Genomic DNA, 72,089 nt, shown 5'->3' on the forward strand with positions numbered 1-72,089 from the left:
TACATGTCTCACAGAATTACGTGGCTAGCTTCAGATTTGCAACAGCAATCCTTGAACCCACCATATAAAGATGCCCAGACCACTGCACTACTGAGTCATTTCAAAGAGCTCACTTAAATCTATATTCTCCTACATGTTTCCACAGCGTGTTTCTGGCATTATTTCATATTTTCGATATATATTTAGAACAAAAGTCCAAAGAGTAAATAAGATATCCCATTTGCTGTTGAATGTACGTATTCAAAGTCCCTGTACATTGAAGTACAAGGCTCCTGGTGCAGACCTAAAGAAGGGCTTTTGTTCTCAGAGCTTGTCTACTTCTCCCCACTGTATGAAGCTTGCTGATGAAATCTGATCTTCTCTCTTCTGTAAGCTGGACTCACTATGGGAACGACCTCTGAAAGTCCAGTGTGGCCATGAATTCTGTAGAGTCACTGGGGACACTATTTTTGTGGAAGAAACAGATTTGGGATTTTAATGCCATGCAGCTTAATGTTTTGGGTTTTTTGTTTGGGTTTTTTTTTTTTTTTTTTTTTAAAACTAACTGGTTACTCCCCACATATAACGTTTTCACTAATCTATAGCAAAGGCCTTGCATGGCCTTTTGTTTCTGTTTCTGTTCAGTTTTGTTTCTGACTTTTCTGTTGTCGGGAAACAAGCTCTCATGAAGGTGCAAGTCATCTTTGGTCTAAGTCAGATCTGCTCGATATTTCACACATTAATTTCACTCTGCTCAAGGAAGGTCTCCCCCGCAACAGGCTTCCAGCAAAGCAATGCAAAGCTGCGCCAGTAAATCCCTCTGCCAAGCTTGAGGTCCTAAACCTGCAAGTTGTCCCAGGCAGGAGCCCTTCTGGTCCTTCACAGGACTTCTAATTGACTTTTGCTGTGCTCATGGAAACCATTGCCTGCATGGTCCAGCCCTTGCTATTTCCACAGGTTTTCTGCATATTTTGCCTGTGTGCGTGCACACAACCCACCACGCTGCATTTCCCGGCTCCGCTGGAAGGAGACTCAGGCATGCAGCGAGAGAGAAGTCCAACAGCAAGCCTCATCCGGATAGCTAGGGCAGCAGGGCTGCGGGGTTCTACCCCACGGCTCCTACCTCCCACACAGTACAGATGCAGCCCAGGTGGCTCACAGAGTCTTTATTACTGCACTGATGGAGAAGCTTGAAGGAATGCAGCTTTGGACAGTCTGGAAGTCATTATCCCATGGCGCCGTCTTTAGAGTAGCTATTCTGCCTTGAACAAGGCTCTCTGAAAATGTACGCAGCCTAACTTCCGTGCTTTAATAAGTGAAATCCAGCTTTACTCAAAAGTACCTGCCAGGGTATATAGATTGCTCTTTGAGAGGAATAGGCGTTTGCTGAACTAGAACTGTTGCGGAATGCAGAGGTGCTCTGCTCAAGGATGTTACCAAATATCTGCAAAGAACCACAGAGGCCCAGCTTCATTCAACACAGACCTTCACTGTGCTGTACAGTCAGCAATATTCACACGTGATACTTGGCCTTCCTGAACCGCATGCTTTACAGCTCAGTTTTCAAAAAAAGCAAAAAAAAAAAAAAAAGGCAAAAAAGGCAGTTCAAAGCATCCTCAGCATGTGCTGCAGTCATGTGCCGCATCCTAGCTACAGCTCAGGGGATTGAGCTAGGCATTTTCAGCAGACAGTAGAGTAGTTTGATCCAAACGCTGGGATTCTCAGCAAAGCCTTTTTTCTAGCACAGCACCAGCGTGCTTCGGCTCTAACACCAAGCTGGATAGCCGATCACAAAACTTGCAACCTTTTACATGGCAAGAGTGTATTTTTCTGTTTCCTAGTTCCACACAAAGAAAAACTTCTTTCCCCTTTAACTGTCCTAAAATAATGTTAGCTTTTGAGTGTGGAAACTTAAGTCCCAATGGAGAGAAGAGCGAGAGAGAGAAAGGGATAAGGGAGCAAAATAAGTGAAACTGGAAATGAGCCTCCTTTTAATGTGGCATTCTCTGTCCCTCCCATTCTGGTGTGAACTTTAGGTCCCTTCCTTTAACTAACTGCATTTGCTATTTGGTTATTCCTTGGTTTTCATTCATTGCTACAGACAGCCTGGATTTTCCTCCACTTTGTCCCTGGTTTCATCATGAAACATGCATAAAACACCGTCTGGTTTCATAACGCTAAGCCCACTTAGCTGACAACATCACCTTTCCTTGCAGCCGTGGTAGACTGAACCAGGTCGTTTTATTCCACAGCGACTACATGTTTAATTAGAAGAGCAATGGCACCTGGATTCATGCTTATTGCATGACCCTATCCGCAGACACAAGGACAGAAACACGGACTGTGCTTATGTACGTCTGTGCAAATGAGAGCTTCTGCCACAGAAGTCAGTGGAATAACACCAAGCTAAAAGCCAAGGGCACAGGCAAGCTCCAGGCTTTTAGCATCAGCACAGGATCACCTACTTTTCCCCCTGTGCTTTCTGCATACGTGCTGGGCTGAACTCCAGGGATTAATTTACCACCCACTGTGCAGTTTTGCAGAGGAGGAAGGGATCAAAGACGAGTTCAACAACGTGAAGCTGTCACTAATGACGCAGAGGCTGATATTTCCTCTTGGCAGCCCAGGGTGCAGAGAGTGGTGGCGCTGGCACCTCGTTAGGTGGCACCAGCACCTCGTTAGGTGGCACCAGCTCTCCTTCCCACGCCAGAGTGGCACTGCTGGAAGGCAGCGCTACCCAGCCCCGGATGGGTTTGGCTGCAAGGAAATCTTCAGGCTCGGCATCGTGGCAAAACTCCAGCTCAGCTGACACGAGGCTGGTGCTGATGGTTCCTGGGAGACACCTCATCTGACTCAGGGGGTCCTTTTGATTGTTTTTCCACTCTTGCCCTTTTTACCCACCACATGTTTTCCTGCCTTAATCACCATCACCAAAGGGAGTCATCACCAACCAGAGTCCCCCTTGCAGTCACCTGCAGCAGCATCACTCAGAATCAGCGTACATTAGCATGGGCAACTCCGGTATTGTGGGACACAATTTGGGGAGAAACAGGCTTCTCTGGACTCCAAACTGTTCTTTCTCTTTCCAGCAACTCCCATCTAATGTATGGGGCACAGCACCCCTGCACAGCTTGTCCAGAAGCTCAGGTTTCCTTCCTCAATGCAAAGGTGACAATACCTCCCTTTTTAAAGGGTCTTGAAACGCCTAAGTGGAAAGCGGTACTGCAGGTTGCCGCTGCGCGTTACAATTAAACAACAGCAGAAAGCTTCTGATGAAAACAAGCAGGCAGCTCTGTCCTGCAAGCTGCGGATCAACTGGAGCTCGCTGCCAAGCACAGGCCATTGTTTAGTTGTGTGAACAGTAAACGGTAGAATTAGCTGATAACCAGCATCTTGAATTTGTCAAGGGCAGGTTTCTTTCCCACCCCCACTTTTAGGAAGCAAGAACACAAGAAAACTCCAAGCTTTTGAGACAGGAAGCTAACAGCAAACATCGCTTCCCTCCACCAGCTGATCCCAGGAACATAAAGGTCTACGAGCCACCTACGTTTTCACTAAGCAGCTAAAACATGTGACCAAGAAAGTTCAGATCCCTCAGACGCGTTTAGCGTTAATGAAACACAACAGGTTTTCAGAGGGCAGCGAGAGGGAAGGGGTTAGCGCAAGAGTTTTTTAGCAAATGGCCTGATTCCAAACTCAAATTCCTCGCAAATGCATCCAATTATCTGACCAATAACCAAAGGAAGCATTGCAAATGCTGGAGGTGCTTTTCCTCATCACTGAAAATAGCTGTAAGGAAAGGAAGTGTGCCGATGCAAGTTGTATAATGGAACCGACAGCAGCAGAACAAAAGTTGAGGTGGAATTTTGTCAAGAAGGATGAAAAACTGTTGAGAGTTTTGTGGTTTTCATTTGTTTGGGTTCCCCCCGCCCCGACCCTTTCCCTCACACAAGTTCATTTCTACATAGGGTAACTTTTGAGGGATAACTTTCTGTTGCAGGAGACAGTCTGTCTTGTAAACAGCTATGGCAAAATGCTCTGTAAGAAGCCACCACTAAATCAGCCCAGTCCACGAGGTCATGACATGCTACATCAAGTAGAGAGGCCCTGGCTGCAGACACAGAGGTGAACCACAGCTGCTGCAGGAAGCACAGGGCTCCCCACAGCATCTCTTTCGTTCAAAGAGGGTCACCTTGAAGCTGTGTCCCCACAGCAGCCTGCAAACAGAGAGACCTGGGCTGAGGAGCAGGTAGAAAGTGCCCTTCATGCCATGCCCGTCACCTATAGCACTGCTGCAGCACACTCACATTGCGGATAGGTGCTCTGTGGCCGAATTGGGTACTACCTAGCAGAGCTATTTGGATAATACATGCTTTACCACAGTACTTTGGGGAGGTAGGAAAAGGAAAAGCTGCCCAGACAGGAAGATCTGTACAAATTAAGAACTACAGCAAGCAGGTATATACATGAGAGCTACGAGGAAGCTGGGGGAAGCGAACTGACCCCCTCACAAAGACGCTGGTGTTGGAGAGCATCTTTATGTGGGGGGTGGTCATGGTGATCAGGATAAGAAGAAACGGAGAGGAGGTAGCACCTACTTCAGCTTGGGGAGGCAGGGCAGGGCTTGCTCTGAACATGATGCTTCCCCATCCCATCTTCAACAAAGAGGCAAGAAATTTCAGAGAGATCTTCCCAGAGCAAAGGGGCTGGGTAACAGGGAGCAATTTGCCAGCTCTTCACAGTAGCAGGAGTACTCATACATTGCCGCTGAAGGACAGTAGCTAAGACACTGAGATACCGTTGGTGTCCCACACAGCTGCTGCTCGAGGATTTGCCTTTTTTTTTTTTTTGAAGGAAGAGATGGAGAGTGGCATTCACTTATTAAACTGGACACTTTCCTGCTGACAGTGCCCCATTAGAACCTGATCGCCAAGACGATGCCTCACGCCTGAGCCCCACAGCCCTCTTGGTAACCCCTCTCCCAGTAAGGGACCACTAACAGCTGACTGCCCTTTACATAAGTTGGGTCCAGAGCCACAAGCCGTGTCAGACCCTGGAGATATGTGAAAATGGCAGCAATAGCATGACTGCTCTTAGGCAGGAAACTCACTTTCTGCAGTCTGACCAACCCACTTTGAATTTCATTATGTTGTTGACATCACATTGTTAGCATCATTAAAACTTCGCAATCTTTGTTTTACCATTGCCTTTGACAGACTGAAAAATGTACCTTGTTCTTCAGTGCCTGGTAATGAGCAGGAACTGGACACGGGTTTGGTGTACAAAGAATAGTCATGTTCCCAAGGACACTTGGGAGATCCTTGTACTTGCCACCCCAGCCAAGTTGCAAGATCCTCAGCATCTGGCAGGTTTTCGGAGGCTCTGGGTGTTGCGTGATGTTTTATAACCTGTTGGGTCATTTGTCAAGATGATACCAGTGGTGGGGATCAAACCAACATCTCTTACAGAATTACAACCTTTCCTCCAAGATGCTTTAGATGCTATCAGGACTTCAGGAGAATGGTCATTAATTTGCTTTTCAACAGCAACTTTCAGTGTGACCTTGGACACACCATTTCACCGCTTTGGGTCTCACTTCTCCATGCATAAGCAGTTCCTTCCTCTGCCCAGCATTTGTTGCAACTAAATACCAAAGGCTGTGACAGATTCAGGCACCACACTAATACAGGCTGTAGGTAGGCCTTTATTTTAATTCTCCGGTACCCATTTGTAACAATAGCTGTTCCTCTAGGCAGATCTGCGCATAAACATCCTCATTTCGGCAAGCACCGACTGGTGAGTTAAGTGTTGAGCGATTCTCTTGCCTGTCAAATGGTTATTTATGATATACATAGGCCACAGATAGTCAAGAGTCACATACACTAGACCTGCTAATCTTTGGAGCAGCAAGTAGAAAAAAGCCACAAGTGATATCTTCTTACAGTCGTGAAAGAAGAGCGAGTTCCCTGGTTTTTCTACTCTGCCACCTGCATTTCTTATCCCATCAGTCCAACAAGGTGCTTTCTACAACCACTCATAAAGCTTTATGAAACTCTTCTATCAGAGTTATTGTGTCCTGCCCTAGAAGTTGCTGCATTTCAGTGGTAGACTGAGAAACCCCACACAAATCATAAAGCATTTTGATGTGCAGTGTGTTTTCAAACACAGCTCTATTTGCAAGACCAGCTGGTACATTCTTGTCCCTCTCTAGAAAGGGCAAAGAAAAAAACGAACATAAACGCATCACTTAGCTTGCCCACCACAGTTATCTAGCATGGAAGTGTCTAATGAGAACCAGGCATACCTTGTGCATCCAAGATCTAAAAAATACCCTGCTACTTCTTCCCCAGTGCACTGTGGCACATTTGTTTGGCTCTGAACTTCAGGTTGGTTGTGCACAATCTCTCTAAATGGTTAAAGATTAAATGTGCATTTCTGACAGAAAAGGGAAAAGGTAAAATTGAGAAGCACTATTGTATATCTCTTCAGAAAGCAGGTAAGTTCTGGAAGGTGTTGAGAATCAGTGAAAACTGTGCCTTTTATTTCTAAGCAGTACTCACCTTGCCAAGGGAGAAGATACTATTGGGCTTTGGTGATAAGGCAAACAATTACTAATTTCCACTACAAGGTGGAGATAACAAGATAGGCACGCATTTTTCCAATCAACTGTTTCTTATTTTCAACATACCTACTTTTAGGACCCAAGTTGTTAGCTGAAAAGGTTTTGTTTTGATTAATGTCATCATTTTCATTCATTTAAAAAAAAAGTCAGAAACGTCAAGTCATTGTTACACAGGAATTTTTGTTTCTGGATTGAAGTGACATTTCATTTAGCAATCTGAATAAACATAGTTTAAAAGCCAATGGAACTCAACGGGAGGAAAAAACTCCGAAATCTGCGTGAGTGCTTCCGACTACCGAATCCAGTTTCTACTCATACACGACTCATCACTTTGGGACTGAAAAATCCTTCTGGATTTTGTTGTTTTGGAAGAACTTTTTAAAACCAATTCAGAACAAGTGTATTAAGATGAGATAAACCGCTTTCTGTCTTCTCCTTAAAAATATATATTTAAAAAAAAAAACACAAAACAACAAAAACTCACACAAGATAAAGAGGAGATGCCCGTGCAGGAGGATTCACAAGCTTTCAACCGTGTAACTTTCCGGCTTGCCATACACAGCAGATTGATATTGCAGCATTGCCCATTCTTAGATTTTTAGTGAAATATCTCAGGATATTTTTTTTTTAATCGATTTTCATTAGTTGTCACTATCGCTGCTGCGTCGCTGGGCAAGGCTTTTATTAGTAGTTAAAACACTTTTATGCTTGTTGTTCACACAGCTGTGAAAAGGAGTTAGAAAACCGAGTCCCATAGAATCTGCTAAAGCCCAAGACAAATAAAACCAGGAAGAATTAAATCTTGTGAGTTACACTAACCACACGATTTGGGGGAGTTTGCCTCAGGATTTGAGGATGCTTGGAGCAGACTATGCCAGGCTTGCAATTTTGTCAATTATGTTTCATTTCATACATCAGGGCCATCACGGAGCAAATCGTTATTACGGATGTCCCCAGGGACACAGGAGCCCAGGCGGCCTCACGCTACACGCTAAAAAGCTTTCTTGGCTAATGCTTATCAGAAAAATGCTTCTTCCACACGGAGCCCTGCATTACCTGCAACTAAACCAGAATGTAGCAGAGATGGGGTCTATTAACTCTCGACACATCACATAACACATGGAGGATGCCGTACAAGAAAGGCCCTAGAGCCCACTTTCAGGGAACGCCACCCTTAACGCAAGCCAGCTTATAATAACAGTAAATTAAAAACAAATAAATTCTGAAATCCACGTATGAGAAAACAGAACTGCATTGAGGAGAGAAACAAGCTTCAGAAAACGAGGAGAAAAATATGCTCACCCAGCTCCTCATGTTTTCTTCACCCTGTAAAAATCTCCCTCTGACTGAATCAAGTCCCATTTGCGCATCAGTCCCTTGTTATTAGATTGTGCCTAGAGAAGCAGAGCCAGACACAAAGACCCAGGTTTGCTTCTCGGGCCCCCAGATCTTTCCTGGGGCTTCGCTTGTGCTTTGAATCCTTCCCTCCCACCTGGCCTTAACTGCTGTCACCTGCCAGTGATTTCCTGCCTTGCTCTCGCTCTTCTGCCATCACCGGGTGCTGCTCTGACAGAGAGCAAACCTTGCCGCTGCGAGAACATCAAAGCCTATTTGAAAGGTGCCTAACTGGTCTCTAAGCAAACCGCCAGCCTGTGAGGAAGCAGGAATATTTATTTCTACCAGCTGCTTCGTCAGAGGCAGCCTGAGGGGGAAGCCAAGCACCATGTGGTAATGATGGACCTACAGGGGGACTGCTGGGTAGCCTGGACATACCATGCCCATCAGCGGAGACACACAATGACATTGCGAACAGACACGTTGGTCTAAGGTACTGCCAGTTGGCGCCGTTGGCTGTCAGCTCTGTACCTGAACCGTACTAGCGACACAAGTGAGTCGAGCCCATTTCGGTGCAGCGTCGGGCAAGCTGGCCTAACCCGCTGCCCTAGAAGAGGGCACGAGCAGGGGACATTTTGTGTGCACAAGGTGATGTGCGGCTGCGGTTACTCGTTACTGTTCTTCAGCCAACGGGCGGAACGGGAGCTCCCAGTTGGCTTCAGCACAAAGTCGTCTGTCGCTGCTGAATTCAGAGGAGCCCCCGAGGCGGGCTGGGAGCGTTGGCAGAGCGCGTGAACGTGGCTCAGCTGCAGGGGAGCCGCAGATGTGAGCCGGGGTGGGGTACCCAGCAGATGGAAGACGGTATTTCCCTCAACCATCCCGCTAGATCGGCAGCAGCAGCAGCACATCTGCTTGTGCCCCGATGCGCTCCTTCCTTCTCCCTCCTCTCTCCCACCCCCTGCAAAAACTTTTGGGATGAATTGCCCGTTCCACCGAGCAGGTGTTCATAGCCACGGAGAGAAGGCATAAGATAGAACCTTTCCAGCGTATTTGCTGGCTGCAGTGAAATAAGAAAGGCTCCATGAAGTGTGGGGTGTTGGACTTCAGATCCTACCGGGTGCTCATCCTTTCTTTGCCATTTTTCTACAGGCGAACTTCATCCCTAATCTAGGCTGAGGGATAAGTATCTTGCTTCTTGTATGTGGAAAAACAAAGCAGATGGTCTCAGTCTGTGGGACAGGTGTCCACATCAGAAAACTGTCACCGTACTTGACACCTTCCCAGCCATACTGGCCAAAAATCCTCCAGAAAAGCAAAAAACATACCTTGCCATTTTGCATACATTTACATTCATTTGCATGCATTCGGGCACATACACATGCCTTCCCATTTTTAAAGTTGCACTACAGCAAAACCTCAGAAAGAGTGGTGTGAAGATAACTTGTTAAGTGCTGACTGCTTGGTGCCTTTGATATGCAAATCCCTAATAAAAAAGGTCCTTCCATGCCACAGTCCTATTCTGTTCCTGCCTTTTGTCACAGGGATGAGTCTTAACAAGGAGGAACAGAGGAAGCAGCTACCCAGAAAGTCTGTAAAGGAAAGGCAATTGAAAACTCTTTTCTGCCAGATTTCCTAAAACAAGACCAGTGACATTGTCAGAGTCCAAAAAACATATTCCCATTATTTTTCCTTTTTTTTTCCCCCCCATCAAGAGGTTTTCTCCCCCAACCTCAGCCAACCACAAAAGGACCTACACCTTTATTTTTCCTCTAAGTGAGGCAGAAATATTTCATTGGGATTGTGATGGCTGGAATGCCTTGGGGAGTCTGGATGCGGGGAATGTGAATTAGAGGAGAAGTCAATGAAACACAGGAGGATATTGAAGGGCCTTAGTGCAAGGGCTGTTTCCCAACACACATGCACATTGCTGTCTGAGTTCATAGGAAATCATCTCGCATGGAGCCTTACGTCCAGTATCAAGGGGAAAAAAAAATGCGAGAGAAAAACCAAAACAACCCAAAACACAGCAGATTGCTCAATGCTGCCTGCAGGCCAGTTAGAAGGGTGGAAAAAAAGAAAAAAAAAAAGCTAGAAGGGATCCCTTAATGAGATCTGCTCGGCTGAAGCCCAGCCCTGCCCATGGGGACAGCCTGCGCAGGGGCCAGAGGAGCATCCCCTCTCCCCATCCTGCCCGGGGAAGGTCCAGGCACGGGCTGGGACATGGGACGCGCTCCCCACCAAGGCCCCCCGTAAAATACTCAGGTGGCAATTACAGCCGGCAGCACTGCAATTATGCAGACTCTGGCCCAAATAGGAAATGCCGTCTGTATTTTCCAGTGCTAATTAGGGCTGCCCTTGGCAGGAGGGGAGGGAAAAATGAACATTTCCATGGGAAGTTTTTTTTTTTGATCGCTTCATTTTAGGGTCACTGCGTGCACATCAGTTCTTCTCTTCTGTGCTCCAGCCCTGACGGCGCGATAATGTTGCGCCAGGGAAGAGGAGCTGTCTGAAGGTGAACGGCAGGTAGGTGAGACGCCCTGCTCAGTGTTTAGGGTTTGTCACCCAAGGCCTTTGCCCTGTGTCCCCATCCCTGCCAGAGCTTCACAGCGATTTGGGGTTTGGCTGACCTGCCGTGCGTGGTTGTGACGGATCCCAGCTGCGTGGAGCGGCGGAAAGGCGGCAGAGCCTTTTCCCACAAAAAAAAAATGTCAACGCTCGCAGTGATTTTGAACCCCAAGGACCTCTGCCTACGAATACTCTCAGCTTCCTTGCCACCTCCATTGCCTATCAACAAATCAACTCGTTTCTCTCTCACAGACCGTTATGTTTCCCACTTCTTCCTTTGGCATGAGGAGAAGAAAAAACCCCTCATCTCAGAGGCTTCCCAGGCTGAGCTGGAGACATGGCTGCTCCCATAGCTACCAGTGGGGAAAATGCCGCTTGTTTTCACGCGCTACCTGGAGCACGACAGCCTGTTACACAAAATCAGCAGCAAAGCTCCCCCCACTTTTGCAAAAAAAAAAAAAAAACACACCCCAAAACTTATGTAACTCTGCAACTAATCTTCACTAATCTTGAGCAAGGCATTTAAATCCAGGGAATAAACCTATTCTTCTCGCCTCCCCCCCGCCCCCAGCCTATCTGAGTACAGTGAGAAGGGCAACAAATAGAAGCAAAGTTCACAGCCTTGTGAATATTCCTTTCGACGAGAGCAAAGTGGCAACGCATCCCGAGTCTGCTCCGAAGCAAACCCTCCCGCCCTGCCATTTCCCATGCACGGCGAGCGAGGACCTTAAGAGAAAAGCTGCTTTTGGACCGATTATCGCTTGCTCGTAGCTAAAGCATGGAAATCTCTACTCTCACAACGTACCATTGCCTTGCTTTTGTCTGGTATATTTTCATCACCTATTCAATCACGCATGTAAGAACAGAAGAGCGGCCATCTGAAGTGTTCCTTTACGGTGGGCAGTGGAAATATTTGACAGTCCTCAATCTGGTAAGCGAATCGTGTTGTACAGTGATACCAGTATGTCTATTTGTTTGTCTGCCATCTGTGCCTCAAGACATATGCAGCTGGTATATTTGCTGCTGTTAAACTCCTTCCTTTAACGGTTTATACCCCGAAGGAAACTAAGTAGGGATCCATGCTTGTGCTGTGAGGTGCATTTGCAGGTTTAACGCAGAAATAATACTGGCTGGCAAGCTGCTTGACTTTCAGAAAGTGCTCTGAGGCTAGTTGCCTCTTTGTAAGAGGCAAGCTATCAGTGAGGGAAGAGGCAGAAAGGCAGGGTATGTCCAGCCCAGGACATGTGCAATTTGTTGCATTGTTATCTAACCCCTAATTCAATACGCATTATAATGCTGCTTGGAGCATGGCTTCAATTTTTTAATAGGCTTTTATGTCTCGTAAGTTCCAGAAAAGGTAAAATAGAGCATAGCATGGTGCTAATTTCACCATTCAGAGAACAAGCTTAGTTTGAAAATCAGTCGAGAGCATGAGGGAAAGAAATTCCAGCCTGCGGAGAGAGATGCTTGTGACATTATTATGTGTGTTTTAACAGTGCAATCCACTGCTTGCTGCATTTCCTAAAAATGCACAGAAAAACATAGCCCATAACAAGTTCTGGTTCTCCAAAGATAGAAAACAAAATGAGAGCACATGAGATACCCTGGGGGAGGAGGCTTGTTCACAGTCCAAGTGGTTCATCAGTGACTTGTGGCAGTGGTGGCAGCGGCGTAGAAAGACTGGGTATGTGGAGAAGGTTCCTAAAAGGGACGTATTTCTGGGACACTTGCTAATCTGAAGGATGTCTGCAGGGACCTCCGTGGCCTTTCATCCATTCTGTGTGACTGTCAGAGTTAAATGCCAGTGGGAAGTCTGGCCCGGGGTATGTTTATCTCTACTTTTACTCTTCAGGAGACGCCCCATGGTGGAGTTCAATGGAAGCCTAAGGGCTCCCCAGCTCCAGGAGCTCCCCAGCTGAGGGTTGGGAAATCTGGGTCCATTCCAACCTCAACCACTCTGTGATTTTGTGAAATATTTGCAACCAAGAGGCCGTGAATGGCACATGAGGTGGCTACAACAGGGCGGGCTTCAGGGAGCCACAGCGCCCTTCTCAGTGGCCAAGCCGCTGTGGATGGATGAGGGCACATATGTCGCTGCAGTCAGGATGGTATATGCATGGTTTGTTACTGTGTTACCTTCGTATAAGTACACCCAGGCTTTTCGTGATGTTTTTAAAAATTAATTTTTCTGAAAAATTAATTTTTCTGCCAGCAATCAAACGGTCAGCATTCAACAGCCTTAAGGATATTCAGTTCGTCCTGCTGGGACATGTGTCCGTAGACTAAAATACCACCAGCCACATCCCAGACAAGCTGCTCCCCGTGTGCCCAGCTCCTCTCCTTTGGTCTTTGTGTAAAGCTGGCCCCGTTAAAGTACCACCCACACCCTCAGATAGAAAAGCATCACCATACTCTGGCATCGTTAGAATAAGATCTATCACCCAGTGTATGACACAGGTCTAAAGCACGATATCAAGAGGAGAAAGCAAGCAACTCGGTATTTTGGGATGCAGAAATACTCATTGAAATGATCATCCAGCTTCAAAGCTTTCCCTTCATCTATCTGAAGGAAAAACATACCCGTTTATACTTCTGACGCCTTCCCTATCCTGTGGCAATGAGTGCCACAACTCAAACGTGCCAGTTTGTTTTGTTGGGGTAAACCTGCGTCCCGACAACTGAATTGGATGCCCCTTAACTTCTGTCTTATAATTTAATCATCCGTCCCTGTTCACTTTTTCTTTGCCAGTTATTAGAGACCTCTACCCGACTTTCCCTTCGGTTACGCAAGCTGGAAGTCCGAGCCTTTTTCATCTCTCTTCACAAAGGGCTGCTTCTTTCATTAAAACATCCTTAACGCCCTTTTCAGTAGTTTTTTTAGTTTCGGGAAGGGGTAAGTAGGACAGGCTGCAGTGGTGGAGCTATGAGCTTATGGATTTATACAGTGGCCTAAAGGTGTTGCCTTGTCTGTTGTGTATTTCTTCTTAACAATTCTTAACTCTCTATTTGTCCTTTTGATTACTGGTGAGCAAGGAGCCAGCAATTTGAGAGCACTATCCATGGCGAGTCCAACATCTCTTTCCTGGATGGTGATAGTTAATTTAGAACCTATTGTTGAAAAATATGTGATTGAAGTTGCTTTTTTTCTGAAATGCATTACATTGCACTTACCAACACTGATTTTCGCCTGCTATTTGATCTTCCATGTACTCAGTATCCTGAGATTCTTTGGCAATTTTGCAGTCAGGCTTTGCTTTGACAGAAAAAAACAACCAAACCTACAAAGCTTTACCATCTCGGTGTTCACTCCCTTCCCCAGCTCATTTACGAATCTGCTGAACAGCTCAGGTCTCATTAAATCTCTGTGAGCGAGGGCCCTTGCTCCACTTCTCCAGTCCTCTGTCTCTGCTCTTTTAACCACTTACTGGTTCGATCCCGGTGCTAAAACAGAGCTGTCAGCCAACAGGGAGATGGCTTGGGCTGAAGATGCTGCCTTTCTCTCACGCAGAAAACATGGCAATGGGGCAGGGTGTGCAAAATTACTCCTTCATGGCCAGTAGTCCTTCTTCTGCAGAGATGTGGGGGTTTTTTCAAGAAAGGGTTGCCAAAGAGTGAAAGGGCCCCGGGGAGAGAAATGCCCTCTTTCCCGCTTCTCCCCTTGATCTGGACAACGTTTGAGGGTATCCCTGGGTGACAGAAGTTTCCTGAGCTGCTGTATGCGTGAGGAAGACGGTGAGAAGACAATATGGCCCAGGGGGCTGTGGAGCTCCTAGAGCAGTTGTCCCGTGGTTTGGCATTAAACCACTCCCTGCTGCTGAGGGACATCAAGGAGCAAGAGGTGGCTGTCACCCGCAGACATCCATCAGGTGCACACCCAACGCTTTTATATTTCTGTGCTTTTGGAGGTAGTTCCAGGAAACTCCTCAGGATGCTGGGAGGTGCATTCCCGGGGAAGAAGAGCAGGGAAAAGCTTCCCACTGGGCTGTGCTGGTTCAGCAGAGCCACCGCACTGGAAAGGGCTCGGATGTGCCTTGGAGGCTTCCCCAGAGCCAGGCAGGCAAGGTTCTCGTCCAGCTCTTCTGCCTGTCTCCTGCCAGACTGCGATTGCCTGGCTTCTGGCACTGGCTGGCTGAATCACTTGGAAATTTTCCCCCCAAAATTCCTCTTGGCTCTTTGGAATTGTATTTAAAAGTTTCCTTCTGTGGAAAGCCGGCTCGCTCTCATCCAAAATGGAAATACTGGGAAACACGACATTTTCTGGGGATGGAAATGCAGCTTGACTCCAGCTCTACTGGAAGGATGCTGAAGAATTTTTTCTAGATATGACCCTCTTTAAGCACTTCATTCAATTCCTCGCTAGTCATGCAGTTCTCCCAAGAGAGCTCCAGCTCTGACGTTACTTCAGATTCATTTATCTAGTTAATGATCATAGCAATCAAGACTCAGAAAGGAAATATTTTTTGGGGGGGGGGGGGAAAGATAAGTGGGTTTTGTATCAAAGGAGTTCATTGACCAATTATTGAACAAGCAGAAACAACAGATAAAAATGGTTTTGTATTCATTCGTCTGCGACACAAAACAGTACAAGCTGAATCATTCATTGCCTGAAATATCCAAGCTCATAAAAAACGGCTCACTGCTGTAAATCTATTAGTAAATCATTGCATAAAGAGCACACTGCACCTTTAAAAACTATTAATTGCATTCCTGCCCCATTTTATTCCTTATGCTTTTGTTTCTCATAATTTAAATACTTTTCACCTCTCTTGAAAGCTGTTTTTTATTTATTCCAAAATAGACCCAGTGTTTAGTATACATATTTTCCAGGTTGCTATCATGTGAATGGATGTGTGTCTACACTAAATGTTGACTGTTATGTCTAATAGCCTACTCAGAATATTGGATTTACCCCCCCTTAAAGGCAGAGCTTGGAGCCCGATTTATTTGTACTAGTTGGAGATTCCAATATACACATATGGCCAGATCTTATACACGAAAGTAAATCATGTCAGGTTAGTTAAACAGAAACATCCCTTTGATCACTGCAGCAGATAAAAATTAAGGTTTGTCACTACGACTCTCAGTTTGGAAAATCAATCTGGCCAAATTAAGCATTTCTACAGCGCCCAGCGCCATGGAGCTCTGCGGGGTCTAGAGAGGAAAGCAGCATCTCTTCAACAGGGATAATCATATCCATATTCCCCTCTTTGGGTTAATCATTAGCTTTCTGAATGCTTCCAGTCTTCCTTCTGTTCGCGTGGGAATACTTTAGGGTATCCTCTTCATTTACAGCCAGCGGATTTACACTCCATGCGCGGCTGCAATGGATTTCTGAGCGCCAGCACCGCTGTTTGGGAAATTCACAGGACATCTGGAATAATTTGATGTTTTCATGTCATTTTTTTTTTTTTTTAATGTCAATGTTTTCCCATTAGTGAAAGGCTGTGAGATTTGGATGCACTTTTCCTACAGGAATAAGCCTGGAAGAGCACGGGTTTGGAGATCAGACCCGAGTCTACCGGTGGTGCGCCCTGCCAGACTGAGCATTACTAGGGATGGTTCTAGCCAGGTTCAGTTTCCTGGCTTGAAAAATTACTTGTATATTCTTCCATTGCTCCTGAAAATACAGGATGATCACAAACTGCCTGAAACCCCTTTGAACCCACATCAACAGATAAGGGTAGAGCTACGAGTAGCGCAAAAACGAGCTCCCGAGATGGAGTTCAAACTTTTTCAGGAGTTGTGCTTCTCCACGTTCAGCTGGAGAAATGGGTCAAGTTACACATTCGGATAAGCATTTTCCATAAGGAAGATAACATTGTCCTCCCCTGCACATGACAGAATACCGGTCTGAGAATGTGGCTGGTTTGGGACTGTTTCTTTTCAGAAATGTTTGTTTTAGTTAATTTTGAAGGGGGGGGAAAGAAGAAGCCTATCCCTGTCCCATGATTAATGTAAGGCTGACCATGAACAAGATAATAATAGCCCCATCCTCTGGGAACCAGGCCTCTCCCTAATTGCTTTATTGGCAATTAGTCACCATGTGTCACCAGACTGTCACCACCCTCATGTTCATTTTTCATGCCTTTTACAGAAAGTTACTGCTGAGTCTACAGGGTGTAACAAGAGCTTCTGTTTATTACCAGGCTTTTCTTAGCTCTTCGTCGAGGACTTGGTTTTGGTGCCCTGGTGAGGCCGAGGACTGGGGCAGAGGTTTGGGTTGGACACGTGCTTGGGTCGGACACGTGCTTGGGTCTGAGCATGCTGAGCCCCAGCGCGGACTTTTCTCAACTAGACCCACCCCTGACTTGGAGGGCTGAATCCCTCCTGACTGAGATTGCGCCTGCAGTTACAGAGGCTAATTGTGATACTGGGGGGAGAGAGAGAAAGGAGAGAAAACCACGTTTAAAAGAGCTGGTTCGAGTGCCTCAAAATTGAGCAAAACCATATACGGGTGCTGAGGAAGCTGTTTGTTTTTTTATGTAAGAATGTGTCTGTTCACCCCACGCTCTAGAGAGGAAACGGGGGGGGGCTTTGCGGCTGAACCTGGTGGTGCATGACCTCCGATACCTTGCCCAAGGTGACCCTGCGACCTGCAAACTTGCAAACTGAAGCGTGCGGAAACCCTTATTTGAAGATGGGCATGGTGAAATCACAGACCCCTTCTTCCCTCAGATACTTTGATAACAGAGGAATTTCTGATGGAAAAGCATTGCACTAATTCCGTCCCCTCCCAAGCACCACCCTTCTCAGCTCCTTCAGAAACTGGTGAAGTAATCAGCCACAGCTTCAGACACTTCGCTCTAAATAAATATCTGATTCAGAGTAAGATCATGGCAAAAGAGATCTCATCCTGAAAGCCGTAACGCGGCCTCTTTCCATTTCAGCATTGCTAGCTGGTCCAGCGTTTGCAGCGGGCTGCACTCCCCATATTGCAGCACTCTGGGACAACCTTAAAAAGAAGAGGCCACCCCATGAGTTAAGAGAGCTGAACTAGACTCAGTGCTGAATGCAAGGTAGTGGGAGAAGTATTCTTCTGCTGGGTTTTGCCTTCGTGCGTCTGACAAATCTGGTTCAGCATCATCCACTGTGTAGCGTTAGGAGAGAAAACGGAGTAATTAGAAAAGCAACATTGGCTTAAGCCACAATATTCTGACAATTTCATACACAATTTGTGGAATTCTCTTTTGCCACTGCACACTTACCTAATTTTTTACCAAATCCTCCTAGCACCCTCCCCAAACAACCCTGCCCTCGTTACTTGTAAATGATTTAAAGAAAGAAAAAAGCCCCGCCAAACCAAAACACAACACGCCTCTTACCCAACTCCAAAATTCATTAGTTATAAATTGTTTAAGCTATTCAGTTTTAATTACTGAAGTCCGCATCTCTGCTTCTAAGCACTTGAAATTCTTTCCTGAATCCCTCTGAGTTCAGCAGAAGAGGTTCTGGTTTTGGTAACTTCTGCACCTAATTCTCACGTTAGAGCGCTTTTGTGCTACTTGGCGCTGAGAACAAGGGCACCCTGAGTCCCCGGAGAGCAGGCCCTGTGTTGGCTAAATGGTGGGAGAAGCTACCTGGCAATTGCTTCGTAGGAAACACTTCCTGCCGTATTTTTGTTCTCCCCTCTGCTCCTGCTCAGATATATTGAACATAACAATTAACATCGGAAGCGTGAAGGAGCTGGCTTTCAACATGTCCTTCCACCCCTCCCCTCTGAATCACATCACACATCTCTGTTTAGTCTGTTAAACGAGATACTGTTAAAGTTATCTCCCGAACAACTTTATTTAATCAGTTTCAGTTAGTAAAAAAGATTTAGCCAACAGCTATTTCCCTCACGCGGGCTTGCAGCTCACGAACAAAACAGCTCCCTGAAGAGCAGGAACAGAGTTCATTGAGAAACGTGCTAATTAAAGCTGGATGAGTTTCCCTCATTAGGTGTAATTACTTTAGGTTTTGCAGGCTGTCTTCTATGGGGTGTCCTTCCTGGCTGATGTGTTGAGACTAATTAAGAAACTGCGATGTGCTAAGTGCGTAATTTCCAGCAGAGACCTTCTTTTCAGTGTCCTGGCTTTCCCAGTGTCCACAGTAAGTAACCTCTGTACGTAAAAATAATGTTTTCATAAATGATTAGGGGTGTGTAGCATAACATGCGCATGTATAAAATAGATAAGAGCTGCAGGCTTTCTTTTACCATTTGAAAATGGATTTGGACCATTTAGAAGAATAAACAGTGCTGAGCCCGTTACGGTCAAAAGCAAAGCCTCTTGCACAAACTTTAGGATTGCTGTCCCCGAACGAACACAGATTGACCCCCAAAGGGTGAATGAGGTGTAACCTCTCTGTTAATCTCACGGTCCAAATAGCTGTGGAATTATCGACTTAGGGCATTTCTCTAAAGGGCAGCACGGGCCAGGAGGACATGAGAGGGTACCTAAGAGGCAGCAAAATTTCACATCTCCTTCTCTGACTCCAGCATGGCTTTAAATAATCGCTGGAGAGAAACAGATTCACAGGACAATGACTGTAGGCATAGCCAACATCTGATTCACCACGGATCACCTATTCCCTCGCAGAAAATGCTGTTTCTCGAAATGCTGTTTATCTGGTGCTGTGGGTTGGACGGGATCCGATGGGTTGCTTATGCACGTAGGTATCGCTCTGCGTGAATGAACCCTGCGGCCATCTCTGAATATCAAAGGGCTGAGAAGGGCTGCTTAAATCTGGTCCACAAGCAGTTCAGCCAGCTGGCTCACTAAAAAAGTCCTGCCAGTGATGGAGACGGAGAGAGATCGGCTAATTTATGTTCCCTGCACGGCAGTATTCACGATGCTGCTGTCATATCCCCCCCCCAAGGCATCCTCACCGTGCCCGCAGGACAGAGGCGCGGGGTAGTCTCGTTCTTCAGCATCTCACACCCTGATGTCCAACCCCAGGCACAAAGTGTGCTCAAATACAAAGCCAGGCCAAAAAAGTGCAAATCGGCTCCCAGGTATCCATAACCGATGCCAGGGTGCATTTCCTCCGGTTAAGTTCTCCCACCATAAATCCACCTCTGTTGGGGGAAAAAATGGGTGCCCACGGTGCAGCTTGCACCTGCAGTTTATGGATTAGGCTTATGAATTGTGAAGGTAAGGATAAGTTTTGGGTGAACTGTCTTACCGAGATCTGTTTTGACTTTGTTACTGAGCAGAACAAACGCTGTGGCTTGACAGCCAATCCCTTGAGAAGAACTTCTGGACCATCAAAAGATCCCATCTGCAAAGAAAAAAGAAAAAAAAAAAAAAAAGAAAAGAAGTTTAAAGCTAATCTAGTATTCCACAGCAAATGTCAGTGTTGGCAGTTTATAAAGAGGTTTTTCTCGCAGTATCAACACAGAACGCTGCACCTCAGAGTAAATTCCTTTCTTTATGTTGTAACATGTGAGACACGTGAGTTTATCTGGCAATATCGCCATTTTTCATGTAGGAGATGTTTTGCCTTCTCAGAAATGACAGCACTAGCCAAATCCCATCAATTATGTCTGCCTTTCATTTTGAAATGTCTTTCATTTTGTATTTTGGTTCCAGTTTGTGTCTATATCCTTTTGGACACTGTATACCTACAATCGAGAGCTGGTTTACCCCAAAAGCCTTGATGGAGTCATCCCGCTCTGGTTAAATCACGCTATGGTGAGTAAGAAACACCCCCGCCTCTCGCAGAGGCAGTGCGTGTCCCACCGTTGCATTGTGCCTCTTTCCAGAAGAGTTTCACGGCTTCTTCTTCCTCACCTCCTCCTTCCTACTTATCTGAATCCGCTGTTGAGCTGTGCACAGCAACCAGATGCATGTGCTTGCAGTCGCCTCGAGAAGCCTTTTAGCGCACAAGGAGTGTCAGTGAATCGGTGCTTGTCAAACCTCTGAAGTCAAAGAAATGATGCGCAGTCACAGGAAAAAAAAAAATAAATCGCTTCTCGGTTATTGTAGCTCAAAAAATAAACTGTTTCTGCAAACGGAAGTCTACGAAATACAAAATGGCTGGGAGTGTAACAGAGCAGTTCTTAATTTTTTAAAAAGGTGAAGGAATTGAAGAACATCTGACAGCTCAACAGCTAATGTGTGCGCAGCTTTGAATAGCTGAATTGCAATGATTGTTTACAGATTTTCTATAAATACTTTCCAGATTTCTCCTTCATTTGCTCGGGCTGTTTTTATGATGTGTTGAATAATCACATATTTCTCATCAGTCAAGTGTAAGGAGGCTGACAGTAACATGGAAACCGTGGGTGGATTGTAAGGTCAGGGAGGCCTCGTGGGGCTAATGCGAAGGGGGAGAGAAGGGAGAGGTTCAGCCCCAGACTGAATCAGAGAAGCCAGAAAGGATGAAATAATCACACAGAAGACTCATTTCTCTCCACGCTTCATTTCTTAAGTACAAGGCTTTGCAACCCACCGCAGCAGTTCCCGATGCGTGGGGAAGGTGAACGCAGGAGGCTTCAGGGTTTCTGGCTGAGGACACTTGCTCAAGGTTTCGAGCAGCCACTTGATTTAGACAGGCACATTCAGATACGTGTGCCTGGAATCCAAACACACATAGGCACGCCTGCATTACTGATATCCCAGTGACAAACTGCAGCCATCCTGCACTTTTAACCTTATCACCCGCTCTCTGCCCACCAATGCGTCTCCACCGGGGCCTTACATGGCTGTCCAAACCTCCACATGGACGCAAACGGGCACTGCCCTTTCTCAAAACCATCGTCCACTGAAAAGAAAGATTCCTTGGGTCCTCAGCATCACGCTGGTTTCAGGTCCAGGATCTGGTACGGGTGACTGGTTTAAGTTCAAAACCTTCACGGTAGTGGAGGTGCCGGGGAAGGGAGGGCACAGGGTGGAGCCAGGAGGAGATGGGCTTTGCTGCTTGTTTTAATCCCAGTGCACAGCTGAGAATTTGACCTTTCCACTTCCACATTTGTTTATGACATGGGACGGTTGAGGGGTACTAGAACGTACGTTTTTATTTCGTGTGCAAGAATTCTTTGCAGGAATCCCTCAAACATATTCGTTATAACTTCTTTCTTACCCTACCTGCATCTACATTTCATAACAGAGTCATTCTGACAACAACAAAAAGCTTTTCCATTTCAGAAATGTCAAAAACAGGTGTTAAAAAAAGGAAAACAATTCTTCCTCAAAATTATTTTGACGAGAGAGAAACTTCACATAAAGCAAACCTCTATCACAACCTAGTATTTTATTTCTAAAGCTCTTAATACACTACAGACATCTTGTGTTTGACAGTTCCTGGGTGGGAAATTTTCCTTCCAGTCACTATCGAGCATAAAACATCTGCCACCAGAGTAGAGCGATCCCTGCTATTGACAAGCCCCATGGTTTGGGACACCTTCCAACAGGTGCCTTCAGGCTTAGCTGAGGCATTTCTTTCTTCCTACTCAAAATACCCGCTGGGAACACTGGGAAGATCCAGGGAGCTGCCGACACTTTAAGGGACAATCTCCAAGTTCTGATTGCCAAGCAGACGCTTTCTCTTTGGGTTCATTGCCTTGCACATTGCTATACTTTATGGCTCTGAGACTACAGACTTTTCACGGCAGATTGAGGCAGCATCTAGCTGGCTTTGGTGGAAAAAGGCATCGGTGTATCAGTAGTAGACGTCAGTGCCATATCATTTGCGGTGGGAGTAAATTTTGTGTGTGGTTTTTTTTTTTTTTTTATCACGGTCTGTTTTAACATTGTAAATAGGGAAAGCATATGTCGTTATGTAACTGAGGAGCGAACCTAAAAAATAATCATGCAAAACCACTTCAGGAATAGCAAGCTCCTTGAGTTTGCAGTGCTGCTGCAGCATTTTCCTTGCAGAAGTGAACGAGCCATTTATTTTTCTCACATTTACTGCTCTTGCAATGGGAGAGCGTTGCCCACCTGGTAGCCCAGCGCCGTGCAGAGCACACGACATTTTAGGCATGTTTTTTGCACTCTGAGCCAAAACATTTTTTGTTTTGCAGAAAGGAATCTTGTCAATATTTGAAGGAGGCCAAATACTCCAGACTACCTAGGTTTCTCTCTTTGCTTTTCTACTGAGTTTAACCCAAGGGCTGCACCTCAGTTTTCACTTTTGGTTGTCTGAGATAATTGCATTTTACCATCTTTATACAAAGCTTTGACCTTCATGGATGAAACAAAAACAAAACCACCCTACTTATGTCTCCAGCACAATTATTTTATTTGAACAAGATCTTTGAATTGGAAGATGGCTGAGACAACAGATACGCTGGCCAATTCGTCAAGTGAAATTGTTTATTCTTTTCCCAGTCATGTCTTTTCAAGCGACATCTGGATACTCTCCAGAAGGCGACTAACTGCTGGAGACAGCTTGGGTTAAATCACATGCATGTATTATTCAACTTAACGGCAGTATAGGGGAACGCTCCATTTTGAAGGGTCTGACAGAATCGAATGCTAAACAAAGAGGGGCAATGGCGGGTCAGAAGCGATCGCTCAAAAACATTTTAATCTATAACAAAAGAAAAGATACGCGTCAACATTGACCAGATGCGTTCACAAAAATGGTAATGGTACAGCTGCCTTTTTGTAAAGGAGGTTTATATTTTCAGTCTGTAAGGCGCAGTTCTTCTAAAACACAAATTTTCTTGCAAAAAAGCACAATTTTCTTTATTTTCAGGCTGCAGCTAAGTTTAAATTAGGAAAAGAGATGGCTAAACTATTCTGTAGCTGTGTTACCCTCTCACCTTGACAAAAATCAGCATTTTAGTGTCCTGGACACTTTACTGACACATAGTTATGAACCATGCATGTTCTGAAGACCTTATCAGCTACGTAACTAAGAACAAAAAAGGAGGGATGGTAAATGGAGGCACAGAAGAAAAATTACGTATGTGGCAGACCTTCAGCAAAAAATGACAACAGACCCCACGTGGCCTGAGCCTCTCAATCTTCTTTGCGCTTTGCCCCGATGAAGAGTACCTGAGAAGTATCTGAATGCAAAAGGAAAATATAGGGGAGTGAAAGAACAACCTGGGCATATACTAGTAATTTTCCTCCACTGAAGCAAGCCGCCTGACAACAAGAATAACAGCAAGACTCGCCATGTCCCCTCTCGTCTTGGAGCTTCTCGGTATCTACAAGCTCCTTGTGTTCTGCCCACCTAGCTGAACCATTACCTGCCCTAGTGTGGACACAGATACATCAACAGAAATGTTATTTTGGATCAGTACAGTTTACTTCCATCTGGAAAAGAAAATAAATCGTATGAATACAAATTACTCCCTCCCATGCGAGGGCACCTATGCAATGGATTGTATCTTTCTACAGCTTATTTTAGGAAGCTGCTGTAACACCTACCAACCAAGGGGGTGCAAAATCAGAGTGTGGAGCAGAACCCGCTTGTCCAGACCACTCTAACTGGACTCCTGCTCTGGGTGCATACACAAGAACTACCTCAGGTTCATCTTTGACCATCTGAAACGATTCTCCTTGCAATTGGTATTTAATGCTTAATAATTCTTGCATATTTACACAAGAGAGAAAAATTTCCATTTGTTTGCATTTCACAGCATCTCAGTCTTAAGCTGTCTGGCAACTATGGATGTTCATAGTCTTCCAATTACATTCAGCTTTTGGCAAAGAAGAAGAATGTGTGTGTGAGGGATATGGCACATGAAATTAATCACCCCACACATTTAAGAGCAAAGATGCTTAGCTTTTCCCAGCACTACATATATTTTTTTTTTTGAAGTTTGCATTTTTGTTGACATAAGCCCATTTCCTCAGGGAGAAAGTATGTGTTTCACAGACAAATGTTATGTCAGGGAATTCTCCTGGGCTGCTGCTACCCCGACGTGCACAGGTGCAGTCTTCATAACCCACCCCGCGAAGGAACAGCTGGAGCCAAATATTCCACAGCGAAGGATGTGTCACTTCAGTCTCATGTCAGCTTCCAGCTGCAGCGCAACATCAGCTTCTTAGACTAGGTATCTAATGTCAGGGAGAAACGCAATTAAAATTCTGGCATTGACACGAAGACAAAACATTTGCTAGTATGCAATAGGATATTCAGCCAGGGCTTTATTTCCAAAAACGCATGCACGCCTGCAGGAAATGTTATCTCTGAAACTCTTTTACCTTTGATCATACAATTGGTCTGATGCTTCATCCATTTTCACAATAATGCTCCCGAACTACCTACGCATCTCAGAAAAAGCAGAAAAAAAAAAAAAATGTCGCTTTTCAGGTGAGTACGAACAGACTTGGAAAGGGCAGAAAGAGACGGTAGCTGACAGTTCAGAGAGGAGTGCTGCTGGAGTTAAAATTGAGGAATAGCTTCCTGGCTCATTTGTCACCACACCTGCTCAGTTACAGGGCTCCCCGTACCTCCCACTCGATAAAATAAATGTGTGGTTCCCTGAAAATGCACCGATGGCTGAGAATATAAGAGGCAGCTAGTAACTCTGAGAGAGAATTCTTTCTTTAACTAAATATTTTAATCAAGGCAATGTACTAGTTAAAGAAATAAAATGAACAATAATGCTTAAGCCCCTCCCACCCTAAAAGATGAAGAGAGGTTAAGAGAGGAAGAAAAATGTAAAAGGACAGATTACAAAGGAAAATTTTAAAGGAGGTGTTTGAATGAAGGCAGTATCATAGCAGAATAAATCAAAAGAGGGAATTTGTTCCAAAATGAAGCCAAGAAAGGAGAGAGCATACAGAGATTCAGAAAATTATGAGGGGTATAAGACTAAATAGAGGTTACGGTGACAGGAAGCCATTTAGTTTTATTACAGGCAGATAACACAGGCTGTAATGGTTTATAAAAGCATCCAACCCAAGGAAATTTCCATAGACGAGAGGACGTTTCCCAACAAAGAGCTGAATAACCGAGTAAACATCTCAAGGGTCAACCAACGCACACTAGTTCCATGAGCCTCATAAGGCAGCACTGAAGTGGGTTTTTACTTTTCTGTGCAGTAACGTACCGATGGAGAAGATACAAGCATGAGTATCGGCCACAAGTGGTTGTCGGCACAGACAGCTCTGCGGGGAACTTGTCTGAAAGGAGAAAACACGGGCAGTTTTTCAAAAACACTCGATGGTGTCCAACTGCACCCAGAGGAGTTTAGTTTGGCCAGCGGTAACTGTGAAAAATCCCCCGCTAAAGTCTCGCACGTTAATGGAAAGCAGACATCAGAGGGTGCGTAAATGCAGACGAATTAGAAACAAACAGCGAAGGTCAACCGAGGCATCGTTTCCTTCGCCCGGGAGTCAAACGGGGTCACAGCGAGCCAAACGGCGACGCACGCGTTAGGCGTACGAGTGATCTCAGCAGCTCTGGGGAGATTATTCATGGGCTTAAAACCCAGCCTAGGCTGGAGCCGGCAGCTGAGCACAAGCTCTACCCAACCCCATCTCCTCAGCCCCAGGAAACCTGCTTCTACTTACATTCTCAACAGCAAAACGAGGCTCTAACGTTGAATAAATAGACAAATTACTCAACATATACGGGAAGTAAAAATTCCATGTGGTCTTCCCAAACAGTGGAAATAATATCCAGAGAGGACTATTTATCTCAGTTTAAACTCATGAACCTGAAACGTATCCTGGGAAACATACAACATAGGGTAGGAAACAAAAAATAAACAGGAGAATGTTGTAATTTCATTCTTCTCCACAGGAGATGAATTATCATGCCAATATTTCAGATCAAGTTCAGCATATGTTTGAGAAACTTTTTCCCCACCGTATTCAGATGACAGAGCTTATGAGCAACAAAAATTTCTTTTGCAATTTTACAACTAGTTCAGATGCACCCAAGTTTGTCAGGAAAAAAGCAAAGAGTCCAAACCCAAGTTTAAAAAAGCCAAAAAGAGCCACAGAGGATTTTTAAATCAAATGTTTGGAATTAGAATCCAGATTATAAGTGTGATTAGTTAACAAAACGTCTCTGATAATTTGGAAAGTCCCATAACTTTTATCTTTCCACTGTACAAATAAACTAAAAAAAAAAAAAAAGGGCATTTAAAAATACTTAAAAAACTTGTAAGCTGAAAGCTTTCCTCAACAAGCAGAGGCTGTAAAAGAAGTAAATATATCAATATTTCAAAGAACATAAAAATAAGTACTAACAGGATTCCTGCCAAGAGAAGAAAAAAGCTCTCTGATTCACTTCGGTTCATTGATAGCCCGATCAGCACACGCAGCTATTGTTTTAGCCTCCTTTCTTTACCTTGGAGGGAAACAGGGGTTTTCTCTCTCTGTGATAATTATTTTTGACAGTTTCACTGTTTATATGTGAAACTGAGAAACTGTTAATTGAAATAAAAAATGAGTCACTGTTTCCAGCAATTTTTGCCAATGTTTTGATCTGTGTCAATCTGAGCTTAATTATTAAGTTTTCTTTAAAGCAAGAGGCAAAACTGTATATTTGAATTTGACCCCATACAAATGCTGCACTCTTCAGACGTATGTCAGTTTAAGGATATAAAGCACAGCTAAATAGGGTTGAAAGTATATTTAATGACCATACACTAGAGACCTATGTTAAAAATAACTCAAATGAGAAAATACACTGGGGGTTTTTTTTGAGGAGGATATGAGAAGTCTTTAAAGCCTTTCAGCAGATATGATTAACCATGATATATGGTCTATCACTAATGATGCTGCCAAAGTCAATGTCTATCGGCTGTGAGAGGGAAATCGTTTGGGAAGCCAACTGCGTGTCATAGGCAAAGGGCAGAGTCTGCACCCCGGCGCCAACCACGCGTTCCTCTGGTGTCTGCTGTATAAATAACGCATCTGCTCTCATAAACACGCTCAGTTATTCCGTAGAAATTCCACCGTGATTTTACTGTTAATGGACAAACTGGGCTCGGCAGAAATACGTGAAGTCAACAGCAGACTCTGAGATAGCAGAAGTGCAAGGGAAGACTTTCCCACATGTTTATTTGGCCTGGGGTGTATGCGTACATGAGAAGGAAGAAGGGGGCGGGGGAGGAAAGAAAAAAAAGCAGCAGCTTTATATCAACAAAGGAAGAATGCTAAAGCGAAACATTTTCATTCTGGTGCATGAAGTAGTGGAGAACTGTTGCAGAAATCTCTCTCAAGAAGGCATTTGCATGGCAAGTTTAAATGGCCCTACAAAAAGCATATCTAGTTAATAGACACAGTGGTTCTCTCTAACTAGGAACCAGATAATAATCTATTATAAATAAAATTGGATTAATATATGGCAATTTTTTTTTTAAAAGATACAATTATTTGTACAGAAGACACAGCACACACTTTAAGTCATGTGCCAGTGTCATCATTGGAATTGTGAAGAAAGCAGCTTTCCTATGCCACAACAAATTTTCTTTTTTCTTTTCTTCTTTTTCCAAATCAGGATAGAACCTGTTCACAAAACAAGACGAACACAGCCCCACTCTTGAACACTTTCACCACTTTTGGAGGTGGAAGCACTCTTTCAGGGAGTGGGAAGCTTGGATTCAAGCTCCTGCAAATCAGGCAGAGCAGAAATTTGAACCTACCCCTTCCACCGAGCTCCTGGTTATTTCCAAAAGCAGCCAAATTTTCAGCTTTGCCAGTGACTTTCAAACTGCTCTTGATTTACGGGCCCCTGAGTATTTTCTCTAACTCCTCTGTAAGTGAAAGAGCCTGCCAAAAAATGACTAGTTAAGCAAATCAGCAACATCTAAGTCAACACGGAATAAAAAGAAGAGTTCCCAACTGTCTTTCGCAACCACTACCAGTTAGCTACTCATCTGCAGTGCCAATGGGTGTTAGAGCAGTGGGCTCCCCCTCGCCACCCCCAGCTTGTAGGTCCCTGTGACTGTCTCATGCTGTCCTCACATTGTTCATGTGCTGCTGCAGGGTGCCTCCAGCCACCATCCAGTGCTGTGCCGCTCACTCCCATGAGGAAAATGAGAAATTGTAAATGAGGTGCAAAGCTCTGCTTTTCTCTCCTCTCCCCCCTTTCCTGCGGGATTCACATACTGTAGGGCAGCGCAAAGATGTATGAACTGAGAAAGAGAAGAAGTTGGCTAAGGGAGTGGAGACACCGGTGGCCTCAGTCACGATAGCTTGCTCCCATCAGAAGAGGGGAGCCCCCATTTCTCCATGCTTTCAGCCTCTGTTTCTGGACGCAAGCACTTGCACCAGCTCTGGAGTCTGCACGGCCCCTGGCGAGCTGGTTCAGAGGAAAACGGAGGCTGGGTCAGGGATGCCCAGAGGGTGCTTGGCAGAATCGCACTCAACTTCTTGTCTAGCTTCTCCTGTAAAGGACTTGCCCAGCTTCCTTAGGTGGTCATTTCCCTGCTCACCCTTGCTACATATTTCCCAGTATAAAGCTACATCTCTCTTGAGGAGAACTGAGCCAATCACTCTTGGTCCTACCCGCGATGGGCATGGAGAACTTGCCCAACGCAGTCATCACTGTATCAACCTCTCCCATTTTCCTTTTCTCTCTAGATGCAACAACGCATTCAGTCCTGATTTCGACGCCTGCCTTCAGACTGCCTTCCTCTTCATACTTTCTTGCTGTTTGTGCTGACCTTTTCTGGACATGCTCCAAATTATCTGCACCTCTCAACATGGGGTGCCCTAAGCCAGAGACAGAGCGCCAGCCAAAAACCTCATCAATTCAAGTGGAGCAGCATAGTTACTTCCCAGGTCTTTCTTACACACAATATTCCTGTTAATACCATCCCAGAATGCCACAAGCTTTTTCTTTGAAAGCAGCATCATATTGCTGACTTGTGCTTATTTAACATCCACTCTGAGAACAAAAAGCCACAAGCTAAGGAAATAAGTATATAAAATAACCCCCACCTAAAAACTGTTCACTTCAACAAAGGATTGTATCACCAGGTCACTCATACGAAATCCCTCTTAGGACAGCAATAATACATCTGGAACAAACAGCTTATCGTTGTTAAAAGTGTTTAAATTAATTAAAAGACTAGGAAGGACGTTTCATATATCCCAAAGGGATTTTGCAGCCCACTGGATGTCAAATGAAAACAGGACCTATTTCCACTTCACGTAACAGACAAATCCACCGTGAAAGGCTAAAGCCTAAAAGTGAGGACAAAGTGCAAGTTTTCCATCGTTGCTGTCTTGCATGGGCATTTTGTGTTTTATTCAAAACACACCACCTATGGAAAATAAACTTTTTCTAATCATTCCAAAAGCAGCTTAACACATAGATTTCCAACTAAGAGACAGTTACAGGGATTATATATGAAAGCTGCGTACACCGGAGACATTTTTCTGGTTAAACGGATCCAGGAATCACTTGTACTGATGCAACAAGACCTCTGCTACCAACCAAGTGGGTTGTAGAGAACAGAGGAAAATCTCAGTGCCAATAAGCAAGAGGAACTGGAACATCAAATAGATCTTTTCTATCTATCTCTTTTCTCTGAAAAACGATCACTGAGATGGACGGCTTATTTTGGTAGTAGGACAGCCAGGTATGAATAGCAGCTCCTGGGGGTGCGCTGGGGGGGCCTGAGGGACGACACGTAGCTTCCAGTGAGTTGTCACTTGGCAGCGGCGACAAAAAAAAAGAATGTCTGCCTCTTAAAAAAATAGGTAAAGAATGTTTTCATGCATGCTGTATGTAGCTCAATGTGCATTTAAAGAATTTCATGTGTGTTTGTGGCAACTTATAGTACAAATATACAGCACTAAAAATTTGGCACCATACTACTTTATGAGATACATGTTTGTCAGAAGCTCTGCTGAGTACTTTGAAGGTATGTACTAGAACCATTTCCCTGGGACAAGACAAAAGTTCATACCATACAACCAAGCATGTTGTGCCTTTAGAAAAAAAACAAAACACCAAAAATTCATTAGTTTGGTGTTTTTTTCTGTTTAAAAGCCTAACTTTCTCTGCTGCCCTTCCCCACTTCTTCCCCCCATCTACTCGTGAAACTGTTTGCTTAATTAATAGGAATTTAACCAACTAGTTAGCTACAGCTGTTGTTATAGTTTTCTCCTGTTGCACCTCATTGACTGTTTTTGCTGTGCTGTTCCCCAGTGTTGTTTAGGCCTTCTGTTGTAGGTATTGCAACTTAAAACTATCATTTGCTTGCACGGGGAATATTACAAAACTTTTAGTGGGGAAATTTCACCCTAACTAATTATTTCCTGAAGTTGCCACAAATCAGCCAACAAGTTGAGGCGTTAGCATGCCAAGAGCCCCACGTTGCCTGTTTAACATCTGAGCCCAGAGGGACTTCTGCTGTGCTCCCAACTGCCCCGTGGGCGCACAAGTGTGGACCACCCCTCTAGGAGGCAGATCCCCACCACAAAATAGTCAGTGCCACCAAGCTGTCCGCTCTGTGCTGAAAATCCTCCGTGCTCAGACAATTATCATCATAAAAGCCCTTGAAACTGAAGCTGCTTCATACAATTCAAACTCTTTGACCAAAAAAAAAAAAAAGAGAGAGAAGGGAAAAAAGCTTCTCCAGCAAGCTAACACTTTACTAACTCTTGGTTAAGCTTGTCTGAAGTTCCTTCCTCATCTTGAATCACAGCTAACAAGTCCTCTGTATGTTTTCCACCACATTTCTCACTTTACAAAGAGAAGCACAACACGCTGCAATTGCACTGGAGCAAACAATAAGTGACAATATATGAAATACAATAACGAACTGAAGAGAACATGAAGACAATTTAGCAATTGCTTAATGAGTTCAAGGAGGAGACTTTTGACATCCTCAAGTGCGCATAACGATAGACTTCAATATCTTTTGTACTCTAATGGGAATTAACAAAAAAATTATTGCATTATAAAGTGTAAAAGGAAAGCTCACCTAGTATAAAGTAACGCAGATCATTCTACAGGCAGACGTCATTACAGTACTTTTTACAGCATACTAAAAGAAAATTTCCATGCTCGTTACTGCAGGGGCACTTCTTCACTATAAAAAAATATGAAATATGCACACTTGTATACAACTACATTCAGTATTGTTGAGTAATCTTTTGCTCACGGGCGGGCTCTTGAGCTTTCTGATCAGCAATGACCGAAGGCGAGGCATTGCCACTGATCAGTGACAGACTTTCTTTTCTCCTCAGCACACGGCTGTATTACCATTTGCTGTCCTGGAAATCCTTGCCATGCCACATCGTTACCCAGCAAAGAAGAAAGGAGTGATCCTATTAGGATTTGTCGCTTTTCTGTATATCAGTTGGTAAGAATTACGTACTTTAAAACATTTTCTTCAAGCGATCTACTTTGTGAAACAAGGCCAAATCCTGCACTTTTAGATTTAAATTCCCTCCCAGACACACGGGAGACAGCAGTCTGTTCTGTGGAGACGTCATCTAAACTTCAGCTGAGATCCATGAAAACTATTTCCAGACGTAGGCAGAGCAGGTTTCTTCAAACACAATATAGGTCCCGAGACCATACATATCATCTCCTGCTCTTCTAAGGCCTCTTATAGAAAAGCAATTAAATTGCCATAAACTCTGGGTACTTTGAGTTATTTCTGATGGGCTGGAGTTTTTATTTCTACCAGTACCATTAAATTTACCTCCGCTCTCTGTCTTGCTCACTGCAAAACCACCAAATCTCAAAGGTCTAGGGGTCACTGGAGCAGAAGAAGAGTAAAACTCCGTTTGGTATTTGTCAGGGACACATGGCTGGGTTTAGAAACTTGAGATAGAAAATGATACTCAGAGCCAGGTGCAAACTGATGGGTAGCAAGGAGGCATCCGCCCCGCTACCACCTCCCACTCCACCAGTGGACACTGCCTACATTTCCAGCAACGTCCCACAGTTGATCTCCAACCTGTTGGAGGGTGATCCCAAGAAAATAAACTATATCTGACCCTCCCCCTCCAGCCCATAGCCATCCACCCACCTCCTGTGTGTGTCACACACCCCTGGAGCTCAGTTTGCATCCCCTCCTGCTCATTGCATCCCGGCTGCAGTGCCAGGATCTGGAGGCACTGCCTGCTCCATCTAACCGTGGGAGGATGCCAACACTTCAAACCACTCTGAGGATGCCTTATGTTGAAACTCAGCTCAGGAACTGGTCCATATAGTTTCAGGGTACGCTGCAATATCACTTTCCAGAGCTCAGGAAACACCTAGGCCCTAGGGGGGTGGATACAGAACAACTGGTCAGCAGGGAGGTGACGTCCTCATGCAAAGATTTCTGAGAAGGGCTGTGAGGGAATCCATCCTTCCCATTCCTTCCCACCAGTTCTCACTCTCAGCTAGAGACTACCTTCAGCCTACCAGGTGAAAATCTGGAATAGAAAACAAACTGAAACACTCTTGTGACTTGAAACCCATCAGCGTGGCTGTAGATGCAATGGACTTCACTGCTACACTATGTAACCAAGTCAGGAGCCATTTATCCTAATCCAGCCCAGAGCCTAATAGGATTATGACCACGGTTTCCTAACTTCCTTTTCTATGTTCGGTTCACCCCGTTGCTTAACGCCAGGTTTGTTTTGCTTGTCTTCTGACCGCATTTGATTTTTGCTGTCTTTGAGACCAGTGGGCTCTCCAGGTGACTACTGCAGTCACGTGTGCCATGCTTTCCCCTGAAGCCCCCATCAGCTGAGCAATTTCACCTCGCAGGAGACACAGCTCATCCTGAACCCTCATCAAAGGATGAGGATCAACACATTGAGCCTTCCCAGTATCTTCTTTGAATTGATGTTTCATGGTGCTGCTGGGGTCCTGAGTGGAAGGCGGCCCCTTAGAGCTCTTGTCCCCTGTGTCCCAGAGCCCTGATAACTGGATAAATGACATTAGAATTTCAATACCGTTGCTTTCTCTCTTCCTGAGGCAGCAAGGGACCTCCTGTCTTCTTTCTTTTTCCCTCCTTGTCTTGGTTCCCTGCAACCACAGACAACAGCTTTCAACTAACAGATGATTACATTTTTTAGCCTGTGCACTGAAATCTTAACATGCGTACACATTTTACTGTCAGTGCCGCAACCTGGTGATTTAATAGCCCCATTTGGGCACCTTACGTTTCACAAGCAACAGAGCCCTTCCTAAAAGCCTCTCCTTGAACTGTCGCTGTCGTCCCTGCCCTTCCCCTTCCCCAGTGTCCATGGGCTGAGAACTGACTGGTCCCTGCAAGGCAGAAGAGAAACCGAGCAGCCGGGGACACCTTGCACCAGGTACCTGCTCTCTGAGCGGGGCTTCACAGTAGCTTGGAATACCCACAGAGTTCAAAAAGGAAAAGCGGCTCTCAGTTGCAGGACACTGGGGCTAAAAGAACCCTTAGGCATGCTAGTTAATTCTTGCAAGGACGGATCTTGCACCTCCTGGCTGCATTAAGTAGTGCCTTACTCCTGGAGTCACCACATTGAAAACAGTGAAGAATATATACATTTTAGAACTGGCATTTTAAATCTTAAGAAGGAAGTAATAATAGATTGCTCCTTCTCATTTCACTGGTAATAGATCAGTATAAAATAAATCTTAATCTTCACAATTTTGTATGCGTTTTTGAAGAAAAGCTCAAACTACCTCCGCAAGGGAATACAAATCCTTATAGATTTCACTCTGTATAAAAAACTAAAATACAAAAAAAACAAAATACAAAAAAACCCAAATCATATTAAATCTAGAGACTGACGTCTTCCTTGTCATATGTCCATATTCCACCCCTGTTAGGAACCAAAATATGTTTCCTTCACTGCATGCTCTTTTTCAGTTCACAACCTTTTAATTTTGAATTAACCACAGTCTCAGGGAGCTCATATGTAGCCAATATGTTCTTTTCTCCTTTCTGGATCTTCCCATTTAATAATTCCCTAAAGATACTTCCCCCTCCCCCCCTCCTTCAGTAAATGCAGTGGTCCCATTAACATTAATAGAAAGGTAATGAGAGGACAGGATAAATCCCCCACTTGCATCCAGCTGTACTATGACAGCACATCACCTCTCTGGTGTCTATATGCTGTCCTCTATCCTACAGCAGTTTGGCAACTTTGGTTATACGCAGGGTTCTTATCTCCCCATAATTCTGGGCGTTGTCTGCTTCTGACTCACTCACTGATATCCAAGGTAAAGTCTCGGTGAAAATTGAAATTTTGTAAATGAAATCTTCAGAATAATAAGCCTCTGAAGGCGGCATGTGTATTTAACAGGTCATTACCCATGAGAAATGAGCAATATCCATTTGCAAGTTGTGGGATGCATTTTATGAAATCCCTAGGGGAAAAAAAAAAAAAAAAACAACAAACCCAAACCTCAAAACTGTCAGCTATTCTGTGATCAAAATGAGTAGGGCTCAGGAATATGGAGGTATGCCCCAAGACAAAAATCTGGCAACACACAGCTCCCACCAAGTTAGAAAGATGAGTGCTTTGGTGCTTCTGCACAGTCATTTGTTTAGGTTCCAAAATACATGTTGAAGTGCTTCATATCAGGTACGCCAGTTTGTCGAATTGGATCAAGATTTCATTATATAAAATAAATATTTTTAGTTCTTCCTCATATAAAATAAAGACAATTGTCACTTTCTGTTTTACTGTTCGAGACACATGAAGAAAACAGTAGCCCTACGCAGTGAGGAACACATGCTGCCACTTGCATGGGCTCCAGTTAGCACCTGATCTTCAGTATCTTTCAGCTTCTCTATGGCCTTTTGTGCAGGCTTTTTTTAATTATTTTTTTTTAAATTACTTAGCTGTTTTGCAACCCAGTTTGCTTGATGAAAGAACCTATCCTAAATCACAAAAACAAGTCTCTAAACTTAACGCTTCCATGCTCAGCCCAGACAGCTCCACTACCAACCCCCTGCATTTCTCCACTCTACCTCTTAGGTGGGGATCAGCAAGGTAAAACCCCTCCTTTCTTATGTACTACCCCTTCCTGCTCTAACTAGAGAAATAAGAAATCATCTTTTCAGACATGGGTTGGCATTTGTTCGTGTTTTTTTTTCTTAGCACTCTCCCAATTCCTTGGTTTCATGACACAGTTTCAGGCTGGTGGTGGGGCAGCCTGTTTGTCACTTCTCCAAGGCATGATGCTCAGTGCAAGGCAGCAGGCTGGGTGCCTTCAGAGAGAGTGGGATTACATTCCTGTGTTAGCACTGGTGGTGAAAAGTATGGCATACTCCTCGGATGTGGGTTTGGGTTTTTTAGTCAAGAAAACGAAACCTTTTAGGACTCTTCGACCCAAAGGTTCTTTTTAGGCAAGCGCTGCCCATCGCTAGAATGGCACATCCTCATAACAATCACTGGAGACCTGACCTATTTTTTTTATATTCTTTACATATTGAATACAAATATATATAATTTCACCCATAAAATTTTTTTTCCTATATTTAATATATAAAGACCATTTTTATATTCTTAATTCAAGGGTGGCTGGTAGCAAATGCCTGATGAGCCATAAACAACTAAAATAGTATCAGTGAACAGAGAGCCTAAGTAGAAGAAAAGAAGCCCTCCTTTTCCTTCTTTCCCTTTTCCAAACAGTTCTGGCACAACGGAGCAAAGCAGCTACACCTGTTTCCTACCTACCTTCTCCTCCTCCTCAGACCAAGAGAAAAGGTGCTGGATAATTCTCCTTGCCCTCTTACCTCCTGCTAATTTCTTTCCACTCCCAAAAGAGTGGTCAACAGCGGCAGGATAGCGACAGTGGGAAACAGCACTTTCTGTCCCCACAGACCCTTAAGATCCGGATAGGGGCTGAAAAGCTGTTGTAACTAAAGAGCAGATGCGTATGTGAGAGCTTATTTGAATAAGCTTCACTTGGTATAGCCAAGTGCACATCTCTATTTCTGAGTGTTTTACTATTTTACTGTGTTAATAGCCAATGCCACCAGGGTGACAGCAGAACATCGTGTGCGTTTCGACCTGCGCTGAAACCCATCTCGTTTAGCAGCGGCTCAAGTGTGCTTCACAGCAAATAGCCCAAATGCCGAGGAGATGTATTGACAGCTGAGCTAATTTTCTCTGTATCAAGATTGTTTGGACAACTTGGCCCTTCAGGGGTTAGAAATCATGAAGTGGTTCTTCTAAATAAATGGTCCTAACCAAAGGTCATTTCTCTCCTTGCCTAGGGTCCTGTGGATTTATTCTGTAACGGGAGAGTGGGTATATCCTCTCTTCGCTTTGTTCAGCCCAGCCGGGCTAGCAGCCTTTTTCGCCGGTAGCCTTGCCGTCATCATCTCCTTCTACAACTTCGGGGAGTTCCTCAACCGTATGATATGGGGTCAGTCCAAGTTTTGTTTTTCACTTCTATCCATATGAAAAAAAAATAAAAATCTAAAATGAATTCCTGTGATTGCCTAGGCAGGTGGGGAGAGGAAGGGGGCCCTTGTACACTGCGGGGTGACATTTGGGTGTCTGATAGAGATTTCCAGGTCCTAACCAGTTACTAACAAATAGAAAATGAGTTGGATCAAGAATCCCAACACCACCAGATAAAAGGCTGGGCCAGGTTTCTCTAATGGGGCTCGAGAAGAACCTCATACCAGCATAATAATTGGATTTTTAATTCCTTCTCAAACAAGGGTCCAGGAAAGCCAAATCTCTCTGGCTAAAACTCTTACACCTGCACCAGGTGGTGTTTGTCAGACTAGGGAATGGCACTGTTTACTGACAATTCACCGGAGGGCATTAGTGTATCCAAGTGAAAGCATCGCAGCAGGTCCATGAGTAAAACAGCTCTTCAGAAAGTTTTACAAACTGTTGAGAACATCTCCCCTTCGGCTTTAGTAGTGGTATAATCAGTAGTGACTTAAAGAAAACGAAAGGCAGCTTCCTTGGGCAAATGGGCAGTTGTTAGGAAAAAAAAAGAAAAAAGTAGTTTAGGACACATTCAACAGATGGAAGAAAGAAAGAAAGAAGTGATGAAGCAGCTTTAGGGATATGGGATGATATTATTATTATTCCCCCTTCTGGTTTCCTCTCTCCTTTTTCATTCAAGATTAAGTTTTTGAGGATGAAAATGTTCCTGTCAGGAAAACGTGTGTATTTTATTTACGACAAATGCGTAAACATTTGCAATTTCTTAAACTAGCTTTCTGATGAAAGAAAAAACCCTGGAAAAACACCTCTGAAAATAAATAAGACAACCTCCCTCTGTTCTCGGAGAACATTTGAACATTTGATGCCTGATCCGTTTTGTGAAGTCTCACATGCCTGTCAAGCCAAAGTAGAGTGTCTGTAGCTAGTCTCTCACCATCCGTGCTCAGCTACCTAAAAGCAGCAGATTGACTTTCAAATGTGCTGAATAACCAACTTCACCGCTTGATACCTTTGCAAATAAGATGCTTGCTCTACATGTCCATGTTTGGAAATTTTTGGCTGAACTCTGTTCTTGCATAGACGCGATATGAGATGAGGACTGCTGGTAAATGAAAACAGATCCCCAGCCTTTCTACGCTAGCTTTGGTTTAAGAGGCATCACATAAATAGTAACTATTCTTAATCAAAGACCACATCGTCCCTACAAGACAGTATAGGTCTATAAATGAGATCCGATATCCGATACACCTAGGTATCAGATTTTTTTCATCACTGAGTACATATTTGTAGTTTCAGGCCTAGAGTATGCCCGATGCATAAGCTGGAGATAGTCAGAATTAAAATAATTTGATTTCCAAGGTGTTAATTGATCGGACAAAAGGTCGTGCCAAGCAGAGATCAAATTAACTGTAAAAATTAGACACATTTTGAACAGCAGACTAAATGTACTCACTTAAGAAAGAGATGTTAATTTAAGAGATTTCTACAGACTCTGGGCCAAGCACACAGCTTTCTTTTCTGTGCATACAGAAAGGCTGAAAAGCACCCCCAGTTGTGACAGTATGAATGTAACCTCGGAGAATATATATGAACACAGCATACACGATATCTTCTGTTGACATCTGGTGTGCTCTTGCAATCCACGGAGGCCCCCTGTGTGTGGTGGAGTCTGCCTCTTCATGCATACTTGATATTTCTCAAAGGAGCCACAAAATCACAGCCTTAACAATTAACATGGTGTATTCATCTGTGTGCAGGACACTCTCCCTGAGTTACAGTTTCCCATGTTTGTGCAAACGCTTCTTATTTCACATGCATCCTCAGCTCTTCACCTCCAGGACTGGCAGCATTCCCTAGATTTGCTGTACACTGATAAAAAAAGCTGCCAGCTGCATCCCAATCATAGAATGGTTTGGGTTGGAAGGGACCTTAAAGATCACCTCGTTCCAACCCCCCTGCCATGGGCAGGGACACCTCCCACTAGACCAGGCTGCTCAAAGCTTCATCCAGCCTGGCCTTGAACACCTCCAGGGATGGGGCATCCACAGCTTCCCTGGGCAACCTGTTCCAGTGCCTGACCACCCTCACAGTAAAGAATTTCTTCCTAATATCTGATCTAAATCTGTCTTCTTTCAGTTTAAGAGCGTTACCCCTTGTCCTATCACTACACTCCCTGATAAAGATCCCTCCCCATCTTTCCTGTAGGCCCCAATAGCCGGCAACTCCCCAGCATCTGAGGCTGCAGTTTGATAACATGGGGGCTTGGGCAGCAATAACTTCTCAATAAGCTCCTGCCCACCGCCCCTCACTCCTTCCTACTCCACCACACACGCCTGTTTCTTGTGAGCAGGGTCTGTTTTCAACTCAGATCATTTTCCCGATCCATTTCCCAGCCGTGTCCACCCAAGAGAAGGGCAGGACTTTCTTATGCTGGTATTGATAACAAGGTCCCAATAAGCATTGCAACACAGCCAGAGGGAAGCTATTCCAAATTACAGTGCTCCAAGGTCTTAATATGTTCCTGACTGAGACAAATCTTTGTCTCAGCATCGCCACAGTAAAAACAGCTACAACCCGACTGAAGACGCAATTCCAACATACCTTTCTTCTCGCAGTAGGAATGGCTCTATGTACTTTTTTTCATCCTCCCCTTTCCTGTCTCACCTTCCTGTCACCGTAAGGGAGATGATGCAGTTAAAACAACCCTGCAGAAAAAAAACCCATACACACAAAGTAAAACAATCTGTGCTGGTAGAAGACAAACCTCTTCATCTCTCCGTACCTTCCACCCTGCCCACCTCCTCCCTCCCCCAAAAGAAAGGGTACATGGAAGGGCACTTCTGCCCTCCCTTTTGCTGCCTGCTTTGTCCCCCAAAGCCACAGTTTGAGTTACAGGGTAATGCCATCGTTTACTACAGGCACATCTGGAAACACCTTCTTTAATAACACCTGTAGCCACTAAACCATTAGATCTGATGCTGGTGGCATCTGCCAAGGTAGAGAGCCCTGCCTGGGCTGCTACAACCAGGCTTTGCCCCAAAGAGAAAGGCTCCAGGGCAGCTTCTTCTTTTTCTTTCCTTCCCACTTGAAGGAAGAAAGCTGGCTGAGTGTGTGCCCAGATAAGTTGTAATTATTCGAAGGTGCAAGAAGTGATTAACAGGTAGCTCCCCATGAGTGGTAAGCCCGGTTTCCTTCTGGATTTACATCCTGTAGCAGACTGTAGGCTGCAAATGAAGCTTGTCCCACAGCATACCATGCTTCATATGGGCTCCCTTCCATGGTCCTTTATAGCTCTAGGCTACTATCACTTTTTCCAAAACCAGCTGTGTAAATATTTACTCTTTTTCACTCTTAAAGGTGTATTTAGCTGCAAGTTATTCCAAAGTCCATGGATAGCAGCTTTCAGCTCTGAGCAAGTAATTTTTAAAGCTATGATGTCCTGTGCTTGACCAAACAGATGCAGTACCATTTCTGAGAGCTGGAAAAGCCAGGCTGTCGAATGATATAACCTTGTTTTTCCTTTTCAGAACAACCAAAAGATGCCAGACCCTAAATTTGTTTTATTATTTATAGACAAACTGTTTCATACAGTATTGAAGGTTTTAAAAATGTATTATCTCTCATGTGCCTCTCCCTCCCCTTGCACAGTTGGATTGGTGGTAACTAAGGCAACCCAGCTGCACAGCCTGAGAGGCACAGAAAATAGTACCAGTAATGACTCTTTTTTTTTTTTTTTTTTTTGTTTTAAATCCCAGAGTTTCTAGAGTACTAGACAATGTTGAGCAATACAGAAACTCCAAAGAGGATAACTAGAAACAATGGGCTGATTCTTTTACTGCCATAAATTTACCTCAGCCAAGAATTTGGCTGCAGGGTCCGAGTACCAAAGATGAACCGTGTGATAACTTCTCCCATTCCCCACGGGCAGAAAACATCACACAGGCAACTGATCTCATGTTACTTTGACCAGTCAAACTACAACCCTCAAAAATTAAGCAGGGCAGTTTTCCCTCAGGTTTTGCTCCTGGTGAGACAACCAGATCCGCAGGAGAAATTCAGATCAAAGTTCTCCACATCAGACAGAGGAACATTTCAGGTGAGGTCTCTTCTCTGGCACCAGCATTTGCAGATGGAGCATATTCATTTGTCTTCCATCTAACACACCTGAAAGAAAAAAAAAAAAAACCAAACCAAACCCAAATTCAAATAGTCATCAACTGCTGCATTTCAATACTTTGAAATGCAGGTGGATAGGAGCTACAGCTAGCAACAGCTACTCCCTCCACCAGTGATTTAAGTGCCTGCTGAGGGAGACTGGACAAACCACTTGTGAGATTTTACAGCCACAAGGCCTCTGCCAAGTCCAGAGAAATGCTCTGCTCCAGGTGGTGGAACCATCCTTTGGGAGAGAAACAGGGCAGAAAGGGAGTCTGGCTGTTGGAGCGGGCAGCAGCTCAAGCAGACCCCTGCCTGGATGCTCTCTGTCCTCCAGAAGGGAAAGCTTTGGCCAGCAGCTGGCTGAGGAACACTGGGCAGGGGGCAAAGCCAGAACTAAAGATACTCTAAAGCAAGGGATAAGACAGTACAACAACAATAATAGCCGTTGCTCTCAGGAAAAAGAGGAAACTTAACGGTGGAATGATTTCCTTGTGCCCAGGGCATAGACGGATGTGCTCCTCCAGATCTTCTGGGAACTCTTGAATATCTTACAAAGACATTTCTGAAACAGATTCACCGAGGGCTATGCTAAAGTTAGATGGTGATCTTCTCTTTGACATATTTTTCCTCTTCTTTTTGGAGTACTTGCGCATTAAACGCATTTTCCAGAAATGTATAACACGTTAGGAACTGATTGTTTTCCCTAGGTTTTACTTTTGCATTTACACGCTTGTGAAACCAAGCTTCCCTAAAACCCTGTAGTCAGCTATTGGGAAACCCAGCTTATGTGACAGCGCATGAATCTGTGCAATACAAAGCAATACTATAATATGATTGAATTCCTGATGCTCTCATTCTTCCGAGCAGCTGTTGAGATTGCAGAAGCCCGAGTGGGAAATAAAGGGATGCAAAGAACAACTGTGTAGGATACGAAGTCATTCTGCCATTGTACTGGCACAGACTTGTGAACAGCAGTTTTAGCATAAACGTTAAAATGCTCACGTTCTGCAGGGAGTTATCATTCGAGACACAGGTTCCACCCTTCGTTATTACAGTGTCCAGAAGGGATTTTTAAACTGAGTCTCCTCTCCAGAAGATATTTTCATTTGTTTTATCATGCCTTTAAAAACAAAGAATAAATGTCCAGGGTATATCTATTTCCTTCAGTGAACGATATTTATATCCACAATTTCACTATATTGCCGGTGACAAACGGAACTCAAATTTTAGAAGATCTACAGCAAACTAAATAGGAATATTTACTTTTGTCTCATCCATTCATCCTAGTTATGCCACAAACCTGTGACAGCATATTTATATCCTTCGTATTTGTCACTCCCCCGAGCTGCAGTTTAACCCTCGGGTGGAGAAGCCCAGCTATTTAAAGGAAACCTGCACCATCTGTCACACACCCTACTCTTGCTGACAAGTTTATCTGATGATCCACTGGAGGGAGACCCGATCGGAAGCTCTGGCAACCCAGGGCTTAGGATTTCATCACTGGAGGCCAGACACTAACAGGTGCTTGTTAATATGCTGTCCCTGGCCTAATAGGCTAGTCTGTTATTTTGGTGGTGGTTTGTTTTTTTTTCTCCCTCATCTTTAAAATATCTATTTGGTCAGTACAAAATAATTACGGGATCATTTGGGAAGGGAGAAATGCCAGGATTTTGTTCCATATCAGGTCAATTGCCAAATGCTGTGCAGACTGGAGATAAATATAATACAGCAATTTAGTGTTTCAGAGCCTCTGAGGTCTACGGACAAGGAAAGCACCTTTAAAAGAGGGTTTCCTGTGAGTAAATAATCATCAACAAGGAAGAAGGGCGGCTGAAACTGTGCTTTAGATAAGGGTACCCAAATGTATTTGGTTGTTGCCACACTTGGTGCCCCAAGTCCGGTCTCCAGCTAGTGCTTCAGAAAGCTGTGGGTCTTTGGCAGGTCCTCTGCCATCCTGGCTAGACACATGAGGATGCTCCAGATATCTCAGCTGCAGGATTAATCATCTGCTGCCATTTTCAGATGAGCTTTATTTTAAAGCTTTTCACACATTCTTGCACCTAGCTAGGCTTGTTTGGTGGCAGATACTTTTTCCCCAATAGCAAAGCATTGTTGTTTTCAAGGGATGTGGCCCATGGTAGATTTCATAGAGTCGTAGAATTGTCTAGGTTGGAAAAGACCTTTAAGATCATTGAGTACAACCATTAATCTAACACTGCCAAGCCCACCAATAAACCATGTCTCTAAGCACTGCACCTACATGTCTTTTAAATACCTCCAGGGATGGTGACTCAATGACTCAACTGCTTCCCTGCGCAGCCTGTTCCAATGCTTGACAACCCTTTCGATTAAGAAGTTTTTCCTAATATCCAGCCTAAACCTCCCCTTGCACAATTTGAGGCTGTTTCCTCTCATCCTATCAGCTGTTACTTGGGGAAAGAGACCAACATCCACCTCACTACAACCTCCTTTCCGGCAGTTGTAGAGCATGATATGACCATTCTGTGATAATGTCTCGCCTCAGCCTCCTTTTCTCCAGGCTGAACAACCCTAGTTCCCTCAGCTGCTCCTCATAGGACTTGTTCTCCAGACCCCTCACCAGCTTTGTTGCCCCTCTTTGGACGTGCTCTAGCACCTCAATGGCTTTCTTGTAGGCCCAAAACCGAACACAGTGTTCAAGGTGTGGCCTCAGCAGTGCCAAACACAGAGGGACAATCACTTCCCTAGTCCTACTGGCCACACTATTTCTGATACAAACCAGGATGCTGTTGGGTGCCTTGGCCACCTGGGCACTGATGGCTCTTATTCAGCTGGCTGTCGAGCAACACCCCCAGGTCCTTTTCTGCTGGGCAGCTTTCCAGCCACTCTTCCCCAATCCTGTAGCGCTGCATGGGGTTGTTGTGACCCAAGTGCAGGACCCGGCACTTGGCCTTGTTGAACCTCATACCATTGGTCTCGGACCATCAATCCAGCCTTTCCAGATCCCTCTGTAGAGCCTTCCTACCCTCAAGAAGATCAACACTCCCACCCAACTTGGTGTCCTCTGCAAACTTACTGAGGGTGCACTCAATCCCCTCGTCCAGATCCTTGATAAAAACATTAAACAGAACTGGCCTCAATACTGAGCCCTGGGGAACACCACTTGTGACTGGCCGCCAACTGGATTTAACTTCATTCACCACCACTCTTTGGGCCCAGCCATCCAGCCAGTTTTTTATCCAACAAGGAATATGCCTGTCCAGGCCATGAGCAGCCAAAATCGTTCCTCAGTAGTGGAGTAATCCCTTGCTTGCTAGGGACATCCCAAGGCTCATTTGACTTCTGCAGCACTTCGGAAGTAGCAGTGGGTCCAAGCTGTGCTCTCATGGCTTACTCCCACTCCCAGATGGGTTCGGTTCCCCAGGGATGCTGGGAGGCCAAGGCCAGGTTCACATCCTGCTCCCAACAGCATGCTTGATCTATGAGCAGACTTCTCTCTGTTTTTTTTCCAATAATATCTTCTCCTCTGCCTCCAAACAGGAGATTCGATAGCAATACTGGACTACAGGCGGAAAGGCAAGTGAATCCTCCTCTTCAAGCCAAACGATCTCTCCATGAATGCTGAAGCCATGAAGTAGAGGAAAATAAATGCAGCTGTGATAAATCCTTTCTCCAATGCATTGCAGCTTCTGGTGAAGCCATTATGTCATCAGACATATGGAAAACTGGTGGAAAATATGAAATGTTTGCCTCTTACATGATAACTCTGCAACTGCTATGAACAAGAAAATTGTGTTCATCTGTTTACACAGATTTCTCATCTCTTGCACAATGTACGTGAGGATGTGTCCATGGTTAAAACTCGTCACTGGTAAACGAACTCCCTCATGAGCTTGGCACCACTCTGTAAAAGACCTGTGAACGCAAGCCAGCTCTTGTTTGGATCGCCCTTCATCAAGTCTGGAAAAAATTAAGAGGAGGGATAATTTTAACAGTGCTGTGACTTCCAAGCTAGCTAGATAACAAATTGGGCTAACAAGGACTGTAATTAGGAATGTCTGCTCAGAAAGTTCACCATGAAGCCAAGTTCTTCTAACGAGAAACATTCTGGAATATTAATATGCATAATATCTCCCCTCCATTTCAACAGGAAATCTGAACACAACACTTACTTTCTTCCTTTTTCTTGGTTTCAGTTAATCTTGCAGCAAAAGTAACCTAATTATACTGACTGTATGATTGCTTTGACAGAAAGCATGTTAATTTAAAGCACTGTTTAACATAAAGCTGCCTGCCATATAATTACACTCCATTCACATGTTTACTAATCTTGCTCAATATAGCTGATTTCTGTTATTAGCCTCAACATCTTGTTAACATCTAAAACACTGCAAACTCCAATAAACAGGCAAAACCGACAGCAGAGTAAGTGTTCCTTAATGGTCAACATGAAAAAAGAAAGATCTCTGTTACTAGCCTTGCATTTAAATGAGGATTTGAAACTAGTTGCAGGACTTAAATGTCTAACTTGTTCTTCATTGCCAAAACCCCTAGCTCAGAGCTACTGGGTGCGCAGTTCGCCGGGGTGTTATTTTCATCTTTCGAATGCTGCTGGAGCTTAGTAAAAACGAAAAACATTGTAAGCCGCCTGTGAGCAATAAAAAAAAAAAAAATAAATTATGTGTATACATAAGATTGTTCTTCTCACATGTTAAGCACCTGATAAAATTCTAGTCTGGGAAGTTAACGTACTAGGGCTAGACTGTAAACTAAGTTAACTCAATGAAAAATGTGCATGCATTCAATAATTCCCGGCTTATCTAGATAACTCATTCCAGCTAACTTTGCAAGGGGAATGTAAGCAATTACATATACACACCCCTCCCTCCTTTTCTGTTGAAGCTAAAGCAGAGACAGACAGAAGAAAAACCATGAGGGGAATCAGGGAAGAGGAGAAAGTTCAGGAGACTCCCTGTACAGGTTAGTTGGGTATTTTTTTTCTCTTTTTTTTTTTTTTTTTTTCCTTCTTTGTACCGATAGTCCAGTGCAAACAGTTTAAGTGTCAGAAACTCAAAACACAGCCTGGGCCCTGACACAGAGGGAGCAGTTCTTCCCATGTCCAACCAGAGGAGCTGAACGGCAGATCTCATCCTCAGTTCCTGCTTGCACCGGGATGACCTTTGGGATCTGGTGTGGTGCCTGCGCTGCTGGACTACAGGGGTTCGAGGAGCATCGCGGGGTGGTGGCGGAGGTTGTTTCTTTCTTTGAAAAGGGCTGAGAAGAGGCACTGCTCTCTGCTGCATCCTGCACGGAGAGGCTGGATGCCAGTCACACGCTTTGGGAAAGCAATCAGGAATGCCTGTCCCCAAAGCAGAACTGCTGGGATCTCGGGTTTGCTTTGCTCCTTTCTCTGACGCACACGAAGCCCAGAAAGGAAGAAGGTTTGTGAATCCTTGTTCACAAACCGACATTTTCCCTGTGATTTCAACAAGGCATTCCTGAGGTACTCTGAATAAGGATCTGGCCTTTACCATATTTACACTCGATTTCTCTTTCCAGTCTGTTTCTCTCTCTCATTTTATTTTGAGTAAGTATGCAAAGTCAGTCAGAACTGTTTATTTATAGCTGTAGATTTTCATGGCCGTATAAATTAGATGTTATTACTGAATGAGATGCCCGCCCACTCACCCAGTGCAGCTGTACAGGAATCCTTTCATGCTGCTCCACGGTACACACTCTCAATCGGGAGGAAAATGACATGCTCCCAGTCAGACGAAGGGACCACTGCTTAAACCCTCGGGCGAAAAAACAGCAATTAATTTTTTTTTTCCACTGTACAATGTGCAGTATGACAACTACAATTACCTAATACTATTTAGGCCTGCCACTTCTGTTCGGCAGAGAGAGAAAACGAAGGTTTAAATTCACCAGAGCAAAAACCCCCAAACTAGACCTTACCCCTGCACTTTCTTTTTACAAGATTAAGCGATTTTTCTTTGGAGGGAATGAGGGGACAGGGACAGCGAGGGGAAGCAAAACTGGTTGTTATTTGATACGGAGCACCATCAGAAAATAAAGACCTATCCCATACACACACACAGAGCTATTTCCAGCAGAAACAGCTGGAAAGCAATATCCACCACAATTAGGAGCTTTCATCTTAGCTCATACCTTTGTAACAGTTTACTCTCCCAAAAAACACAGGCAAGTGCTAATTTATTCCCTCCCCAATTTCCCACACAAATTTCTTGGTTTGAGTCTCTGCCAGAGCTTCAGGGTCACAATCTGACCTCAATAACATAACTTAGGATTGTTCCGAGCCTTCAGTGGAACTACTGAAGATTTGCTTTGATGGATATGGGGCCGGGATCTGGCATGCAGAAAATATGCATTTACATTCTACCAAAGTCTCTAAATAGTTGCCCAGGGAGGCTGAAATTCAATTTGAGACCTTGTGTTCACTTGGCAGAGCACATAATTAAATATTTTGTGCCACAAAATTAACCAGAGAGTCTCAGGGGTATTGGTAAGAGGAGGCTTAGAATCAACCATGAGAGCCAAACTAAGACCCATTTCCCAGGCAAGTTATTCAGTAAATATTCGGAAAAAATTATCGCATTCCTATATGGGTTCATAATAATTTTTGTTATTGTTCGACTTTACCAGTTATCTGGTTACCTCAAAGGAAGAGGGTATTGGCTGTGCGGATTCATATGAATAACCCCAATAACAAGTTCTGCTCTTGACCTAAGGCTGCTGCTTACAGCTAAGAACTGTCTGTGACTGAATTAACTATTTGGAAAAAACAGCAGATAAATCTAGATACAATTACAACAGGATAGACCTCGTGACCAGTGCCTGAAAGCTCTTGAAGTGATTTTTTTGTCTTTTTAAAGTTTAAGTCTCTAAAGGCCTTACCCTACAAGGAATTCAATACTTCCAAAAACCAAGCCAAAATACCCAAGATGTTTAATGTCAACACGCTTCAGTTTAATTTCTACACATTCATGTTTGAAGATGTGTTTGAGTAAAACCTCTAGAATATGGCCCAATAATAGTTCCAAACCATAAAATTTAATTGCAATACTTGATATTTCAATGTCATCTTTTATCAAAGACACTCAAAGCATTCAGCAAACATTCAAGCTCCTTTTGCTTTGATAAGGTAGTTTTCCCCCATTAACCAGAGCGCAGCACATACATAAGAAAATAACGCCTTTTTCTACACCCGAGACAAACAGAACTACCTCCTCTGAGTACGTGGGATGATTTGGTTTTGCTGTCAGTAAGGACTATGTTCCTCAAGGAGAAAAGACAGAAACCTACATACACCAGCACGTACCTGCTTTTCATTCTGAGATGTTCATTCAGGTTTGTGGCAAGGAACAACCTAGGGACAATGTCATTGCCAGCTGGCAGGTGAAAGGCACGTTTGTCACTTAGTAGACTGAGATTTCGCCTGCTACAACACACCGCCACTTCTGCCCGTGTTTGAAAACACCATTTTTTCTGGGATCAAAAGCTCTGACAGCAGCATCCCCTGGCTCTGACAGAGCAGCCCAGCATAGGCAGACAAGGAAAGGGCCCATCTGCGAGGAGTTCAGGCCCCGGGTTACAAACCCTGCGCTGCAGAGAGAGGGGACCGTCCCCAGGCATGTGTCCTACCAGCTCAGAGGTGACCGTTCCCCACCGCAGGGACAACTGAGGGGGCAGCACTCCTCCCTGCCCCGCCGGTGGAGCTCTTGCCCACAGGGTTCCAAGGCCTCAGGCTGTTCATCTCCAGGCCCACAAGCCTCCTTTCCCTGCCTCAGGCCAGCGGTGGGAATTCCCACAATCACAGAATGTGTTGGGTCGGAAGGGACCTTTAAAGGTCATCTAGTCCAACCCCCCTGCAGTCAGCAGGGACATCTTCAACTAGATCAGGTGGCTCAGAGCCTCATCAAGCCTGGCCTTGAATGTCCCCAGGGATGGGGCCTCCACCACCTCTCTGGGCAACCTGTGCCAGTGTCTCACCACCCTCATGGTGACGGGAAAAGCCTCGGCTCCCGCCTCGGGGCTCGCCCAGGCCGCCGTGAGGCGACAGCCACGTGCACCGCGGCACGGCCGCAGCAGGGCTCAGCCTGCCCAAGCGGGCAACGAGGAGCCCGTAGGCGAGAAGCGGAGCTCCACGCTTAAGCATTTGCTTCCATCGGGCTTTCCCAGACGCTGACGGAGAGGGGGACAAATCTGACAGCGCGTCTTTGAAAGAGAAAAAAACCACCACGCGTTAAAGCGGGGTTACCGCTGCCACCGGCCTCCCGCGCCCTAGGAAAAAAAAAAAAAAACAAAACCCAAAAAACTACCAAAATTCAGCTCCCATCGAAGGCTCTGACATTGTGGTTATTTTAACTCGCTGCGTTTCCAGCGGGGCGGGGGGGGGGGGGGGGAGGGAGACGGAGGGAGGGGCGGGGCAGGGGGCGGGGCCTGGGGAGGGCGGGGCGGCCCCGCCGCTCACGAGGCGCCACAGCGCCCCCTGGTGGCGAGCGCCGGCGCCGCCGCCACCTGCCTGGGGGCGGACGCTCCAAGCCAAACACCCGGGGCTGCTCGCCCGCCCCTGAACGCTAATGGGGCCGTCGTTCCGTGCCCCCCCGCCCCCCCCCTCCCCTCCTGCTTTGCTGGGGGTCGTTGCGGCGTTAATACGCAGTTGGGGACAAGCTGCGTTTGTTTATTACGTTATTAACATGTTTATTTCAGCATTAATTACGACGCTGAGGGATGCTGCAACTGGGGGGCGTCTCCAGCATTACGAGCGGTGTTAATTAACGTGTCTCCCTTCTACAGCACCCCACCTGAAGTTTGCCACAGGTGCAGCACTTAGGCATTTCACTCCTCAGGCACAGCTGGAGGTTTTCGGGCACAGGCATTATTTCACTCGCACGTGGGGGGAGCCCAAACCAGCCCGAAAGAAAAGCCAGGCTCTCTCCCCACCACCGCTGCGTCAGGTCACAACCAACCCAGGCTGTGCCGCGAAGTCAAAAATCACAGGGAAGAATAAATAGAAAGTTGGTCATGTAACATGTAACAACCATGTGCAAGAGGAAAGAAACACAAAGTTAACAGAACACATTATTTTTATCCATAGTCTCAGATTTGGGGATTGCTTTGCCTTTTTTTTTTTTTTTTTTTTAATCTCTTTTAAAACAGCTGTTGCCAAATAGTTTTGACCTTGAATCACACATACCTTAAAATGGCTCACAACCCTTTGAGGAACAGCCTCCAGGCTCCAAACCATTACATCGCTAAAGCAGCCTCCTTGTTGCTAGCTGCCAAACAATAGCCATTGTTCCTGGAGCATCTAGCCAAAAATAATACGATATGCAACCGCCTTCCCACTGTTGCCTTTGCGAAAGTACTTATGAGTTCCAGAGATGACTTTATGGATGGCGTACAGCACAAATAAACCAAAGAGGAGCAGAACAACTTGAAAAGCATGTAGGAACATTGGAAGTGGGTGGAGTAGGAGTAAGAAAGCGGTAGGGGATGGAAGAGGAGAAAAACATTATGAGGAAGAGTTTATATTAGAAGGCAGTGAAGTGTTTAAGTTAAGCAGCTGGTTTTGTGTTGTTGCGTAGGTGAAAACAACACACAAATATTTGAATGTGTGCTCAGGTCATTAAGGCTTGAGTATTATTCTTGAGCAGGGTGGTTGCACTTTTGCACCTTAAATGGTGCTTTTACGTAGCTCTGATTTTAGAAAGAAAATGAAGTGCAAAAAGAGGAAAAAGATAGAGAAGGCTGAGGTAGTGTTATCTTTTACCTCCCCTCCCCCCTTCAACTTTTACAACAGCTTTGCCAGTGTTGATTCTCAAGACACAAACATCAGTTTGAATGACTATTTGTGAGGGAAAACAGCTACCCCGCCTCCTGGCCGGGGGGAAAAGATGGTTATTTGAAGATGAAATATTTGGAAGTCATAGGCATCACAGACACACGACTAAATGTACACAGCCTGTGGCTTATGGCCGGTGGGTACTGAACTCAAAACGTTGCAGAAAAGCATACAGGAAAAAAACAACAACAAAAAAAGAGTTGATCCAAAGCACCTCCTTAGTTACTGAATTTATTTCCTACCTGTAGCTGCAAAAATATCAATGAAAGTCAGCTTGGCTTTTCTGCTATCAGTAGTCCCGGCCACAGCACAGGCATTTTGGTCAACCAGTGGAACTTCATATTGTTGTTGTCTGTGCATATATAAACCAAAGATAATTCATCTCCCATCAGTAATACATTTATCTTACCAATAAAGCAAGCTGCGAAAGAAAGGACACATCCGTATGCACACTGTACATCGGGTGAAAGCTTGACTTTCAAGTTTTCTTCCACACTTCTATATCTAGTCATCAGTCTACGTAGTCACACCAAGTCTCAGTTGCAGATCCCGACACAAATTTAGAGCTGAACTTTGATCTAAGTCCTGAAACAAACGTGTAGGAAAACCCAAAACGGGCTAAGAAAAGCCACCTCAATTATTTCAGACGAAAGCTAAATTTTTTAAATCCAGTTTGAAATTCTCACAAATACTGAAGCTCACGTTTCCATGTAATGCTATCCAGTTACAACATATTTACTAACCACAGCATATTTATTGCTAACAAAATATTGCAAATGCCTGCTATAAGGGGCCCCTGTTTAGCCATTACCGGCTATTTGATAAATGATCTGCAGTGGTAGGAGGTCACACAAGAATAATAGGGAAACATGGCGGGAGGGGAGAAAGAGAAAAACCCCAAAATCCCACGCGGCCAGCAAGACCAGACTGTGGGAGAGACTTAGTTATGCTCTTTTTTTTTTTACATATGACCATCCCTTATAAGGGAAAAAAACCACGACCAACGTAAAGCGCTGTCTGTAGGCGAAGCCTGTGCCATTCAGACGCATCCCCCAGGCTCTCTCCCTGGTGACGTGTCTACATGCTCATCCTAAAAGTATGTTCCACTGAAGGTACAGCTGCAGCGACTTCCTCCTTGGGGGAGCCAGCATCTATACATCTAGAGAGACGAGCACATGGTTCAGGTCCGACCACCCCAGTCCACACCGTGCCAGCTGCTTCCAGAGCTGAAGAAAGAGGAAACGACATGGTGGAGGAAACGGTGTGGAACATCATTCCACCAGTGTGCTCTTGTCATCAGCCGGAAAAAAACCCAAACAAAACACTCACAAGGGAAATGAGGTTGATCTGGTCATTACACTGACAGAAAAAAAATGCATTTCCTTTTAGTAGTGGTGGTGGTGCCGCCTTTTAGGAGTTTCTGGTTTGTTTTGCTTAGTTACTGGGGTTTGGAGTTTCCCCAATTATCGGAGCACTCACAAAGCACTCCTACGTTCTCTGTCTGTGCATGCGAGTCCCGTCTCCTACTCCCCGATGAGAAAGGCATTTTTTTAACAAATTGATAAGATGGAATTTTCCCATACACTTGCTATCAAGGCAACTGGAGCACTGCGTGGCATGTTAGTGATGAAAAAATGCACTTAACGCTCTTTCTAACTTGGACCAGTCCTCCAGTTGTTCCTCCTCCTCCTCGTCTCAGGGCCACAGCCAGACAGAGAAACACCTCCCAGGCTCCAGCACTGGCATTGCTGTAGCAAATGCCAGACGCGGCCTCGTGCCCTGGATTTGGTCCGTTTGCACACCTACCTTAACCGATGGGGAGTTTCAACAAAGCAGGAAAAAAACAGTGGCTGAAGGAACGAAAAATAAACGGTTGCATCAAACATCAGTAACAAGCTCATGAAGCCCCCGCGCTGTATCTTATTTGTGTATTGACTCACATGCTTTGAGGAGCAATCCCTAAACCACAATTTCCCTCAGACAGACCGAAGATATCCGAGACCCGGGCTCGTAATGCAAAGCATGCTCATGCTGGGGCTCGCATGGGAGGGTTTTCCTGTGGGAAAGCAGCAAGGGGCGAGGGGGAATTCACCGCTTGCTAACACAAAACACCTAAAACTCCCAAAGAGTTGAAGAGGAGATTTAGGTTTGGGCAAGCAATGCAGTCGTAAAATAATTGCATAATTAATGGAGGGTTTCCTGCCGCTCCTCTCCACTTGCGGTGGAGCTTTCGGTTCTCCGCGGTGTCGGGAGCAGCCAGGGCTTTCCAAGGGTGGGCAGCACAGCGTGGCCGGCAGCGGGCCACGTCTTTCAACAATGTGCTGCTACAAGCGGGCAGCGTGGGCCAGCTCAAGGACCTCGCTTCCTGCCATTGTTATCCCCGCAGCCCTGGAATTTCATCCAAATGAATTTGACCCCTTTGCTAAACAGCCCGTGCATGCTTCCCCGGTTAGGGTATTCCTGTGCGAGGAGAAGACGGAGGCAGGGGGGAGGGGGTGGAAGGAGAGTGGCTTGCTCCATCACTGCCAAAGCGACACGAGCGTGTTGTTATGCACCCAACTCCTGGTTTGGCGTGACAGCTTTGAGGAACAACGGCTCCCCATCCGATGGGGAGCGGATCCATGCACCTGGGGTGCGCTCCACCAGCAGTAACTGCTGAAGGGGAGAGAAAAATAGAACACAAAGCACGCAGTTCTTCACCCAGCTTGCATTTGCAAAAGATGTTTAGTAGGTGCCACTCGTGCCTTATGCTTTAGGAAAAATCTGTTGTTATTTCAAATTCTCAGCTTCTGTTCCAGGGCTTTCCCTTGACCCCTGGAGGGGTTGGAAATATTAGGACCACCCCTCTTCTCTCAGAACTTGGATTCAAACTCCCCATGTCTGTCTTAAATAGAATGGGTGAACAAGGAAGTCTTCCCACCTCTTCCCCCCGCCCTACTCCTCCATCCCAGACTTGGCTCCCTAGCAGATGCCAATCACTCACCCTCTACAAAAAGAGCCATACTCCCTCCCAAAGTTCCCCTCCTCCTTCCCTTCAGGACCTCAGAGAAGTACCATTCCTCTTCCTTTTCCTGTTCTAAACTTTTGCTCCCAGGCGAACGTGGAAACTTTATAAAACCTTATTAACCCTACCTAATGAAAAGACCTATAGTTTGCCACGTATTAACAGATTTTATTTTGGCATCCCAGGGCCATGGCTTCTTTGTAGCTTTAAGCAAGAGATAATGTCAGAGGATAATCAGAAATTTTGTTTCAGCAGATTGACCTTCCTCCTAAGAGCATATTAAACAATACTCTGTTTGAACAGATCGCCAGGTACTTTGGGTAGGAACTTCGTCTGGGTGTCAGCATAGCTCCATTTGAAGTGAGTGGCATCACGTCAGTTTAAGTCTGGAGTCACTGACTTCGGTTGTTATACGCTGGCATAACATAACTCTGTATCGTGGCTCTTTCATCTAAGAAAATCTAAATATCCCCCAAAATATTAATTAAGCCTAAAAATGGGATAAAAGCTTTAGTACCACATTTACAAGCAGTGAAAATGAGTCTTGAAAAGAGGAGACCCAGGTACTCCATGATATCCGGTGCTTCTGGATGGGTGCACGTGAAAATGCGTCCAGACTGGATTGTCAGTACGACTCAGCACAACAGGCCTCAGGAGAAATGGTTGACTGACAGTACTTTTGACAGCCAGGTCGTAGGGGTCTCGTGCCAGATTACCCTCAAATAGAAAAGTACATAAACCAAAAGCTACTTTTAAAACACATGAAGCTAAAAGCCCTGGCCAAAACACTCCAGATTTATCAGAAGAGGTTCTGGATCTCCTGGCTCCCGGCACAAGACCCTCATTTTATTGTCTTTACTGGGCTTTGGATCAATACATGCAAAAAATGTTTCCTCTGCACTGGGCTTTAACTTTGGCCATCCCCTCAACTATGCATTCCCCTACAGTCACATGCTATTATTATGGTTTTAATCAGTAAAGGTTACACAACTATATCTATTGTTTCAGTAAAGTTTTGGCCACAAAGTCCACATGGTCGTACAGAGCTGAAACCCGAGGTTATCAAGTAATCAAGCTGAGCACATTTGTTGTAATTACAGCTCCCTATTTGTTTTATTCACACACACACACTCACCTTCCTCTCCCGCTCTCCCTTCTCCCAAACGCTACTGCCAGCTTACCAGCTCAGAGCAGCTTATTTTGAGCTTTATTTTGAGCCCTGACCCGGCATCATGTAGGCAGCTGAATTAAAGCCTATCGCTGTACCAATCAAAACTGACACTTCAACAGAGGCGGCACAGGTGTGCCTTGGCAACGACGCGGCGGTAAATGGTGTTACAGCAAAGAGACACCATTTGAAGGGACAAAGCACGTTGTTTGTAGCTGTGCTGCCTTGAGTTCAACTTCAAGCCAGGCTGCTCTTAGCCAGTGGATTCAAATACCATAATTAATTGAGAGTTCTTCCTGTGCTAAAAACAATAATGAGAGATAAAAAGGGATTTTGGATGTTCTTCCCCTTTCGCCCTCACCCAGACTCTAAAGAAACAAACAGCTTCATCGCACGTACACGTAATCAGGTGTTTTGAAATAGAAGTGCGTATAGAAGACTGAAATTGCAGAACAAACTCCTTTCTTAGTCACACTGGCAATAGTCATGTGTAAACTACACCAAAATTTTCGTCCCTGCAAATTAACAGAACTTTCCTCTTCTACCAGCAAAAAAAATAATTATATCTGATAATCTACATAAAGTGATTATTACTGGACACATCACTCTTTACTGCTGTTTTCTTATTTACTTTTCACCTGTCTTGGACTGTGTCATTGAGCAAGCCTATTTCATTTTCTTATTCAGCTTATCATTTTTTGGTTCTTAGGAATTAGCATGAGGTAGTTGTGTTTGGATCACTGCGATGAATGCTGATATTCAAAATTTGCAACAGGTTAGCTTAAAATGGCTTATTAATTGATCTATTTCAATACCTGGAAAATCTTATTTTGATAGTCTTACCTACTTAAGCCTCGCTTGGTTCAGTTTAATTATGCTTCTTAGAGATCTAGCTTATTCATAAGCATAGTTTGCCACTCCACTCTGCTTTCCACTGTCTTTAAATGCCATGTTGAAAAACCGTGGCATTAAAAGTACTTCAACTTGCATTCTTTTTGCTTGTATCCTGCCCAGCAACCCATTAGGTCCTATGCTTTTCTCAGAAGCAGAACAAAGACTAGAATCTTTTTTTCTGCCTTTTGTGCTCTATATGTGGAAAAAAAAAAAATCCCAGATTTTCTTATAATTACATGACTCCAGAAAGCAGAGCCTAAACCAATCTGCCACCACAATTCACAGCAAAAAAAAAAATAAAAAAATTAGGAGCTTGCAACACAGCTCTTGTACTCCATAAAAACCAGTCTGGTGCACAGCCTGCAATTAGCTCTCACACTTGCAGCGTCAAGGAAGTGTAAGCCCAGGTTTGACCTTAGTGTATTGTCAGGCTAAGACTACACACGTGGTTAGGCATTCAGGTGACACAGGGCAGTTGTTAAAGCCCTTGAGCATCTCTGGAAGGGAATCAAGCCAGGTAACCCAAGGGTGCTAAGCTGGGAGTACCGGTGTCTTCCTGGAACAACAGCCTCTTCCCAGAGATCGGCTTTTGTTCTTTTAACTTCCCCAACTAGTTTATTTCTCAACAGCTTCTCCATATAGAGGAGCCTTAAGTAGCTCCTCTTGAGCTCTTTAGCTTGAGAGAAAAGGATGCCGGCTATCCTCAAATCCAGCAGTGATCCCTTCCTCAAAACCTGTTTCACAAAAGGTTTGTTTATGGGCCACACAGGTCTACTGTTAGCAAAACACTTCATGCCTGTAGCAGAGCGGTTTCCATCTTTTTCATAAATGCAACCACAGAAAAATCACATTCAGTTTAATTAAACAGTAAGATTTATCCTTCTGTCAAGAATAAAAGGGGTTTACAAATCTGGTGATGAAATCAGACTTTCATAGATCTCGGAACAAATGGAGCCAAGTCCCCCGAGACAACTATTCTTAGAATCCCCCCCAAAAAATAAGGAAAAAAGATGTAGGCAATTCTCTGATAAGAGTCCAGAGGTCAGATCTGATAGAGCAAACAGACAATTTTTGTTCTTTCTCAAAAAATAAGGGGGACAATCCGTTCAGGATTCCTCAAAAAATTTGTGCAAGAACTAACTTACTTTGGAAACTGAATGGTAATTAGTATCCCTCTTCTCAAGCATCTATTTTGTTTTCCCAGGCAATGTGTTTTTAAGCACAGTATAGATCAGCTTTAATTTAATGCAAGTTTTCCTGTCATTACTCACCCATAACGATGAAGGTTTTGCCTCCTCAAATGCAAATAAGAAGCAATATTCTTTTAAAGCAGTAGGTATCAAGCCATATCATGACTTGTACCTGGAATCTGACAGTTCAGAAGTTAAAAGAAAAAAATTATTATTTATTCTTAAAAACAAATTTTGATACTCCCTTCATTATACCTACTTTTTAAATTCCCTCCCTAACTTTCATATTAGCGAAGACCGTAGATATCTAACTTGGACAGTGGATGGAGACACAAAGTACACTCAGAACCAATTCACGGTGGTAAATATCAACCATATTTCATTTGACTGCGCGAGAAAGACAACCCCTGGTTTGCTTGTCCTGAGCAACCTTTTGTTTCTTTTACAGCACGGAACAGTTTGCATTTTGTTAAAGCCAGTGCCACTAACAGAAAGGAATAAGTGCTACTCATTGAGCATAATTCGTAATACAATTGGTCTGTATGCATGAAATCCATATCGGAAAGAAAAATGAGTGGCATAGATTAGTTTTGCACTGGAGACTTGTTGCTAGCTATTTCATTGCTGTGCTCTGGCAATGCTTGTAATTAAATCTGACAGGCACAAGAAATTACTTAATGTTAGTAATCTCGTACAACACAGAGCTCCTGCGGAGGGCCAGAACACGAGATGCTCCCATTTCAGGCTTCTTTTGCGTCTCAGTGGACAGTGACAAGAGCACGTTATTGCACGAGTACTATTTAGCTAACGGATCCAGACTCTGGTTCACTTCCCGCTTACGGGATGCATCCAGTTATGGCAAGGCTGTGTAGCATGGAGAAAGGTGACACAGGAGGTAGGATGCCATCTCTTTTGCTAGCCAGATTGCACGAGGATACAGGCAATTACGAGGATTACAGTTGAAATACAGGCAATAAAAAGTTCACGTCCACATTCTACCCCTCTGGCAGTGACCCTTATGAGACTAGGTCCCATTCATTTTCTGTTTAACTGGCTTATTGTTACACACTCGGCAAGTAGGAGAAAGGGACAACAATTCAAAGCCCTGGCTGATATTTTGGAAAGCTTTTTTGTTTGGTTGGTTGGTTATGGTTTTCCCCCCACAAATAGCATTATCTTTCTGCCTCTGCTATTCCGTTTCTCCAGTTCAGCTTCCCTATCTCTTTCTTTGATGCCAACCACATAGTAAGAAAGGAATGTAACAGAGAGATTTAGAAGTTCCTACAAACCAAACCCTTTTGCTAAATCTGTCTCTGCAGCCCCAATTTCTGCGAGTACACAGTGAGAACAACATGAGGACGAAGAGACCTCTAGAAAGCACAGTGTTACTTCACAGCCTTTGAGGCAGCTTTTCCATTCCTTTCTTTCACTTTGTGTGAAAGAGTTCAATGAACCTAAAAGAGAATTTCCTATTAGAAATTTTAAGTGCTTGAAAAAAAAACAACAACAAACCCCATAGTGGTGTAGGGACAGGCATCAGAACTCTGTGTAACAGATACAAAATATTTTAGCACTGGAGTTGGTGACATCGACTTACTTTTTATTCCATTTTTATTGTGCCTTTGCTTTATTACCTTACGATCTCCTGCATGTCAAACCCATTCGTGGCACTTTTCTAGTGGTGAGGGTTGCAGTGGCAGGACAGACAGCAGCCCTTTCCTGCAACAGAAAGTGAGCTTTTATTTATGCCATGAGTATCCTACACCACTTTAAGATGCCAAGTTGTTGGGTTGTGTGGTGAGTTTGTTGGGTTTCTTTTTGTTTGTTTTGGGTTTTGTTTGGTTGTTTTTTGGGGTTTTTTTTAGGGTTTTTTTTTTGGTTGGTTGGTTGTTTTGGGGTTTTTTTTTGTTTGTTTGTTTTGTTTAATGGATATGTGTTTTACAAAATATGCTTGCTTGCTCAAAATGCTAAGCAACTTCATAGTGTCTCACGAGGAGGAAATATAACTAATAGTCATCTTTTAAGAAGCGACAACCGGCACATGAGTAGCAATAGAGCCTCATGCAGTATAATTGCTGGTATTGCAAGAGGTGACTGTGTGAGCATGGATGTCTATAAGGCACCCTGCTGTCTGTGTGCTATTTGAAAGTTGCTGTGGTTTTGTGTGATTTTTTTTTTTTTTCTTTCTGTGCTTTTATCTTCCCTGCAAAAGCAACAATTTAACGTAAAGCAGAGCTTGGCAAGCAATTTTAGCTTACCAGTGACAAAACTACAGTCTCTTACAGTGTCTGATGCCAGAAAAGAGCAAAGAATATATGGTGATAAATTCTAAGAATTATTAAAAAAAACCTAATTCTAAAATCCTGTTCTGTTTATATCTTAAGCCCCACTTACAACTAGAAAGCAGCCTCCTTCTCATCAAGCCTTTAAAAACAATTACATCTTACTTTTTTTTTTTTTTTTAAATACAAGGGTATTTATTTAAAAATGGCAGAACATGGAGCTTTCTCATCATCCAGTAGCAGTGAAGAAGGCAGGGAAATAAATGGTAAATAAATACATTAACACGTATAAGAGAGGACATGTGGTGGCAGTGGAAATGTTGACATCTGACTTGTACCAGTTAACTCCAAAGAAAACAGGTAAAAACTGCTATTGCCTTCAACAGAGCTCTGGTTTTATAATATGAATTACAATGATGTAAGCCAGGATTAAGTGGGCTCATACTCAATCTTTTAAATCTAGTTGAAAGAGGTGTTGGGGAGAGGTAGTGTTGACCAGTAGTTATAGTTTAACTGAGACAGTATTACGAACAAGAAGTAGCGGAACAACTCAGGAAATAAAAACCCAAAACATTTATGCCCCAAAACAAAATCTTTACTTGCAGGTCTGACTTTGTTTGAGATGCTGTTGTTCACATGTAACAAACTTGACTTTAAGCCCAGGAGAGCTTAAGAGTTCCCAGCAAAGAAAGCAAGTGGCTCAACAACAGAGTAATAAAAAGCTAAGAAAGTCCACACCACGCGCCGAGCTCTGAACCAAATGTCTACTCAGGGAGTGAGCTAATGCACAACATGATGAAGTAGGAAGTTGCTAATGACAGACAAGCTCCAAACTGAATTGTTACTGGGGATTCTCAGGTGCCTATCAGATGAAAAAATAATTGCAACAAAAGAAAATATAAGAAAACATCAGGGAAAAAAAAAAAGACTATTCTTATGGTCTATTGGACATGGAACAGTGTCCCTAGCGAAGGGCAGTTGCCTCATCTTGAGTCACTTTTCCAAACCTTTGCTAAATCAATTGAAAATACACCTCCTAAAAAAACCAGAATTGCATTGGCAAGGGGAAAAACATGGTGATCCAAAGGGTCTTTTCTATCTCTAATTACCATGACCTCAGCTGGACATGCCCAAAACCTTTTAGAGAAGAATGCGTCTTAACACTTACATGAGGACATGGGTCCCTGGGGAAATGAGTGCGCAACTGCTCCAGCAAAAGAACATCATCTAACTAGTCAGGAATGAAAAGATATTGTACACAGAGCCAATAGTAGTCTAGTTGGGCAATTTTTTTTTTTTAATTTTTTTTTTTTTAAACTACCATCAGCAGTCTCCCAATGTAATCCAGGTAATCGATTTCAACTAGGTTTTCTATCCCAGTTAGCAATGAGCCTCCCAGACATCAAATACTTTTAAAGTTCAGATTAATTCAGCAGTATTTTATAATAAAATTTTAAAAATTTGTATCATTACCAGATAAGTAAGAGGTTGGTTTGGGAAGAAATTGCAGCACATTTCAGATATTCTCTTCACTGAGTATGGCTGCCCTCCAAAAATCAATGACTAGTAATAATTAGGGCTGATTGAACACCTATTGTTAAGACTACTTAAATCAAAAAGAAAATTTCAGTCAGCATTATGAATATTTATATACTGTCTGCTGGAAAGTTTTTAGCTGCAAAAAAGCTTTGGGAAAAAAGTATTTCTGTTTTTGCTTAGTTTTCAAATAATAAAGACTTTTTTTTTTTTAAATAAAATTGTTACCAAACGTTTTCAGCAACACTATATATGTTTTTTGTTTACAGCTTTCTATTCAACAGGCACATTAAAATATCATAAGAGATTAAAAAAAAAATAACAACCTTCAAAACACATCCATTAAACATTTCCTGAGAGGAAAAAGGAATTACTGACATTTTTATTGTTTTATTTTTAATAAGAAGAAAGCACAACTGCTTTGTTTCAATAGCAAGTTCTGAGGACTTGTCAGAACAAACATCACTAAGTACTAAAGTGGTGATAGTTGACTGCAATTAGATTCACCTGAAGAGCTTATTGTATAATCAATGTTAACCTACATGATTAAACCAAAATCAAAGGATTAACATAAAAATCAGCATGGGAGTGTATAACCACGTCAGACCGTAGGCATGCTGCATCACTGACAACACTCAAAGTGCCTTAAAAGCTAGGATGGGGAAAGGCTGTACTTGAAAGAAAGATCAGGGTATGAACTTCTACCCAATCTCTGAGGGAGGTGGAGATTTTTTTTTATCATCATCATCATCGCTTTGTTATTGCTTGAGATTAGCCTTAACAAGAAGAGCTATTTTTGAAACTGAAACATGAGTGAAAAACGCTTGGGTAGCGAGCCAAGGTTTCCTAGGGCACTGTTCCTTAGCTGGGTTTTTAAACGTTCTAGAAAACACTTCAAAAAAAAAATAAATTCTTTTTTTTAAACCTTCCCCCCCCCCCCCTTTTTTTTTTTTTTTTTTTTTTTTTTAAAGCAACAATGTACACCGTTAGCTGCAGTGCAACACTCCTCGGTAAGGCTGAACCACAGCCAGGGGGAGATGCCCGTTTGCAGGTGAAGGCAGGCAGGACATCCCCGGCTCCGGCATCGGGAGCCCTTGGCACCCGCAGAGGAAACACAGCCCTGCCAGAGGCACCTTGTTTCTGTGCTTCAGGACGCTTCTTGCCCTCCAGGTGAGTGAAAGGGCTGCAGGTCAGAGACCTACCCAGCCACGCTCTTTTAGGGTCACTAACTACTTAGCAGTGCCTCTAATCCCAGATACGCAGCCCAAGCAGGAGTGCTACAGGTGAAATAAATTGCTCCTTTCCCCTCTTTTCCCTAAAACATCCTTGACAGCCCAATGAGCTGGAGCTTATGTGTTACATTGCCCAGCCTATACCCACTAAAACCATATTTTCTTTTCTAAAGTCACCATACGTCTATATGCTGCAGAGACTTCACGTGTACGCTCATATATGTAAGTATTCTAAAAATCACCATACACATGCATACGGTCCCTGCAGACTGGGTTTCCATACAAGCAATGCTCTTACAAAATGCAGCTATATGCTTATAATGCTTATAAATACTTAAAGGGTGGGTGTCAGAAGGATGGGGCCAGGCTCTTTTCAGTGGTGCCCGGCAACAGGACAAGAAGTAACGGGCACAAACTTGAACATAGGAAGTTCCACCTAAACATGAGGAGGAACTTCTTTACTTTGAGGGTGGCAGAGCACTGGAACAGGCTGCCCAGAGAGGTGGTGGAGTCTCCATCTCTGGAGACATTCAAAACCCGCCTGGACGCGTTCCTGTGCAACCTGCTCTAGGTGACCCTGCTCTGGCAGGGGGTTGGACTAGGTGATCTCCAGAGGTCCCTTCCAACCCCTACCATTCTGTGATTCTATGACTGTGTTTCTTAAAAATATCAAGCTGGTTAGACTGCACAGGATAGACATATATCAGCAAGGAATTTAAGTGTGTACTCCACCTTTAACTCATTGAATACAACATGCATGTAGCTGAACATGCATTCACCCATCCTGCTAAATTGGGAACTCTAAGATTTGCAAGGAACTGCTACAAAATAAATCAGGATCTTCTTGTTCCATTTTCTCAATTGGGGATCCATAGTTAAAAGTTTGGAATGACAGTTTAATGAACATCAGATAAAATAAATGTTTTTCCGTGCCATTACAAAAATTCTCATGGATTAAAAAAGAATAAAAAATACAATTGACATTTTTTCTGAGATGGTTAAGGAAATAAGAGTTTTTCCTGTCAACAGAATGGGATTTTTAGACTGTCATTATTCTATGCAGAGGAGATAGTAGGCGCCTGCTCCCAAAAATTTAATATAGCTTTACTTGTGTCCTTAATTGAGATAATTAAGTGCATATTGGATTAAAAATCTTGTTCTGTAGGGATCCTGCCAAGCCTATGTCTTAATATCTACAGTATTACTATTCAAGAACTGCCTTGACAGTTTGGCAATGATTTCCTAAAAAAAGGGATTTTTTTTTTCTTCGTCTCAAAACTGACCTAGTTAAAAAAAAAAAAAGTAAAGAAAAAACCCCATCACCATCCCCCCGGCATCTACCCAACTGTATATTGGAAATAAATTACAAATTTGCACTTTGCAAAGCGCAAGTTCAGCCCGTGTTTTGGAAGCTGGGGTTTTACACATTGCCCTTTGTGTGCCGCTGGGCTCCTCTGCACCTGTTTCACACTGTACATATTTGGAATTTTTCTGTATTCTTTATCATTTCAAAGACAGGAACATAAACATCTCTGCTTTTCCTGAGATGACTGCCTGTGTGTGTGCATATGCATCACTGAAACTTCCTAGACTCAAATGCTGTTTTCTCTTGCCAGGCACCCTTGTGGGTCTTCCTGAACAGCAGGCACTTTTTCAATAGCAACTTGGAGCTACTGGGGGAGAATAGAAGGTCATTTTCTTAGACAGGATGCCAAGAGGACAGGGATTGAATGGCGCTGGCTGGCCACGAGACGCCATGCAAATCAAGAATGCAGTGTGGTCCCCAGGGAAATAGCTCATGAGCCTGGAGTATACGATAAACCTGCAACCAAAGCCTTCTTAGGCAACTGCGATAACAATGTGTCACATTCCAGAGGAGTCAAAAACAAAGGTTGCAGAAGTCCTTGCAAAGCAGCGCTCCCTTAGACATCAGCGCTTTCAAGGAAAAGGAAAGATATGGCAAGTTTTGTCACTTCTTGCTATTTGATGAAAACAAAACAGAACCCTTTAGGCTTAGTCCATCTGAAAACCCCTGAGTAAATCACAGCAGAAAGTAGTTGTAAGAATCTTTAACCTTCAATAGGTTAAAAAATTCAATATGCATATGCACCCATAACATATTGAAAATAAAGTAAATGCCACATTCGGAAAGTGGTAAACACAATTCCGTAGCATATTACAAATAACTACTTGTGTGAACGTAGTGTTAGCCACCAGCTAGGACAATTAAACCCATCTCTTTAAATTGGCTTTCTTACCCTTTGCATTTAGACATTGCGTTACTTGCATAGATAAGTCATCACTTCACTGCTGCTCATAAATTGAGCATAAACAGCCTGAGATACTTACTCCTTCTATTATTTGCCATCGTTCAGCGACTAACAAACAGATCATGAAGTAACTGCAGTGAGTATTTGTTATTCACTATTAATTATTCATGCTGGCTGACTGGCCAAGTCCCATAGGCTGTGGGAGACGGGAGGGAAGGAATGAGAGACCAAATATAACACCCTTGCTAAGGTGACAGACAAAATTCCGCCATGCCTGAGATTTCACAGGAGAAGCATAACCCACGGTGTCCTTCTGAGAACCCAGGAAGGAAAGATCAAAAGTGCCCCAGAACTCCGAAAGCAACTACATTGCACTTCTGTGAATCAGATCAAGCTCACTGCCGCACTCTGCTTTCAACCTTGGGGTTTGCTGCTTCTCTTTCAGATCTGAAGCACCCAAGAGCTCATTTGCTCCTTTGTTCCAGGTATTCCTGCCAATCGCAGCACAAACAACACAGATCTTTGTGGTGTTGCTTTGTAAGAATTCTTTGATATCATCAAAGATCACTTCTTGCAGACTATCACAGTGCACCTCACAACACACCACTTCAACAGCAGGACAAAGGCCTTCATGCGAAGGCCTAAAGCTGGAGGACGATTAGCTGAATTTAAAAAAAGAAAATAAGCAGAGAATAAGAGCAGAAAAAAAACAGTTTGGAAAAAAAGCACCCGAATTATTTCATTCCAGGTAGGAAAGCTGTATACCAAAAAAGAAAGTGCCGGGAAGACTGCCAAGACAGCAGCTGAGCTATCTGTATCAAGGCTACGTCTTTCACAGGGACCCCCAAGAACTAGTACATCTGTTCAGTACGGCTAAGGTAGGCACTTCCCCCTTATTTCTCAAAGGTATCCAGAATTTATGCACGGGTGAATACGAAGCACACATCCACAGCAGAAAACATCTATAAAGAGACCCTCTAGAAAAGGATCTGCTGTGCAAGGGTGTAACACCATATGACCAGAAAACCATCAAGGTTCAAATACAGGTAGGTGTCCTGTACCATAGCTTCCATTTCTGGCACTATTTCTTAAGGCATCTTTTTGCCCGGCTGTCAGTATTGCTGTTTATGCAGTACTCTATTTCCAACTCCAATGGCATGACCTCCTCTCACAGACCTTGGAGGACACTGTTCAGACCACTCTATTTAAAAAACTAAATAAAGATTAACAAGTTACTAGTCATTCTCATCTTGCAAGGACCGAAAATTATCCTCAAACGCTCCAGCAGCTTCTAATTAAGAATACAGAAAGTGTCAACTTGATCAGAGAAACTGCTAAAAAGCTATTTAACAAGTGCGATTTGCTGGCATAACCATCTCCTGAAGAAAAACTCAGAAGTTGCCATTAATTTTACTTTCTTTTTTCGGAAGTGCATTTTAAGACAATCAGTCCTTTGCTTCACTGGCGATCCCCATACTGACAAAGCTTTCCCCTTCTCCTCTGCCCTCCATCTGTGCTTCTGAAGAAACGCAGAGCCACAGAAATAAAGGCAAGCTGTAATGCCAGTCATTCACTCTCACGGACTGTTCCTTCCCTTCCTCCCAAATAGCCTCCTTTCACAGTAGTATGACCGCTCTGGATAGACAGAAAAAGCTGTCCATCCAATGGACAGTTAAGAGGGCGACGTGGTTTGGGAAGTCAGGACATTTTGTTGTTTCCATTACCAGTGAAAACGCAGTCCTTGAGAATACCTGAGCTGTGCAAGAAACAAGCTGTGCAAGTCTCCGTTCCTCCATCCCATGCCCGCTCCACAACTCCCAGGCTGTCAGCTGGTTTTCCACCAAAGTTCAAATCTCCAGGTGATTCTTTCTCTCGGAGTCTCACACACACCAGAGATGAGTATGAATCCTGGGTTGGGTATGAAGCCTGAATTTTCCCCAGCATTCAGAGTTGCTGACATTTAATTTTCCAGGCCAGACTCACCTGCAGAGATTAATACATTTGGGAAAAAGAATAGCACATTAGAATGGTGATGCAAAGCCTGCAAACAAACAAAAAAAAAATTAAAAAAAAAAATCCATTTTCTATGCAGATACTGCCTATAACCAAACATACGTATTCATCACAAAACTGTTATAGGCCTGACTCTTGGTTTCTACTTCCTCATACTCAAAAACCTCCTACACAATTATTTCCTATATGATTCTTTCCTTCCTACCCACCCCAGCCACAGCCCTTCCTGGTAGCACGCCAGTTTTGTTATTATTCAAAGGTGAAAAAAAAAACCTATCCAAGGAACTAACTCTGGCAAAACTTAACCTGAAATGATTAACTTAAGAAGAGTGAAAAGGCCCAGTACAGGGGGCTCCAAGCAGGGCTGGTAGCCCTGATATGGCACAGAAAGCTACACGCGTCGCCCTTCTTTCCACTTGCTTTACAGTGATAGAGCTGACAGTCCTGCAAGTACAGAAAGCCGATCGCATTCAAGAAAGTTAGAAATATGCACTTACACTTAATGATTAACTTCCAGGAGAGTAATAATGAGGTTGCCACGAGGATGCTGTGGGGTTTGAGAGTAAAAAGGGGGGCAAGCCAATTCAATCACGAACAGTAGCAATGCTTCCTTCCCACATAGCCTCACCACACAGCTAAAGATTTTCTCCATTTATGCAACTTGTGAAACAATTTGACTAGGCATCTAGGTTGCCCAGGGGCAACCTACAGCTTCTGTAAAGCCACCTAGAAAATGAAGCTGAATAATGAAGCTCTCATTATTTGTACCGCCTGGAGATCTGCTTCCCCAAGGATCATTGGCACTCTGTAAGAATTTCACTGTCAAAACTTCACACCTCCCTTTTCAGCTTGCAAGATCAACGCCCTGGTACTTTGTTTTATTATAATTTTTTTCTAAGAAAATAAGTGGCCACTATATAGAAGTGAATTAGCCTTCATTCAAAACATGTTTTGCAAAAGGTTTCATTTAATTCAGTGCCAACTAAAAGACAGACGGTGATCTTATTTATGAGGGCTAGATCTATTGTCCAAGTTTAATTAGCTGACTATTAGACTTCCCATTTCTGTTATTGCAGATCCTTAATTCTTTTCCTAACATGATGTGCTTTAAAAAATGTTTTCCAAAGAAAGCAGAAGACATTTCTATTCATCCTAATTGTTCAGGAAATTAAAACATGCCAATTTTTCTTCAGCTAATTAGCTCGACATACCTTGTTTCTCACTGCCAGACTGACCTGTAACATCTTTCTCATTCTCTCTCTAAATCACCAACTGCTCATTTGCTTCCTTTCGCCGTCCTACATCACTCAGCAACTTTTTCCACAGGACATTTCCTCTCACCAGTTGTTCATTTGCCCATAAGAAAACATATCCTAATGGACGCATTGAGCTTTTTTTTTTTCCCCTCTCCGGATATCGACACAGCATCCTACTGTTGACGGCAGAAGTCATTTCTGGAGGAGTAGAAGGTGCTGCTTCATGTAGGCGAAGGGGAGGAGGGGCATGCAACACGCCAGCATGCTGCAGGCACAGGTAGGCAGGGTGCTGAACAACCACTGCCTCTTTTTAACTGGATTCTTTAAATATTGTGATCATGGGGGAGCAAAACAAAACAAGACAAACAAACAAAAAAAAACAAAAGTGAAAAGTTTTAGGACTTTGTCATCACTGCTTTAGCCAGTAATTAATGTGACCAAACACTTTTGGGAAGTCATCTGGGTCTTTAGATATTTCTGTCAGCACCATATAGGACCCATCAATTAAGTCTTCCACATGCTGACCTTTAACGCACCAATTTTAGAGACCGGTTTTAACAACACTTATCCACACATAATGTCGGTTAATCGTTCCCACCTAACTGTGTATGTGAACCCTCTTACTTCAGAATTAATTACTTTTTGACCTTATTTTCATATTATGGAAAACATCCACAGGAAGCCAGGCCCTACACATCTTTCCTTGCAAGCCTCTCTCTCAAGTGTTTGAGATTGCACGTGTCCGTATGCAATTTGTTTCGGTAACCAGTGCACGTAGTATGTTTTATCCTTCATCAGAGCCTGAACTGCTATCACAAGAGTAAGGATTTAAAACTAAATTGACCCCTTCTTTTGACATTGGATCAATGCACCCCTGACATGTGCAGCAACAAAGAATTACGGGTGAAATGCATTTACTAATGTATGGTTTTACTGCTGCTTCAGCAAAACACAGAGTGCTTACTTACAAAAGTCAGTGGCATGAAACATCTATCCAAAGTTCTTCTATGAAAATAAATCGGAGCACGCTTAAAATAACAGTAAACCTCCTGAAAGGGCTTGCAAATACTATTCAGTACTGAGACAGGGAACACTCGCTGTACCCATAAATCACATACGCCACAGAAAATAGCAATAGGGCTTCTTCATATTCTCCTTCCCTACCCCTTCGGCTCTTCTCTCATGATACCACTGCCCCGGGAAAACGATGAACACTTACAGGAAGAAAATTGTTCTACTGCCAAAGCCCATTTAATGCACGTCATCCTTCAGAACATACTAAGAGCTTGTTATGGTGGCATTTGCAATGTGGACAGTCATCTGCAAAGGATGAAGTCATCAATATATTTCAAGATACATCCTGGATCATTGAAAAGTTCTGAAGTGGCATGAGTGTTTGGGGTTTTTTGTTGGTTTGGTTGTTGTTGGTTTTGGGGGAGGGGTGGGGGGATGGGGAAGAGAGGGGTTGTTGCTTGTTTGTTTGTTTTTTCTTTTTAAGTGTCTTTTGGCTTAGGAAAAACACCAGAGATTTTAGGATATGCAACTCATCAAAAGTAAATTTAAAACACTGTATATTCGCTGACTAAAGCTGTGGTAGTGCTCATCTAGCTAAGGAATATTAAGCTGTTATCCTAGAATTGCTGCTTTCTAAAATAACTCCAGGCCTCACAATAAAAGATGCGACTACACCAATACATCTTTTTCCCTTTCTCCACTCTAGCTGCTACAGAAAGTCCTCATGGCAGAAAAGCAAACGAACAATATCCAGTAAATACCCGTGCAAAAATCTTGCACGTCTTCAGCTTGAATTTTCCTACTGCTCCCTAGCAGATTGCCTTTCCTAGGAGTACCAAGACAGGAGATTTTACTATGGTATGCCCATATGATTCCTCTTGCTCCTAAAACCCAAGAACCACATTGTCTGTACTGATGTCTTTTTGTCTGGCATAAGTCAGTTATCACGTTTCCCTTACATAGCTAAAAGGAGTCAGAAATGCATTCAGTCAGACAGCTACTGCAGGTCTTAAAGCACCTGGAAACGGATTCCCATGGGTAGGGAGCAAACAATAATTTTGCTTGCCCCTGGTATAATAATGTTTTATTTGTTTTAAGTCATACTTTTAATAGATTTTTCTTTAAAAAAAAAAAAAGTTATTTTTAGGCTGCTTAATTTCTGTCTCAAGCTGCATGAAGGAAAAGTTCTCTCTTCCATAGCCCATTTAAGAAATCCTGTCAATAAGATGCAGCCAAAAGCAAATCTTGGAGAGGAGGAATATTTGACAGTCCTCATGCATAACAATGTATTTGTAATATCAACCATCCCAGGCAGTTCAAACCAAATATTTTTGGATATTTTGAGGCAAGCTCTATTGGAATTATGGTGGGGGGGGGAATCATGCAGGGACATGCAAAAGCAGTTGTAATTTCATATCAGTACAGAAAACAAACTATTAAAAAAAAAAGTGTCATCTTAATTAAAAAATGAGAAGTCAGAGAGAGACCTCCAGTGGGAATTAAAAGCTATTTGTAAGAAAGTTATCCTCACTGAAAAAGGGGCATATATTCAGCATAGGTGCAATCAGACATACAGCATGAATATGACCTAGCAGACTGCTGAAGTTTAGAAAGCCTTAAAAACTTGTTAAGAGCAATTGAATAGCATTGCGTGTGTTGCAGGACTGCTACTCACCAGGGATTACTCCTTCACTCCAGCTTGCATTATCCTAGTGAGCGTACGTATGTATGAGACAGCGCGTACCTAGAGGATTTTTGCTTTGTATCAAAACACTTCAGCTGGCTACAGCAAGGAGAAAATTACATCCCATATTTTTTACTTAATCTCGTACTCACTGTAAAGAGTGAGTTACAGGAGGCCAGGGGAACCAGAAGGGAGCAGGGACAAATGTGGGTAGATAACAGCTTTTTAGAAGAGATGCAGAATTCACGTCAAGAACCTGTGAACGAGAAGGCAATACGGTAGCACCTATTAGTGAATTGAAAGTATTGAGAAACAAGCTAGTCTTAAAGCTGTTCACACCTAAAGCTTAGCTCAGCCTTTTAGGACATGGTATCACACTCCCTGTGCTGTTTATACAAAAGTAGAGACCATGCAAGCGCTGGGGAGATTCAAAACTAACACCAAGTTCACTTTTTGCAGGGATCTTTTTCACCATGGTCTAGCAATAAATGTTATGACCCTCCACCCCATGACCCCCCACATTGTGCATACTCTTATGCTCTTGAGCTCTCGGCCTTTATTTTCATATAACCATACAAGCCAAGCAATTCAACCATGCCCCTATTAAATTACGTGTTTGTGAAACCGAGCTTGGAAAGGGAAATTTCCTGACGATTACAGAAGAGAAGCTGGAAAGATCAATTGATATAACCTAGTCATGACCCATCTATTATTCAGAGGAAGTAATTAGGCAGATAGTGTTACAATCACTAATATTTTCACACAGGTGCAGCACCATCTGCTTCTGGTCTTTTTGGCATGGGGTTATTAGATGTTCAGTCCTAAGTCCCTAATTTAGGTATAGGGTGAAATTAATAGGTTCAGCCTTTATGATCCAAGGGAGATCAGTGTCAAACACTTGGAGGAAGATCAGCAGAAGCGAAGACTGAAGGAGCCTAATACTAAACTATACCTTGCAGACCTTTGGTTTAAGATTTGTAATAGCCACTTTATCAAACAGCAAACATACCCTTTAAAGCCTTAAATGCACATTTTTACAGTTAGATAGGTTTCATTGTTTAGCTAACACTGAGACTCCAACTAAAGGAGATCATCCCCTTCTCTCACGTGGCAATCCAAACTCAGGGGCAACAATCTCTTGATCAGCCATAGCTGCACATTTTCATACTGATCGTGGTGCTGATGGGTACTGGGTTTTCAGAGGGGGTATGCTGGACTCTTTGGTCTCAGAAGATGGTTATCCATACTCATTCCTCCTGCACTTCCAGAACTCAGCCTGACCTTTCGGTACAGACTTGTTTTGCAACAGGTCAGACTATTTAGACTTTGCTTGTTTGTTTTGGCTTTAAATGAAGGCATTATTTCTTCAAAATTCACAGCTCTACAAGTTTCAGGTTCAACATTGGAACTGTCTGAACTTATTCAATGAATCTTCTACCACTTCTAAGTTAGTATTTTGACATCAGGAACAATGGCCCATCATGCAATCTCTGGCATTTAATAAGCACTTGCTTTACTCTTTCTGTTTAATTATTGGAGTGATAAATCTCTCCCTTACAGTTTCTTTAAAGTACCTTTCAAACACATGATCCACACACTACATTCTACACACTCAGAGGCCCCTCAGCAAAGGCAGGAACATTCAACTATTACATTGCAATCTAACTAGAAAACTCACCCGTCAGACCTATGGCAAAGGGCAGACTATTACTGTTACTGGCATTGTTGAAAGTTTACAACAGGGACTCACCATTTGCTTTTTCAACTGGAAGTTTCCACAGG

At 43.7% G+C, this 72,089-nt stretch overlaps 1 protein-coding gene and 1 long non-coding RNA gene across 3 annotated transcripts; one reads left to right on the top strand and one right to left on the bottom strand.

The window, feature by feature from the left end:
- The first annotated feature begins 10,405 nt into the window (after positions 1-10,405).
- Positions 10,406-46,848, top strand: ADTRP (androgen dependent TFPI regulating protein). 2 transcript variants are annotated; one of them, XM_074575950.1, is made up of 6 exons: positions 10,406-11,432; positions 18,458-18,592; positions 20,074-20,175; positions 31,603-31,718; positions 36,570-36,721; positions 44,437-46,848. In XM_074575950.1, exons 1-6 carry the CDS (start codon positions 11,280-11,282, stop codon positions 44,478-44,480), a joined length of 702 nt encoding a protein of 233 aa, XP_074432051.1. In that variant the 5' UTR covers positions 10,406-11,279; the 3' UTR covers positions 44,481-46,848. The 2 variants fall into 2 exon arrangements, with proteins under 2 accessions (XP_074432051.1, XP_074432052.1); XM_074575951.1 differs by lacking the exon at positions 18,458-18,592.
- On the bottom strand, positions 24,470-39,445 carry LOC141739176 (uncharacterized). Its single transcript, XR_012585602.1, has 4 exons — positions 39,361-39,445; positions 25,497-25,569; positions 24,646-24,705; positions 24,470-24,498 (listed from the first exon to the last, which is right to left on the bottom strand). It is a non-coding gene; the product is annotated as an uncharacterized LOC141739176 (long non-coding RNA).
- Positions 46,849-72,089: the final 25,241 nt, after the last annotated feature.

Source organism: Larus michahellis, chromosome 2, assembly GCF_964199755.1.
Source record: "Larus michahellis chromosome 2, bLarMic1.1, whole genome shotgun sequence".
Taxonomy (NCBI): domain Eukaryota; kingdom Metazoa; phylum Chordata; class Aves; order Charadriiformes; family Laridae; genus Larus; species Larus michahellis.

What these genes read in the sequence shown, in the direction of transcription:
- ADTRP (XM_074575950.1), top strand. Translation starts at nt 11,280, where the DNA reads ATGGAAATCTCTACTCTCACAACGTACCATTGCCTTGCTTTTGTCTGG. An exon ending in TCTGGTTAAATCACGCTATG is followed by an intron (nt 20,176 to 31,602) that starts GTGAGTAAGAAA and finishes TTTTCTCCTCAG; the next exon opens with CACACGGCTGTATTACCATT. An exon ending in CCTCAACCGTATGATATGGG is followed by an intron (nt 36,722 to 44,436) that starts GTCAGTCCAAGT and finishes GCCTCCAAACAG; the next exon opens with GAGATTCGATAGCAATACTG.